General features: G+C 38.6%; 1 protein-coding gene across 1 annotated transcript; it reads left to right on the top strand.

Annotated features, from left to right (window-relative positions):
* The first annotated feature begins 11497 nt into the window (after positions 1-11497).
* LOC148848763 (general transcription and DNA repair factor IIH helicase/translocase subunit XPB1) lies at positions 11498-56959 on the top strand. The gene is made up of 20 exons (XM_088949910.1): positions 11498-11872; positions 11964-12007; positions 12087-12162; positions 12273-12432; positions 12646-12868; positions 12999-13055; positions 13771-13914; positions 13989-14069; positions 14271-14358; positions 14813-15150; positions 15253-15328; positions 15410-15603; positions 48336-48499; positions 48591-48663; positions 49191-49304; positions 51652-51732; positions 51840-51899; positions 55566-55649; positions 55727-55869; positions 56314-56959. Exons 1-20 carry the CDS (start codon positions 11860-11862, stop codon positions 56408-56410), a joined length of 2310 nt encoding a protein of 769 aa, XP_088806036.1. The 5' UTR covers positions 11498-11859; the 3' UTR covers positions 56411-56959.
* The last annotated feature ends 15130 nt before the right edge of the window (positions 56960-72089 follow it).

The raw sequence follows: 72089 nt of genomic DNA, 5'->3' as shown, positions 1-72089 counted from the left end.
ATTTTAGGGTTTAAAATTCGATTGATTATTGATCAAGAGGTTTTGATGTGGTTTGAGAATGTCAAATGATGTGTAACAATGGATATCTTGAATTTAGAGAGTAATAGATGACGTGGATGGTTCATTTGGAATCTTTTTAAGTAAAGGGTAAAATGGTCATTTAGGGTTTGAAATCAAATAGATCCTCAATTGGGAGGTTAATAGGGATTTTTATTAGGTTTGATGGCATTGGATGGTGATTTACAACATAGTTCTTAAATTCGGTCGATAAGGATGGTTTTTTTGGAATCTTTTTAAACGGAGGGTAAAACAATCATTTTGAGATCTGAAATTTGATAGATAGTTTATCAGAAGGTTTATGAGGGTTTTGATATAGTTTGGAGGTCATGAAAGGTGTGCCGCAATGAAGATCTTGAAATAGGAGAGCGACGAGCAATAAGGATGGTTAATTTGGAACTTTTTTAGAAGAGGGGTAAAATAGGTACTTTGGTGTCTAAAATTGGCTGGATGGTCGATCAAGAGGTTAATGGAGGTGTTGGTGATATTTGGTAGGGTTTCAAGGTCCTAGATGATATGTCTCGATGAAGATCTTGAATATGAAGAGTTGCAATGAGGATAGTCAGTTTGGAATCTTTTTGAATGAGGTGAAAAATAGGTATTTTAAGATCTAAAGTTGGATGGATGGTTGATCGGAAAGTTGATGGAGGTTTTGGTAGGTTTTGGGAATCATGGATGGTATCTCGATGAAGATCTTGGATTTGGAGAGTATTAGCCAATAAGAACCGTCTATTTGGAATTTTTTGGATGAAGGGCAAAATGGGTATTTTTTGTCTAAAATTTGCCAGATGGTTAATTAGGTGGTCAATGAAGGTTTATGGTGAGATTTAGGTATCTTGGGAGAAAGTGATCGATGAAGGTTTTAAGAGTAGTAAGCAACAAGAGTGGTTGGTTTAGAATCCTTTGAAACAAGGGGCTAAATGGGTATTTTTGGATTTAAAATTCGATAGGTGGTTGATCGGGATATTGATGGAGGTTATGGTGAGGTTTGGGTGTATTGGGAGTGGTGTCGTAATGGAGATCTATGATTTGGAGAGTGTCGGGTAACGAGAGTGGTTGATTTGGAATTTTTTAGATGAGGGGCAAGATTGGTATTTTGGGCCTGAAATTTGTTGGATTGTTAATCAGGGGGTTGATGAAAGTTTTGGTGAGGTTTAGGTGCATTAGGAGTGGTGTCGTAATGGAGGTCTATGATTTGGAGAGTTGTGGGTGACAGAAATGGTCGATTTGGAATATTTCTAGATGAGGGGAAAAATGAGTATTTTTTTTTTGTTCTAAAATTTGTTGGATGGGTATCCTGGGGTCCTTGGAGTCTAATGGAAGTGTATATTGGCTTTAAAGGTATGGGAATCTTGAGGATCGATGAGAATGAAAATTATCATATTTTTATCCCTTAATATTTAGTATTTTATACTTATTTAGTGCTTAAATGAACTCATTATTCTTATATTTTGATTTAGGACACAAAAGGAGGCGTTAAATGAAAAACAAGTCTAATCGGGTAATTCTAGATAGTTTCGGAACCGTGTCGTAATTTGGGCATAACTCTCTCATCCGGACTTCGATTGAGATGATTCAAGATGCGTTGGAAAGATAAGGAAAATGTCTACAAATTTCATGTTTTGAGTTTTGATAGATACAGACTGCATCGAGGTTATGAGTATTCTGGCTAATGGAAGTGTATAATGGCTTTAAAGGTATGGGAATCTTAAGGATCTAGGTTATGAGTATTCTGGCTAATAAGGGAGCTTAAAATAGAATATTGGTTTAATGGATGGGTAAATAAGGGAATTTTAAGTTGGACCTTGGTGGAGTGACATGGATTTGATTTATGAGGCTGTTGGGAAGGTTTGATCGTGTCGGGGATATGTGGATCGTAGGTTTTAGGATCAATGATGGTTGTACAATTAGGTAAATTGAAATGAAATATCTTATGGATAAATGGTGAAATTGAGAAATTTAGGGTTGAAATTTGGGGTGATTGGATGATAAACGGCTTTGTTTCATGTGATGGAGTCTGATTAGGTAATGGGTGTGGTGATGTGGCATAATTAGGACCATCAAAAGGGAATCTTGTGGATTTAATAGTGGATTTGGGACTATTTGAGCTGAGATTTAGTTTCCTAGGGTTTTGGCATATTCTAAAGGTGTTGGTAAGGTTCGATTGGGCATTTGGAGTGTGAAAAGTGGGTTAGAGAGGAAACCGAGCAAAAATTGGGTGCTAACACCTACCTATAATAAAGTGTTGGATTAAATTTAAGCCAATTAGATTGGGGGAGGTTCACTAAAGACCACTTCATGAATTTAGCCCTTGTAATTTAAGTATATGGGCTGAACCCTTGTGGTAAGATTTGAGAGTTATGTAAGTCTCATGCCATACAAGGAAGAGGCCAAAGAAGGTAGTTGACTATGTAAGAATAAAATATCACTTGATTAAGAGGTTTAATAAGATTTTAACAAGACAATTTTGATTAATAGCTTACCTAGTTTGACTAGGAGGTTAAGTTATTAAGATTCTTGGGATGAATTATGTAATTACATTATTCTCTCCAACAATTAATGGGATTAGGACATTATCCTAATCAGAAAGTCTCCAAATAAGTTGGAAACGAATTGGGGAAACACCTATTAAGACTCTTGAAGTCCAATTTTATTTAAGATAGAGTGCAGGAGATATAAGAGAGAGAAATTAACAACAAGATTGTGTACCCAAAGCCTTAGTTCAACTAGAGTTGTCAAACAAGCCGTGTTGGGCTAGCACAACACGACCCACTCAAAGTGCGAGCCATCATGGGTTGTGCCTCCCTCCCCTGGGATAATTTGGAGGGTCGGCCTGGCCCGACCCACAACCCAAGCCTATGCAGGCCTGTGTCGTGCTGTGGACCTAGGCTAAATAGGTTATAAACCATGTCGAGTTGGGCCACAGGTTGAACCTTGGGCTTGGGCCGAACCAGGCCAAACTGTTTTTTGTTTTTTTGACATTTTTTTATAATTTCTTTGCTAAGTAAAACTAAAATACTTTACTTTCCTTCGGTAACTATTTGAAAAAATAAGAAATCAAACAAAGAAATGAAAAAAATACTTAAACCAAATACAAAGTCAAAGAGACAAAGACTCAAAGTAGACAACAAATTGGAAGAAAAGTAGGGATCTTTTTTCATTTAAATTTGAATGATACAAATTATACAATTGTTGGATGAATGAAATATGGAAAATGGAATAAATTAATAAAATATAAAAAAAAACAATATAGTTACAAATTGAAAATAAAAAATTACATTATTGAAAAAATATCAAATAATTTAAATAAAATTATAACAATCTTTACAATAATTTGAAAAAAAATGCTATACAACTATTGAGTATACAAAAAATATTGGCTTCATCATTTTCTTTAAGTTCCACCTCGACCACCATCTCCTTGACTTTGATTACATAGTGTCATGCCCTCTTTTATCTTGTAATCTATCCTCAACATCCAACCAACCTTTAAAGCAGATGTATATCTCCAGACTTTTGCCATTTATGCAACTTCTCTTATTGTCCAACACCCTAGTACTTGCACTAAAACAAGATTTCGATGGAACTGACATCGGAGGGGTTAATATATCACGTGCCATAGCGGTGAGAACTGGATCACTTTTTTTATGTTCACTCCACTAGGCTAAAATATTAAAATTATTCATTTCCTTTGAGGTAAAGAAATCACCTAAATTTTTAAAATTTTCTTGTAAAAAAAAAGTTTAGTATATGAACTTGCTAATGAAGAGGTAGTAGATTTCTGACTCCTACTTATTAGATGCCAAAATTTTTCTTTTTCACTACTAGAACTAGTGTTAGAAGTGGAAGATGCTCTTGCACAAGTTGTAGATTTCTTGTGCCATGTTATTTAAGTTTCATATAAACTATACATTTCAAATAATAAATTATTAATATCTTTTTTTATTTCCAATTTCAATATTCATATTTTCACAATACCTTTCAATTAAAATATCTAAACTATCTTTCCTAATCTTAAGATCTAATATTCTAGCTAAGCAATAAAGAGGATAAATGTTTCCCTAATATTTTTTAACTATTTTCCATCATTTCAACAATACTTTTAAATTGTGAATTGTTTCTATATTTTGCAAAACAATCACTAATCATCATTAATTGATAAGATAAATTACAAATGTTTGGGTAATAAACATTTGATAATTTATTAGTTGCATAATAAAAATGTTTTAAAATAATCTTTTATACAAATTGTCATTTCCCAGTCTTCCTCAATTATAATATCATTTGACATTTTTTGCATTATAAAAATCAATAAGAATTTGTTCGTAAGAAATACAACTTTCTAACATAGCATAGGTAGAATTTCATCCATGTTTAACATCTAATACAAAATGTTTATATGTTAAACCATAGTTTTGACATAAATAATTAAATTCTTATTTTCTTGATCCAGAACTTTTAATATATATATAATACAATTTCTAATTTTAGAAATATGAAAAAAATAATATTTAAAACATCTAGAATACATAAATTTAAGATGTGACATGCACATCTAATATGAAATAATTTACCATTTAAAAATGGTTTTAATTGATGTTTTAAAATATTTATTGCTGAATCGTTATTACCAGCATTATTAAAACTAATAGAAAATAGTTTATTGTCAATTCCATGAGCATGTAAAGCATTTAAAATACTTGCAGCAATAGTTGGGCCAGTATGTAGCCATTCAAGCCTAGTAAAACTTAAAATTATTTTTTGTAAAAGCTAGTTTTCATAAATAGAATGATCGATAACACAAATATAATTTATATTAAATTTTAGAAGCCCAAATATAAAAAATAATTGCAACTCTAGAATTAAGATTTGATAAAACATAAATGAAATTTTGTTCATATGAATAAAACATTTTTAAAGCATATGATCTAGTAGTATTTCTAGAAACTTTTTAAATTGTGGATTTATAGAATTACATAAAAATCTTTCAAGTTTAGTATCTTTAGCTAACAAAAATTGTTGTTCAATATGTACAATATATTTTGCTAATTCCTTCCACATTTTTTCTTTCCCTTCTTCTTCTTCTTCTTCTTCTTCTTCTTCTTCTCATGGGTGAGCAAATGTCTGCCCAAGTGGCCAATACCACCCTTGCTACAATAGTTAAAGTCTTTCCTACATTTTTGGCAAATGACTCTTTTTTCCTTCCCCTCAACCTCATCTATTTTAAATGTCTTCTAAACCAGGCTAATCACATAGTGATCTTATTTTTCTTTCCTTTAGTATCGTTATCAGTACTAGGGGTGCAAATTCCGTCAATATCAATAACATCCATATCGATACTAACACTATCATGTTGCAACTGAATATTGTCGGCATTGAACATGTTGATGTTGGCAAATTGGTTTCGGGAGGAGCTAACCATTTTTTAAATTATAAAAAATAAAAAATAATTTAATTACACTAACTCAAATTGCCGATTGGGAATCTCAACTTGATTTCAATGGGTGAAGCCTCCAAGCCTCTCAAATTGCTAACTTGAGATACTTGAGCAAGCCTTCTTCTTGTTGAAACTTCAATAAAGTTGAGAATTGTAAACTGTAGAGAGAGTATGAGAATCAGAGAATGTATGGGAGATTGAGACTTGAGAGATTATGAGAACTTGAGAAGAGAATTGTTGAATTGGTGTGATGAGAATGGTGGAGGATAAGGTTATTTATAGGAATTGAAAATAATTCAATTGCCTAAAATACCCTACAAACTAGTTGTTTTTAGTTGTTGAGAGGGGTACTTTAGTCATTATAAAGTTATTTATCACTTTACCTAAATGCCCTCCAAACTTGCTGTTATATAGTTGTTAGGGGCATTGTTGTCATTTTTCTCCCCCTAAAGCCAAAATATAAAAATACCCCCTATATGGTTGTTTATAGATGTTAGGGGTATTTTTGTAAAAAACCCAAAAAAGTTGAAACTAGCCATTGGGAGGGGTACCCCAAGTCCCCAATGGCTAGTTTCTTGGCGGGCCATGCTGCAAACTGGGTTGTGCTGGCATAGGGGCTTCGGGCGGCACAATACGTACAATCATGCCATGCTATCCTGGGGACATGTAACCCCTGGCTCAGCATGGCCCGCATGATTGTGTCGTGCCCAACACAACCTACATTTTGTCATGTTGAACTGGCCAAAAATCGTGTCTAGTTGTGCCCGACCATAGGTAGCGTAACCCGTTTTACAACTCTAAGTCAACCAAGGCATTGAGAAGACTTGTTCTTCCTCTTTTCTCCGAGTTTTTAAGTAAAAACCCTAGTTTCTTTAGTGGTTAATAGTTGTACATTATTGGGAATCAAATTAGTCCATTGGTGTGCAAATAAACAAGGTTTGATTCTCATTGAGTCCTTGATTAGAGGCTACGCCATCTTAAATTTTGAGGTTATTTTTTGTCAATTTCTTGGGCGTGTTACACCATAAAGAGAATTGTAGTTGTGGCATTTGTATCAAGTAAAATTCCTCCCTAAATCTAGACATTGAATTAGTTGATTATCCTAGATCGATCCAAGGAAATAACTAGTTTCTCCATGAAATTCAATTTCTCCTTTTCTTAAACTAATTCAAGACTTTAAAATTTCACCTTTATAACTAGCAAGGTTTGACCTTTTTCGTCCAAGATCATTCCCTTGATCAAGTTGACTATACATTTTAGGATAGTCAACTATGTCTCACAATTGGGCATTTTATGCTTCATGTCACAATTAGTCAACTATACTATAAAACCTGGCAATTTATGCCTCGTTAACAACCCAACACTTTAAAACTTAAAAAATATTTATCTAGAAGTATGGGGACTCTTACTTTGGCTTTTAATATTGATTTTCAAGATTCTAGAAACATATTTAAGTTTAGAAAAGTCTAGGAATTTTAACCGTTGGTCTCTAAGGATGACTAAACCGATTTAGGTTTTGTTGAGCACCATAGAAAGTGCATTTCAAGCAACAAGTTGCATCAAAAGCATAATGAAACGACTCTTCAAAACATAGCTTGATGTAGTCTTCCTCTTTGTTGAGTTGTAGCAATGAATTTCTTGAGTAGCTCCAAAGCTTTTTTTGAATTTTTTTGGCCTTTCCTTAGTAGATTTTGCTTGGAACATCCTCATTGAAGAGGTCGTTTGGTGTTGGAAATGTGAGGCTTAGGTAACTGAGTCAAGCAATATTTCTAAGGCTGCAACTTAGGTCAAGTTGGCCGGAACCCAGCCCAAAAAAGTTGGGTTAGGTTGGTTCAGGTTGATGTTTAGGTTAGGGTTAGGGTTGAAATTCATGAACCCAACTTTACTTCAGGTTGGGTTAGAGTTGACCCCTTAGTCAACCCCACCTAATCCGAACCCGACTCTATAGTACATGTAATATATAAATATATGTTATATGTAATATATAATATACATTGATTTGTTTAGATGCATGATATTTGTATAGCCTCACCACATAGTATCATGTATTTCTTTTAAGATAATCACTTCACTTAATCCTAATCAAAAAGACTAAAACCTTAATAACATTATTTTATGCTTTTTTGAAAATTTTATTCATCTCCTCTATGTTGTTTGCTGCCCAAGAAAGATCTATTGTAGGCCATAACTCATAATAAACCATAGTCATTTCTAACACTTGTTTTTCTGAATTTTGTACCAAAAGAACAAAAAAAAAAAAAAAAACGTCAATAAACAAATACTAATGAAACATAGGATTAATATATGTAGTGAAAGTTGAGTTAAGATCTAAAACCGAGAAATTCTGTGAGGTTTTAAGGGATGGGAAGAAGGTTGGGTTGGTCCCAATCCGAGCCCAACCCAACTCGAAATTGACTTCGGGTTGGGTTGGGGTTGAAGGAATTTTGTTAGGGTTGGGGTTGGGGTTTAGAACTTAGGGTTTAGGCTAGGATTGGTCTCAACCTGACCTAACCCTGCCCGACTTGCAACCCTAAATATTTCCACTTTTCATCTTCATTAACAAGTTTGCTTAATACAATTATAACTCAGAGAAACTTGTTTAAGTTAGCTACAAACTTAACACACCATTAATACTCCCAATGAATTTATTATCATCAAAACACATAGAATCCACTACTACCCTACAAAAAATAAGCATCTTAATTCACAACCATGATTAGAATCTAACTCCTATCAAGCATATTCATCCTGATTATGTTATAGATTTGATAAAAGCCACCCCTATGCCTAAAAACCACCAACCTCTTTGACACATGGGATTGAGGTGACACAAAGGGTTGAAATATCAATATGATATGTCCGATGTGGGGAGTATCATATCGGTATCATTAGTGTTTGGTACGGGATACACTACGATTGGAGATATATCCTGCAAGTCGTGCGTACCGGGCCGATATGGGTGTGTATTGGTCCGTATCACACTGTATCAACCGATACATATTGATACAGATTGATATCACACTACTTGTGAGATGTGAATGCACATACTATTCTAAAAAAAAGTTGGAATTATTCAAACTTGCGTCGAGAGTTGGGAGATCTTAACATTTACGCCTATATGCCACCACGCCACTCTGCCTTTTGTGTTTATGAATAAATGAATATAGCTTTTATTTCTTTATTACTTAAATGCAATTCAAATAAATACCATATATATTACAGTTAATTCCAATTCAAAATTTAAAAATTAATATTTGAAATCAGTATTTTATAAAATAATAGAAATAAATAATATATCAAATCCATATTTATATCAAAATATTATTTGAATCTCAAAAATTTATAAAAATATAATATTAATTGGAAAATAGTTATTTTAATATTTAAAATTTATAAATTTGAACATGATATATATATATATATTAATTTACATTACATAAAATCATATTTATTATTTATAAAATAAAGAAATTGTTTACAAAATATTCAAGAATATAACAAAAAAATATTTTTAATTAAAAAATTATAGGAATAAAAATATAATAATGGAATAATCATTTTAAAAGTAAAAAATTGTGAATTTGCATATGATATGTATCTTAGAAATTTTAATAGATTTTATATATTTTAAGTTGAGATTATACATTTTATAAATTATTAATGGACATTTTAATTTACATAGAGAATTTAATATTTGGTTGACCTTTTTGTTAATGTAATAAAGTAAAAATAGTAAAATCGAAAATAATTGATATAATAATTAAAATATAATATAAAAATATGTTTTGCATTTTGGACTCTTGATTGATACATTATCAATAAAATTGTATGATATCATCTATGCATCATATTATATTAATTATAATATATTTTTTTCATATACACCAATAAAATATACATTTTCTATGTATTTATACATTATTTATGATTATTTGACCTTAAATTTAATATTATTAATGTATTACAAAATTTGTATGTGTTACTCTAGCGTATCCATATTTTTTGTTTGTATCCATGCGTTTCCAAAGGGTATCCATATCCAAGTTGTCCGACATGATCCTCGATACTGATACTTTAATCCTTGGGTGACACCAATAATAGAAAACATTAAGAAAATTTCTTGATCAATACCCTGAACTTTAGGGTTTGTGTCAAGTCAGTCCCTCACGTGTCTCTATAGTATTTGAACTTTCAGAATGTGTCTAATAGGTCCCTATCCGTTAATAGATGTTATCGAATAAGTGAAATGAAATACCTATCAGGTGTCATATCATTTTCTTTATCCGCTAGTTTCGCATAAACCAATCTAAACAAAACTCCTTCCTTGATTCCAGTAAACAAAACTATGGTGCCCCACCTTTTGCCGATGATACGGTGGATGATGAGGTTATTGATACTGAATGGTTCTTTCTTATGTCCATGACACAGTCATTTATCAACAGTGTTAGGATATAGAATGCATAAATAATACATTAATAGAATGAATGAGATGGAAATCGATTCCCTATTAAGATTCAAGGTTCATCAATCTACCAATCCACCGAGTAGAAAAAGGAAATGAAAACAACACAAACTGGGTGGCTAAATAGTAATCAGACAAGAAGGAAACTAATGGAAAACCAAATAAAGAAAATGGTTGTCTCTCTAAATATCCAGCAGATTGAAATTGATGACGAAACTAGGTAGGTGTTGAAGGTTTCGCCGGAAATGGTTCAGTGAAAGCCTCATCACTAGTTCCGGTCACTTCCTCCCACCAAGATCCCGGTTCCTCCATTGCTAAACACAAGGACAAATGAAACAAAAAATTAAAAAAAGAAAGAAGTACATACAAGTTTGATCATTGATCATTCATGTATTTAGTTTTTGGACAACATGATACTAAGTTTGATTTGTAAATTGTAATAAAATATTGATATAATAGACCATTCATCTATGCTCCTACCCTCCTATCTAACCATTTATAGCCTTCCCTTAATTCCTCCTCTTCCCTTTTTGCATGGCCTGTTAGCTATTTACAAGCCCAACAAACTGTGGTTTTGTATTTTCTCATTTGGTTCATAGTAGATTTAGCTGCCAAAAGCTGATGTGCCAAAAAGACATGAAAAGCTCAAAATGGGTGATTTTCGGGAAGTTCCAAATGGAGCTTTTGCATTTTTTTTTCTATTCGTCTTTGTGCAGAAAGACACACCTTAATCAAACGAGCTTTATGATGCTCAGATCTTAATGCAAAAGCTCAATACATCTTTTGACTCTCAGAGCTACTAGAATTTTTGATACTTTATTGGTGATGGTTCTAATTCTCTCAATCATATATTTTTGTGCAACAATAATACAGATTTATGTATATCTTTTCCCGATTGGATTAAAACATTTGATCTCTCCCTAACTCTAACTCTCCTTTAGCAAGAAAAAAAATCTGACCTTTTTGCTTGAAAATTCAAATGCCTTGCAATAGTAGGCTTTTGATCAATGTACAAATTGATAATTGGAAATCGATCAAATTGATCACAGTTGCAGTGGTAAGGCCTCCACTCACTTTCCAAGCTGCAGTCAGCCATGTAGTCGGAGAAGATGCGCGAGGGCAACCCTGGAGTAGCTCCAGTGGCCATTCTCGTTCGATCTTCCAACTGAGTTTTTCTGTACTCTCCTCTAGAAGGCCTATGCACCTATTCTAGCTTTATTTTTAGTGGTGGCATGGGTAGAAGGAAAAGTGAAGTCTAAAGGTGAAGAGTTATGCAAATTCGTATCTTGGATCTCTCGTGATGGTTTAGTTTTAAGGTAAAAGACAATGAATAATATCTTCTTTTGAAGGGTAATTTTGATATTTTTAAAAGTTTTAAATGACAGATGTCATTATGTAATATAGATAATTGATGGATTATTAAGGACAAAAACCATTAGATAGTTTTTTTGAAAGCTTAGGTACTCCAACAGCACATTTTGAAGTTTGGGAACTGACTTGAGACAATTCCTAAATATAAGAATCATGAAATTTTTCAAAACATTATTGTAGGATAGGGATGAATCATGAGCTCGGGCTGGGCTCGAGCAGGTCTCGGGCCTAGTTTTTATAGGCTATGAACAGTATTAAGGACTTCCCGGGCCCGGCCAAGCCCGCACCCCATGCCCGGGTCCAAGGTCCTGGTGCGGGCCAGGGCCTGACACACTCTATGTTCAGTCGCCAAGTGGGTTGGTGCCAGAGGCGGTTAATAAAGCCGACCGTGTATTTTTAACTCTTGCGTGGCATAGCCTACTCCCCTTACAAGTTACAAGCAAGTAACTGCTCTCTCTCGTCATTCTAAAGAACAAGGCAACTGCACGAAAATTCGCGCCATCAGATCGCCGACGAGCCTAGATTCGGAACCATGAGGTTTCATGGTATGACGTTCTTCTGCTCTCGATCTCTAAACCCTAGAATTTTCTTCTTCTTGTACGACTTTTGATCGATCTAATCTTCGCATTTCTTCAGGTGAAAAAGGTCGGCCCAGCAAAAGGCATAAATCTTCATCCAAGGTTCTTCGCCTTTCCTTTTCTGTTCGTACAGTCTTTCTCTCTCTGATTTTGAATGATTCTAAGATTATTCGATTTATAGGAGGATCACCGGAACGCATTTGTTGAAGACGAAGATGCTTATTATGGAGAAGATTTCGACGAAGATAGTCGTGATGGTATTTTGCTCATTTTCGATTTCAAGTTTTAATTTTTCTTTTAGCAGCACTTTAATTGATTTTGGGTGAATTGAATGGGGCATTTTGTGGACGATCAAACGGCGAAAAAGAAACAAAAAAGAGGGATTTCACTAAGCTAGAACTGAAGCCTGATCATGCTAATCGTCCATTATGGGCTTGCGCCGATGGTCGGATCTTTCTTGAAACGTTCTCGCCCTTGTACAAACAAGCTTATGATTTTCTCATCGCCATTGCCGAGCCTGTTTGCAGGTAATAATTATTCGTGTTCGTCGTAGTCTTTACAAAGCTACCAATTAAGTTTCGTAATACGTCGTAATACTCAACTCAAAAATGCCCTATTCCTACTATTTGCAGTTAGCTTCTCTTATTATATATCCCAATTCTTCTCTATGAGGAGCCATATCATCTGTTTATTTGAGTTGTACTTCATATGACCCTTTTGTATATATTTGTGGTGCAAAGGCCGGAATCAATGCATGAATACAACCTTACACCCCACTCACTGTATGCTGCCGTATCGGTTGGACTAGAGACAGAAACTGTTATCACTGTCTTAAATAAATTGTCGAAAACAAAGCTCCCCAAGGAGATGATTGATTTCATTCATGCTTCTACTGCCAATTATGGAAAAGTAAAGCTCGTGCTGAAGAAGAACCGATACTTTGTAGAGTCCCCATTCCCAGAGGCAAGAACGGCATTCCATATTAGTGATTTTCTGTTGTATACAATTAAAGGGAGTTTTTGGTCCGAATGTGATTTTCTTATATATATATATATATATATATATATATATATATATATATTTGCATATGCAGGTGCTGAAGACATTGCTTCGAGACGATGTTATATCTCGAGCGAGAATTTCATCTGAGGTTTGGTGATTAAGCTTTTTTCCTTATTTATTTATTTTCTTTTTTCTTTTTGAAATGGTATCTATTTCTATATGACATATTATCTTCATCATCCTTCCAGAAGATATTTGTTTTTTTATTATGTTAGTTATTTTTTGATTCTAGGGAATTAGTTTGATGGGAATGTTTCAACACCAAAGGGTTTCAATTGTTCAATTGTTCACTACTATATGAGCGATATCTGTTTTTCATTTTAATTTAAGAAAAAGGGAACTTTAGAGATTGTGTCAGATGCCAAACAGAAGATATATACGCAAAGGGATGTATAATGATTGCAGAAGAGCTACTGACAAACAGCTCCACCAATGCCAAATACTACTACTCAACCATAGATTACATGTACAAGTGAGAATGCAGGTTCAAGTCTGAGAGCAGCCACTTTGTGCAAAATAAATGCCAATGGTTAGGCCTGTATCCAGTTCATTCCCAAGACCACGGAGAGAGACCGGGGTTTCTGTATTGGTTAGTTATAGGTTGATATTTCACAATGTTTCTGATGCAAAGTAAATGCTGAAGGTAGAGAGAGAGGGAGGGAGGGAGGGAGAGGTTTCTTTTTTCCAATATATATGCATTCTCATTGAGTTTATGTAGTTTTTGGAGAAGCTTTTTTATTCCAAGTATTCATGCATTCTTTCTTTATGTGGGAAGTTAAAACCTTGTACTCTTTCCTTTTTAGGGTTCACATGGCAGTGATGCATTTACTGTGAGCAAAACCATGGGTGAAATAGAAGGTAGTCATGGTGAGCTGCTGAATGGAGCTGAGTTGGCAGCTGCAGCTGAGGAAAAAGAAACACATTCATTTGAAATTGACCCTGCTCAGGTAAACTATTCCTGTTGACTGGTGTTCTGTTTATGACTATGAAGAACTATATGTGAATTGATTCTTAATGTCAGGTTGAGAATGTGAAGCAACGTTGCTTGCCTAATGCACTAAATTATCCTATGTTGGAGGAGTATGACTTTAGAAATGATACGGTGAGCAACATTTCTCATATACTCCTTTTTTATGCTTCTTTGCATTGGTGTTCAGAAATGAAACTTAAAATGGTATGTGCAATCAGTTAAATGTTGTATGGAAGAGGAAGTTAGTTAACATATTAATGAATGATTTTTAGATTCTTTATGTTACCTGATCTTCAAAATTTTGCATTAGTTAAACATTTTCTAAGGTTGCAGGTTAATCCAGATCTTAACATGGAACTGAAGCCTCAAGCACAACCACGCCCTTACCAGGAAAAGAGTCTTAGTAAAATGTTTGGAAATGGTAAGTTTCCTTCTTTTTTGGTTATATTGTAGCTCATCCTTGTGAGTATTGAACTAGTGAGCTGGGCTCTATAAAAATGCTTTGAGGTCAAGTATATGTAAGTTACTTTAGTGCATTTAACATTGGTAGTTAATAGATTATTGAGTACTTCTAAAGAAAGTACTTGCAGTCAGCAATTTTTTATGTCTTCTCTGTATGTGTTCTATTCAATTGTACTATTAGAATGTTTTGCCACCTGTACACCTGTTACAATGTTTTGATATGTTGAGCAACCATCCTGCATAAACTGTGCATGCGAATAAATTTTAAAATTGTTATCGTTTGGTTTAGTAATTTTTCAAATATTTTCTCTCTTGATTCCATGCTTCTGAGTTGTAGGGTGAGCATGCACTTTTTCAGTAATAGTATGCAAACCATGGCTTCATTACAAGGTTATAACAGCTCTAAATTGCAGGTAGAGCGAGATCTGGGATTATTGTTCTACCTTGTGGTGCTGGAAAGTCTCTAGTTGGTGTTTCTGCAGCATGTCGAATAAGAAAGAGTTGCCTTTGCTTAGCAACAAATGCTGTCTCTGTAGATCAATGGGCTTTCCAGTTCAAGTTGTGGTCTACCATACGAGATGAACAAATCTGCCGTTTCACATCTGACAGCAAAGAAAGATTTCGTGGTAATGCTGGTGTGGTTGTGACCACATACAACATGGTTGCCTTTGGTGGTAAACGATCTGAAGAGTCTGAAAAGATCATTGAGGAAATAAGAAATAGAGAATGGGGATTGCTTCTTATGGATGAGGTAATTATATAAAAGGCATGATTGCCTTGGCATAATGCATTCTTGCAGCAATCAGTTTCTTATTGGATGATATTTCTATGTTTTCATGTTTTGTTTCTGCAGGTGCATGTGGTTCCTGCACACATGTTCAGAAAAGTTATCAGTATCACCAAGTCTCATTGCAAACTTGGGCTCACTGGTCTGTGATGGACTCGGATTAATTTGAACATCATGCTATCTTAACTCTTTCTTTTCTGATTTGGTTGGCTTTCAATGACAGCAACTCTTGTGAGAGAGGATGAACGCATAACAGATTTGAACTTCCTTATTGGTCCTAAGTTGTATGAAGCTAACTGGTTGGATTTGGTAAAGGGGGGATTCATTGCAAATGTTCAGTGTGCTGAAGTATGGTGTCCAATGACAAAGGAGTTCTTTGCTGAATATTTAAAAAAGGAAAATTCCAAGAAAAAACAGGTTTATTGTTTGTCTTTAATTCGGTATCTTTTCCTTCCTTTTGCTTTGAAGAATAACATTACTTTTATCCAATAAAAGCCTCTTATTTTGATGAATTAACAATACATTAGTTCTTATGTTTCCATGAGTTATTAATCATGAAATGTTTTTACCTCTTGATGGTTTAAGTTTCTGCATTTCCAAAATCTGATAATGTTCACCTCCTAGTTTAAAATCACAAGGATTTAACCAATTGATCTAATACACTTGGTTTCATATAGATGGAGAACACAAACAGGGGAGATGGAGAGTTTCAACCAGTGATGAGATGGAAAGGGGAGTTGGAGACCGAAGCAAAAAAATTTTGTTCAAAGAAGGAATAGTGGATTAGCTGTGCTAAAGGTCAGAGAAGACAAAGGAGCCGCCATATTCTTACTAGGAGAAGGTGAGAAGCTATTTTCTGGCTAAAAGGGTTCATTGATGGAACAGTTCATTTTGTATAAACAAGGTTGGAAAGTTCTTTGGGGTTATTGGGAAAGAAATACGAAGTAGAGATGATAAATAATATGAAAGGTTGGTCCAAAGAAGGAAGGGAGTGGATTAGCTGTGCTAAAGGTCAGAGAAGACAAAAGAGCCACCATATTCTTAATAGGAGAAGGTGAGAAGCTATTTTCTGGCTAAAAGGGTTCATTGATGGAACAGTTTATTTTGTATAAACAAGGTTGGAAGTTCTTTGGGGTTATTGGGAAAGAAATACAAAGTAGAGATGATAAAGAATATGAAAGGTTGGTTCAATACTATAACAGAATGTTTTGGTGATAACAGAAGATAGTTGGCTTGCATTCCAGAGGCCATGGAGAGAAGAGGTTGGAGGTTATTTGCAGATAAGTTACAGGAGTTTTTGATGAGGTTGGAAGAGAATCAGTGGAAGTGCAAAATCCTTGTGTATAGACGGGTATGTATCAGCAATGAAAGAGAGATGATTGACTGTGTGGAATAGGGAGGAATCATAAGGAGAAAGGTTATGGGGCTTGAGTCCGAAAATACATGTGGCTAGTTCAACCAAATGCCAGAAGTTGATGATGGCTGAGTAGAAAGAAGTATGGAGGAGGCAGATGTTCATTCTCACAGCAGCAAGAGATGTTATAGATTGGGGGAAAATCTTGTAGTGCATTTTGAAGAAACTCAGTCTTAAGGTCCCTGCTTTTATTATGCCTTTTGGATGATCAAAATGCAGTCCTAGATGTTGAAGAAGAGGGGTTTGATCTCTTGACTGTTGAGACGGTGGAGACCATGGATGACCTGGTGTTGATCGAAAGTTGGCACATATCTTGTAACCAAATGGATGTTCCTCAAGGGAGTTTCTTACTAAAACTGATAGGGCTTCCTTTTAATCTTTGGAATGAAGATACTCTTGACAGAATTGTAAAGACCTTGGGTGGAGTTCTTATTAAGTTTAACCTTAAAGAGTTGCATGCAGTTAATCTTCAAGCGATGGAGATGAAGCAAGGAAAAATCTGGAGTTATTATTAAGTTTAACCTTAAAGAGTTGCATGCAGTTAATTTTCAAGTGATGGAGATGAAGCAAGGAAAAATCCCTCAAGCCATTTACTTGTTCCCAGATGGCTTATGGCTTAAGATTTGGTTGTTGATGGAAACTGAAGCATCACTGTGGAGTAAATGCTCAAAGGTTGAAGACTATGGAATCTTGGCAGGATGGGTGACATGTGGAGAAGAGAGATTGGGGAAGGAAGTAATTTTGGAGGGACAAGTATTGAAGGTAACTGAAAAGCCTCTCAGACTTTCCAATGGGGGTTCCACCCAAAAAGGAAAATAATTCAAAAACTTTTGAAAGTAGAGAAAGGGGAGTGGTTATTAAATCCTTTATAGAGGCTTTGAAAAATGGGGCAATGTCAGACCCTGGATGGGGACCACATAATAAAATGGAGTGACAAGGGACTATTAATTCAGAACTGGCTGGGAGAAGTATAAATCAGTTAGGAGTGGGAGACTCTACTAGAGCAGAATTATTAACTGCCCTGCAAGGTGTATGGTTTGCAACTCAACTAGGGGTGGAACAACTAATGGTTGAAGGGGACTCCAAGGTGTAGTAATAAGCTGGCTGCAAAATCCAGAGTCAGTAGTGTGGTGTCTAAGGAGTGAAGTAAAGAAGTTCGGGTAGCTGACAAGGAATATGTGTAAGAATACAATGGGTGGGGATATCACCAAATGCTTTGGTTGATTGTCTAGCCAAGCAAGGGGCTGCTAGGGAACTTTTGTATTGGGCACAACTGTAACTTGATTTTGTTTTTCTTCTTCAGTGGGAGAGGTCGCAGCTTGCACCTCTCCAAGGGTTGCTTGTATTAGATTATCTTTGCTATTTAATAAAAGAATTTATTTACAAAAAAGGATGAATCAATTAGTTGAATCAGGCTAGGTGTTTGGATGGTCGAACTGGAGCACGTAGGGATTTAAGTGGTTAGGTGAGTTGAATTTCAGGAAGTCTAAGAGGACTGACCAGAGACAATAAGTTACATCCATCATCGTCCTTAGTTGGTCCCTTAAAGAAGAACGACTCGAATAAGTCCTTGTTGTAGTAATGTTCAAGGGTGGATTCTCAATATTACAACTTTGGCCAGTCAGCCATGGATTTACCAAATCCCAGGTACTCCAGCGCTCGAGTGGAGGACAATAAAGAGGTTGATGGAGGTTGGGTAGATTGCAGTATTTCTGATGATGACTCTATTTTAGATATTGAGTCACTCATTGGCAGTGTGGGGGAAAATGGTAAGGTAGAAGGTGACAGGGGGGAGGTGTTTAGTGCTGCATTGCTCTTTGACATTAAGGAACTAAGGGCATGACAACTTTTACTTTGGTTCCAACGAAAGAAGTCAATAACATCACTTTGTGCAAGAAAGTTGATAGGGATGAAATCTGAAGCCTGAGTAGAGTAAAATCAGAAGCAAACCAAAACTATTAGCAGGATGTCCATAGGGAAATTGTTGAGGATATTCAGAGGCCTGTCAGAGAGACTCCAGGTGGGGATAAACAAACAGGGAAGGATAACAGAGCCTTCGTTCCTAGTAGTTGCTTCTTCCAACCCTATTGTTCAGCTACTATTGTCATTTTGGTTTCGGATACTTACTCTTGCTTTGTGCCTATTAGCTTTTCTCCAAGTGCCCAACCTAATTTAGAGCCACAAGTCCATGTTGGAGCGGACCATGCATTAAATTTGAGGGAAGATGTGGAAGAGAGAAAAGGAAAGAATGTGGTGGTTGATGAGGAGAATGACAGAAGAATTTGGGAATTAATAGAGGTTCTGTTTGAAGAGTTAAGAGGAAAGAATTAGAAGGAGAAAGTAATTTAAAAGAAAATGAGGGAGGTAATTTATGAGAGTGGGTGGTAGAAAAGGTGAAGGGAGAGATGGTGCTGTTGAGAGTAATAACAAAGATGAGGCTGTGGCAGATTTTGTTGGGAAGCTTGGCTGCAGTGTAAAGAACCCAAATGATATGAAGCCTTAGGGAAAAATAAGGGTGAAGGGAAGGTGAGGAAAAGGAAGTTGGGTGAAGTTTTAATACTAAAGCTAGATTTTGAAGAGATGAGGAGTTTAGCACGAGAAGGGAAAGGATAAGAGAGAGAATTACCTCAATGTTTTAAAAGGCGTGGGAGGTGTATGCCTGGAGGCGGCGAGGTGCCCCCAAAACGCCCGGAGGCGCATGACAGAAGCGTCCAGGCCATTGAGGCATACACCTCATGTACAGAAGCGTGGATAGAGGCGCACACTTCCAGGGAGGCGTACGCCTCTGGCACGCCTTTGGAAAGAGGCTTACACCTCCAATGTGTGTCATTTTTATACATTTAACAGATAACTTGTTTTAAGTTTTTTATGTTCTAATTGGTGGGGCCACGATTATATCATGGCCCCCATTGTATACAATTATTTTTTAAGTGAAAGAGGGGGAAATATCCCTCTTTCAAACCTGAACTTTGGGGCTCAAAAGAGAGAACTGAGTCTGAAGTCTGAACTCTGTCTCTGTGAAACCTGTGTGAAGAACAAGTCTCTACTCAGCTTCGACTTTCAATCTGCAACTTCGAGTTTGAGCAATCTGGTCTGGTATGTGTTTTTTTTTTTATTTTTTATTTTCTTTACCTTTCTTCTTCTTCTTCTTCTTCTTCTTCTTCTTCTTTAACCTGCAACTTCGAGCAACCTGCAACTTCTTCTTCTTCTTCTTTTGCACTTTGCAATCTGCAACTTCTTCTTTCTTCTTCTTCGAGCAACCTGCAGTTTCTTAGATGTGGTTATCTTATTTTTTTTATTCTATTTTCAATTGCAATCGAAGAGAGGTTGCTGTTGGACCAACCGACCAACCTGGGCGGCTGTGAACCTGTGACAAAGCTGCAAGCCTGCTGTTTTGGAGCAGCTACAGTAGTCCGAACCAGTGAAGAAGGAAGAAGAAGATGAGGAAGAAGACAAGAGAAAGAGAGAACAGGAGGGTTTAGTCGAACTGATAAGCCTTCCATTCAGTCGACCCCCTTGTGTTTATTAGGTTCTAATTACACTTACAAAGACTAAACTGCCCTCTCTTAAGTGTGGGGCAGAGTACTCTAATAAAACAGCCACATAAGCAAAGTACTTAACTGACATAAGATTACGAAATTACCCTTATTCGGCTCACTCTAACACTCCCCCTCAAGCTGGAGAATATATGTCATATAATCCCAGCTTGTTACATAGATGATTCACTTTCCCTGAGTTTAGAGCTTTTGTAAACAAATCTGCCCATTGATCATTCGAGCTCACATGTTCTGTGTTTATCTCTCCAGCAAGGACCTTCTCCCTCACAAAGTGGCAATCAACCTCTATGTGCTTTGTTCTCTCATGAAATACAGGATTGGATGAGATATGGAGTGCAGCTTGGTTGTCACAATACAGTCTCATAGGTTTATCCATGTGAAACCCAATTTCTTGTAGAAGATTCCTCAACCACACCAACTCACAGGTAGTATGTGCCATGGCCCTATACTCAGCTTCAGCACTACTTCTGGCCACAACCGTCTGCTTTTTACTCTTCCACGTCACAAGATTTCCTCCAAGAAATGTGCAATAGCCCGTAGTAGATCTTCTATCATTCACTGAGCCTGCCCAGTCTGCATCTGTATACTCCACTACTTCAAGTTTTCCTCCTGGTTTATACAATAGTCCACGGCCTGGAGCTCCTTTCAGATACCTCACAATTCTAAGAATTGCATCCCAGTGAGGTATACGAGGGTCCTGCATGAATTGGCTCACCACACTGACTGCAAAGGATATGTCGGGTCTCGTGATAGTTAGATAGTTCAAATACTTCCCCACTAGTCGTCTATACCTTCCAGGATCTTCAAATACTTCTCCTGTATCACTGCTCAAGAACATATTTTCTTTGGCACAGATTTACACCTTGTTTTGACCTGGCAACCTCTATTCCCAAGAAATATTTCAATGTTCCAAGATCTTTTGTTTGGAAATGGTTTTGCAAAAATACCTTTAATTTGCCAATCCCCAATTTATCACTGCCAGTAATGACAATATCATCCACATAGACCACTAATAGAATCTTCCCAGCTTCTGAGTCATAGCTGAACACTGAGTGATCTACCTGGCACTACTTCATTCCAAAACTCTTCACCACTTCACTGAACTTCCCAAACCAAGCACGCGGCGATTGTTTCAACCCATAAATTGCCTTTTTCAATCTGCATACCTCACCATCCTCCCCCTGAGCAACAAACCCAGGTGGTTGCTCCATATATACCTCCTCCACAAGATCACCATGGAGAAAGGCATTCTTGATATCAAGCTGAAACAGAGGCCAATCATACATAACTGCCAGGGAAATTAGTACACGAACAGAACCAATCTTAGCCACCGGAGAGAATGTCTCCATGTAGTCTACTCCATACAACTGGGAGTAACCTTTAGCAACAAGTCTGGCCTTCAGACGCTCTACACTACCATCTGGCAAGTATTTCACAGTATACACCCATTTACATCCCACAGCATGCTTACCAGGTGGGAGAGTAGTAAGTTCCCACGTTTGAGTATGTTGAAGAGCAGAAAGTTCCTCCTCCATTGCCTGCCGCCAATCAGGTGAACTGAGAGCTTCTTGGACATTGTTAGGTATGGAAATAGAGGATAAAAGGGAAACAAACTGGCGATGTGATGTAGAAAGACGAGATAATGAAACGAAATTGGAAATGGGATGGAGGGTAGAACTGCGTTTACCTTTCCGTAAGGCAATGGGTAGATCAAGGTTTGAGGGTTCAACAATAGGAGCTATGAGAGGATCCGCAGATGAGGTAGAAGCTGGAGGAGGGGCCGGTGCCGTTAGACGTGTATACACTTGCCGGATTGGTGGACGTTCGGTGGTGATCTGCATGGGATGAGGTGATGAGTCTACTCCAACAACAACATCTGGAACTGGATCACTGACAGGGAGAGGAAGAGGAAGTGCGGGTGGAGACGAGGGTGCTTCAGGACTTGAGAAGAAGGGGACTGACTCAAAAAATGTGACATCAGGACAGACATAGCACTTCCAGGTAATGGGATTATAACACTTGTACCCTTTCTGAGTCCGTGAGTAGCCAAGGAAGACACATTTAATTGAGCGTGCATCTAGCTTGTCTATTCCAGGGCTCAGATTGTGGACAAAGCACACACAACCAAAGACACGAGGAATTAATGGGAATGGAGATAAAGTGGGAAACAAGATAGAGAAGGGGGACCGACCATGAAGAATGAAGGAGGGCATCCGATTAGTGAGAAAACATGCAGTGAGTACAGCATCACTCCAAAAACGTTTAGGAACATTCATGTGGTGAAGAATAGACCGAGCAGTTTCAAGAAGCTGACGGTTCTTCCGTTCAGCTACCCCATTTTGTTGAGGGGTGTATGCACATGATGTCTGATGAATAATGCCATGCTGTTCTAAATACTGTTGAAATGAAGTAAGAAAGTATTCACGACCATTATCTGAACAGAGAATTTTGATTGGAACACCAAATTGTGTGCGTATTTCAGCATGAATTTTTTGAAAAATAGAAAACAATTCACTTCTTTCTTTCATTAAGTAAATCCATGTCATTCTTGAACAATCATCAATAAAGGAGACAAAATACTTGTACCCATTATAAGACTCTATTTTGATTGGACCCCAAACATCTGAATGAACCAAAGAAAAAGGACTCAACATACGACTCTCAACTCTTGGACTGAAGGACACACGACGATGTTTCCCAAACTGACATGACTCACATTGCAAAACTGACAAATGACTCAATGACGGGACCAACATCTTGAGAGCCTTGAGAGATGGATGTCCCAGTCGGCAATGCCATTGTAGAGGAGTAAGCGAAGTCTGAAGAGCAATTGAAGATCCACCACCGTCAAGATAGTACAGTCCACCAGCTTCATGCCCCCCACCAATCTTCTTCCCCGTCTTGAGATCCTGAAAAACACAGGTGGAAGGAAAGAAGGTAACGGAACAGTTAAGAGCTTTGGTTATTTTACTAACAGACATAAGATTGAATGGAAACTTAGGGACATATAAAACAGATGATAATGGCACAGGAGCCATGTCAATATTACCAACACCACATATGGGAGATGATGACCCATTGGCAAGTGTAACAGTTTGTGATGTGGAGGTTTCAGAGAGAGAAGAGAACACACCTGGAGTCCCGGTCATATGATCTGAGGCTCCAGAGTCAATAATCCAGGGAGAGGTTTTAGATGACATGCAAGCAATACCTGATTGGGCAAGTGTGGCAGTGGTATGCTGTGAAGTAGTTTGAAGGAACCGTTCATACTCATCACGCGGTACGCTCACCATTTCCCTCTCAGAGGTAGATGTAGATGTGGGATGAGTTCGGCCTGCCGGTTTACTGTCACTGATATCAACCTCACCCGCTACAGCATGATTAGCCCATTTAGAGGGAGGGCCATGTAGATCATAACAGAAATTCACTGTGTGTCTCTCTCTACCACAATGAGTGCATTTCCTTGTAGAGTTATTCTTCCCTCTGCCACGACCTCCCCCTGAGTCACGACCACCCCGACTAATCATGGAACTGCCACGGCCTCCTCGGGGAGCATGACCTCCCCCTCTTGTACTATATCCAACCCCTCGAGCTGTCACAAGTGCTGATCTATCAGACTGTGTGGAGTTCTCTGTCTGTCCCAAAGAGATTCTACGAAGCCTTGAGAATACTTCCTCAAGTGTAGGAAGAGTAGAGCCCCCCAATACTTGCGCTCTAATTGGTTCATATTCCAACTTCAGCCCCACTAAAAATCTTGTAACATCTAGTTGCTCCCTTTGCTGTTGCTGAACTTTAATATCTGGAGTAAGGGGGTGATAGACATTGAGTTCATTCCTTATATTCTTCATGTTGGCATAGTACTCTTCTAGTGTTTTGGTTCCTTGTTGTAAATCAAAATACTCCTGATAAAGCTGATACACTCTTGTTGTGTTATCTTGTCCAGAATATAGCTTCTTAGCATGCTCCCATATATCCTTAGCCGTATCAAGAAACATGAAGTTGGCACTAATTTTAGGTTCCATACTATTCCACAGCCAAGTCATGATTTGAGCATCTTCTTGCTCCCAATCATCAAACCCTGGAGAGTCCTCCGATGGCTTTTCATCTCTTACATGCTTTACTTTCTTCTTTGCCTTGAGAAACACTTCCACTGATTTAGCCCATGGAACATAGTTCTCCCCATTCAGCTTAATTGAGGTCATTTGTACCCCTAGGTAGTCGGAGGAAATTACCACATTAGGTTTCTGATCATTGTAGCCATCTCCTTTTTAGGGCAACAATGAACCTAGTTCTCTAGGTTCTAATTAGTACTAACTGATTCTTGAAGGGTTCCTACCCAGAAATACCAGCAACACAAGAGGACTAAATAACCAACCTTCCTTTGAGAGTATCAGCCAACCATTCACTGCTGAAATCACCTTCCTTGATGAAGAAAACTGTGCGCAGCAGAGAGCAACGAACTGTGATGTCTCAGACCTAGGGCGAACCAGCTCTCTCCATTAACCAACTAGAAACGAAGAGGAGGGTGTCACGAACACAGCTGAGATGCTTTGCAAGCGGAAGCAGGTCAGAAACCTTGCTCTGATACCATGTTTTGGAGCAGCTACAGTAGTCCGAACCAGTGAAGAAGGAAGAAGAAGATGAGGAAGAAGACAAGAGAAAGAGAGAACAGGAGGGTTTAGTCGAACTGATCAGCCTTCCATTCAGTCGACCCCCTTGTGTTTATTAGGTTCTAATTACACTTACAAAGACTAAACTGCCCTCTCTTAAGTGTGGGGCAGAGTACTCTAATAAAACAGCCACATAAGCAAAGTACTTAACTGACATAAGATTACTAAATTACCCTTATTCGGCTCACTCTAACACCTGCAACGTTTTTTTTTTTTTTTTGGGATCAATAAGCTTCAACGGTTAGTACTTAGTGGTTATGTTATTCATTTCTTTTGTTTCTTTGTTTCTTTTTTTTTCTTGATTTTAGTAGTTTTGTTTCAGCCTTATTTAAAAGAGCTACATGAATAAATTATGCCACACAGCCATGTTATGTAATCTATTGATTCTGTTCTTCCTATTTTAGTGTTATATATGTTTTTATGCTTAAAATATCTATTTTTTTTATTTATATACTCACTATAATTATAAAAAATATATATATACTTGAGGCTTACGCCTCCCTGTGCTTGGGAGGCTTGCGCCTCCCGCATTCTGAACTACGTCTCATGCCTCCGGGTAGTGGAACGCCTCGTGTCACACCTCTGCGTTTTAAAACACTGAACTACCTTTTGCCTTCCTAATTTTCTGAGGTTGATGAGGGGAGTACTGAGGTTGAAGATGAGAGCAGTCTTAGAAATAAAGAAATTATTTTAGTTAGGGGTGACTCAATGGGCTTAGGAATTAATGGAGAGTAAGATTAAGGAATGGAATGTTCAACAATTTGGAAGGATTGAAGAAAGAAAGTAAATGATGATTGAAGAAAGTAAATGTTCAACAATTAATGAGATTCCCTAGGAAGTTGCAATTTTTGAAGACTAAGATTAAGGAATGGAATGCTCAACAATTTGGGAGGATTGAAGAAAGAAAGTAAATGGTGATTTTTCAAATTGAAATGCTGGATGAGAAGGAAGGGAGGGGCACATTTTAGGAAAGGGATAAGGAAGCAGTTGGGAGATATCCTTTATAGAGAGGAAATTAGCTGGAGGCAAAAATCAAGGCATAAATGGGTTAAGGAGGGTGATAGAAGTACTAAGTTTTTCCATGCACTGGCTAATGGTAGAAAAAGGAAAAATTATACCTCAAGATTAGTGATGGATGGTGTAACAATCACATAGCAAAATGAGATAGATAGGGCCTTTAAAGAGCATTTCAGATCCATTTATAGAAGGCCCTTGAATGATAGAGTTTTAGAGTGTGGCTAGATGGCCTTAATTGGCCAAGATTATCAAATGACTTAGGATTGGTTGGAGAAGAGTTTTGAGCTGGAGGAAATTAAGGTGGCTCTATTTTCTATGGACAGATCTAAAGAACCTAGGCTGGATGGGTTCACAATGGCATTTTATCAAGATTGTTGGGACATTTTGAAAGATGATTCGTAGGAAGTGTAAAATGAATTCTTTGGGGGGGGTGGGAATAATAAATTCAGGCCTGAACTCAATTTTTATTGCTTTGGTTCCTAAGAAGTTTGATGCAACCCATCCTCGAGAGTTCAGGCCCATTAGCTTGGTGAACAGTAATATAAATAATAGCTAAGGTTCTATCATTGAAGATTAAGTTAGTTTTCCCCATCATTATTTCACTTGTTCAAATTGCTTTTGTGAAGAATAGACAAATCATTGATCAAATCCTTATTATGAATGAGAGTGTGGAGGAGATGAAAAGAGGAAAAGGAAGACTTAGTTTGCAAATTGAATTTAGAAAAGGCTTATGATGTGGTGGACTGGTCTTTTTTTTTGACAAGTAAAAATTCTTTTATACTTCATTAAATCAGTAAATATTAGCAATTGTTACAAGCTTCCATATTGGAAGCACGAGGTGTAGCCTCACTCATAAAGAAAAGACAATGCAAGAACTATAATTGAGCCCAAAACAATTGATCCCTAGTTATTCCTTGCTTAGCCAATGAATCAACCATAGCATTTAGCCTCCCCCACCCATTGTATAACCAAGATCACTTGCTTTGTAAACCATTTGGATTTCTTCATTTTGTCTTGATGGCACCATATCATTGAATCCGGGTCTTTTAGCCAGCCCACCACCACCTTGGAGTTTCCTTCAATCACCAAGTTTTCCAAATTCATATCTTTTGCAATCTGAACACCTTGTAGGACTACAAACAATTTAGCCCTTATAGAGTCTCCATTCCCCACCGGTCCTGAAGGCAAGATCAGTCCAACTGAGTTGTCTTCTCCTCTCTGTGTTGTGTCTGGTGTGTTTTTCATGTCCGCCCTGCTCTCTATTTATAACCTTAAAGAGACAACCTACTAATCTGATTAGGAGTCTTCTGATCCAAATCTTTATTTATATTTGGATCTGAACTCTTTAAGTGATAAGGATAATCCCTTATCTTATTTGCAGTTAAAGATCAGCTTATTCCTAATCAAATTAAGAGTTTCTTGATCCAAATCTTTATTTGGATCTAGACTCTTTAAGTGGATAAGACTTATCCTCTTATCCTTATCTGCTGATCCAAACCCAGATCTGCCCCTATTTAATTAATCAAATTAACCCAGTTCGAAGTGGGCTTTTAGGCCCATTAAGCTTTCAGGCTCACTTCCTTTTAATGTTGGCTAGCTTGGTTCTCTTTATATGGCATGGGACCCTAACATTGATATACACATCGGTCACATGGGTTCAACCTAGCTTCTGTTACAAGGCCTGGCCGAATTCATTGCTGAATACAGTGAACCTCTGAGTCCAACACCATGGGCTCTTAATGGGCCCAACATTTACACTAAATGGTCCTTGGGTCCATTCATCTTATGAAGGCCCAAGGATTGTGGGTAGATGCAAGATTAGCCCATCAGGTATAACCCTTAATGGTCTTACACTTAACCTCTCAGCCCTTAATGATCAAACACTGCCCGGCAAGAGAGGACCTCTCCCTCGGCTGCAAGGTACAGTGCTGCACTCTCCACTCACATGAATCCCATGAATTATAACCTTTTGCAAACATTTTGAAACCATAATATATAAGTATATCTCTATATAAATATATTTTGCAAAAACAAATTTCAAACACATTTGAAATCTATTGCCGGTAGTTTAGATTTCCATTAGAGAGCATTTTCCCGATCATTCACTTTGTCCGACATAGGGGCTGATTCTGTCACAATGATCACCCACTCAGATGAGTTCTCGGACTGCCCCAACATACCTAGGTTTTGACCCCCTCTAAGGATCTCATTGATTGGCACATCAAAGACAGTCCAATGCGACACCTAGTGCAGTATCATAATCGAGTTTAGGGGTCTGGTGTAACATTCTAGTTTTGCCCATCTGTCTCCAAGGTCTAGGACAATATTGTAATTTTGGTCCAGTTCAAGGTTTCAAGAAAACCCACAGCATGTACCTCAGGTCTCACCCTAGCAGTTGAGACAAGTCACTCCAACCAACTTGGCGGCACATTAGTGTCAACTTTGGTAGGATAAATCTCCCAGATCTATCCAACAATTGCGAAGATTTTAAACTAATATGAGTCTCATGTGTGTCCAGTTTAAGGGTATTACATAGAAACATACCACCATGAGCCAAATATGTACTTTATTCATTTACAATAAATGTTATAATGTACATCATGCTGATTGGAGCTAAGGGCATACACTGTCTAACAACTCCCACTTGCACTTAGGTCCAATCGGGTACAAGTCGGAGTCCCATACTTTCCACGTGTTTCTCAAACACTTTTTGTGTTAGTAGCTTAGTCAATGGGTCTACTACATTTTCCGCTGATGCTACCTTCTGAATCAGGACGTCCCTTCTTCCAACTATCTTCCGCATTTAATGGTACTTCCTTTCGATGTGCTTTGACTTTGAGTGGGTCCTTAGCTTGAGCAATGGCTCCAGTATTGTCACATAATAATGGAATGGGTGATGTGCTGGATGGAACTACTCCTAATTCCTGAATGAACTTGTTCATCCATACGGCTTCCTTGGCAGCTTCACTTGCGGCAATGTACTCGGCTTCGATTGTGGAATCTGTAGTGGACCCTTGTTTGCTGCTTTTCCAGCTAACTGCACAGGACCCCATCATAAAGATGTATCTAGATGTAGTATTTCTATCATCTGGGTCTGACTAGAAATCGGCATCAGTATACCCAAGGATCTGTAGTGAACTACCATTGAATACAAGACAAAACTCTTTTGTCTTCGAAGGTATTTTAGTATGTTTTTCATAGCGGTCCAATGTTCTTGTCCTAGGTTAGTCTGGTATCTACTGACCACACTCATGGCCTGAGTAATGTCTGGTTGAGTGCACAGTATGGCATACATGATGCTCCCTATGACAGAGGCATATGGAACTTTTTTCATGCCCTCAATCTCCTTAGGTGTCTTGGGAGACATACCTTTGGAGAGAGTGACTCTATGTCTGAAAGGAACATTTTCTTTCTTGGAGTTTTTCATACTGTATCTCTTGACTATCTTGTTAATGTAAGTAGACTGGGATAATCCTATTATCCTTTTCGATCCATCTCTATAGAGTCGAAGGCCCAAGATATAAGAGGCTTCTTCAAGATCTTTCATTGAGAATTGCTGTGAAAGCCATACTTTCACTGTAGTCAACATTCCTACGTCATTCCCAATGAGTTGAATGTCGTCTACATACAGAACCAAGAACGTAACCTTATCTCCACTGGTCTTCCTATAAACATAGGGCTCATCCGGATTCTGCTCAAAGTCAAACTGTTTGACAGTAGAGTCAAACCGGATGTTCCAGCTTCTAGAAGCTTGCTTAAGTCCATATATGGATCAATTAAGTTTACATACCATGTGTTCCTGACCTGCAGCTATAAAACCTTGTGGTTGTTGCATATAGATATATTCAGTAAGATCTCCATTCAGGATTGCAGTTTTGACATCCATTTGCCAATTCTCGTAGTCATGGTATCTGCTACATTTAGCAGGATCCTAATGGATTTAAGCATGGCCACGGGCAAAAAGGTTTTCTCATAATCAATTCTCTCTTTCTGAGTGTACTCTTTTGCCACAAGACGAGCCTTATAGGTTTCAACCTTACCATCGGTGCCTTTCTTCCTCTTATAGATCCATTTGCAACCATTTGCTTTACCCCAGGGGGCAGATCTAACAGAGTCCAGACTCTATTGGCTTCCATTGAGTTCATCTTATTTTAATGGCATCTACCCACTTCAAGGAATCTATGTCCAAGATAGCTTCCGTATAAGTCACGGGATCCTCCTCACTAGTCGTGGCTTCCACCAAGTAACTTTCTTGGTCAGAACCATAGTGAACTGGAGGCCTGGATGCCCGGGTAGATCTGCTAGGTTGGTTATTAACTGGAGCTTGTGGGACATCTCCCATTACCCTTGAGTTCTCATCATCAAGAACTTCCTTGACGATGATTGTTCAGAAAATAGGCATTTCGACTACAGAACACCTTCTGCTCTCCTGGGTCATAGAATAAATACCCTACACAACCTTTTGGGTAACCTACAAATAGGCAACCGCTAGTCTTAGATTCCAATTTGTTAGCACTTGTTCTTTTAACATGTGCTGGACAACCCCAAATCTTCAAGTGTCTTACACTTGGTTTCTTACTAGTCTAAAGCTCATAAGGAGTCTTTGGAACGGATTTGGTTGGAACCCGGTTCAACACGTATATCGCAGTCTCCAATGTGTATCCCCAAAAGGATGTGGGTAATTTCGAGTGTATGAGAAGTGAATGGACCATATCCAATAAAGCCTGGTTCCTCTTTGATACACTGTTTAATTGTGGTGAAGCAGGAGGAGCTAGTTGTGATACTATCCCATTTTCCTTTAAGTAGTCCCTGAATTCGTTAGAGAGAGATTCGCCTCTTCGATCTGATCGAAGGGCCTTAATGTGTCTCCCCAACTGTTTCTCGACTTCGTGCCTAAACTCATTGAACTTTTCAAAGGATTCAGACTTGTGTCTCATTAGGTACATGTAACCATACCGAGAATGATCATCGGTAAATGTTATGAAATAAACGTGCTGACTACATGTCCTAACATTCATGGAACTACATACATCAGTATGTATAAGGTCAAGCGTGCCTGTTGATCTTTCAGGCTTACCGTTAAATGGCTGTTTCGTCATTTTACCCTAAAGGCAAGGTTCACAGGTTGGGAGATCTTCTACAGTTATAAAGTCCAAAGGACCATCCTTTATCAACCTAGTGATACGATCTATGTTAATGTGGCCAAGTCGGTAATGCAACAGGCACGTGGGATTGACTATATCACGGGTTCCTTTCTTGGGGTTATTATTCGACGTAGTTTTAGTTATATTTGCTTCTAGAGAAGGATGGAGAACATAGAGACAGTTCTCAAGTTCTCCATATGCGAGGAATTTGTTATTCCTTTTGATAGTAATCATATTACTAAAAAGAACAGAATAACCATCCGCACATAGTTTTGAAACAAATCAAATTTCTTCTCAAATTGGGTACATAAAGACAATCTTTTAATGTAATTATTCCTTCTCTGAAATACAATTCTACGGTTCCTATGGCTGTAGATGCAACACTTGCGGAATTCCCCATGTAAAGAATCACGTTTTTGTCACTCAGTCTTCTACTTGTCTTAAACCCCTACAATGTATTTCATGCCTGAGTAAAAGCCCAAAGTCAATACACCAGGAAGCAGAAGTGACCAATATATTGGTCTCTATGACAAAGGATTCGAAGTTACCTTGTTTCTAGGTCTCCAGGTACTGAGGACAGCTCCTCTTCCAGTGGTTGGTCTGTTTGCAGAAGTGACAGGCATCTGATGCCTTGTCCTTCTTTTGCTTTTTAGGTTTGCTAGTTTTCTTCTGAGGTTTCTACTTTGCTTTCCTCTTCTTGCCCGATTTGCCACCTTCAACAAGCATGGCTATGGGCTCATCCTTCTTTATCAGTTCTTTGGCCCTCTGTAACATATTGTTGAGCTCCTGAAGGCTAACATTTAGCTTGTTCATATTGTAATTCATTATGAACTGATTGAAGGAAGGAGGCAAAGTGTTCAGGATGGCATCAACTTTGGTGACATGATCTAGCCCAGATCCAAAGACCTCCAGTTCATTGATGTATCCCATCATCTTAAGACAATGGTTACGAACTAGTTGGTTCTGACGAGTAGAACGATTCTGCTCTTCATACATTGTCCTTAGACTATCCAAGATATCCTTGGACACTTCGATTTGTCGCTGTATCTGATTGTCTAAGGAGGCTATGATGTAGCACCGGGCAAGAGAATTTTTCTCTTCCCATTCTTGGTATTCCCTCATGCGGGCCTCAAAAGCCCTATCACCCGGATGATTCTAAGTAGGGTTCTTAGCAATTTTGTCCAATTTCTTGGACGTCAGAACCAACATAAGGTTACGAAACCAGTCGGCGTAATTTGGGCCCTTAAGCTTATTATCGTCCAACATTTTGGCGAATTGTCTGTTTGCCATTTCTGATAAAAGGCAAAGCAAATATTACTCTACAACCTGATTTGATTCATGTTATCTACATAGATATGGCTTTGGAAATGTGGGATCACATCCACTCATCTCATGAACTTTCCCTTTGGCCTCTGTCAGACAAGGTTCATTGCCATTTTAGGTTAAACATTTCTGTCCAGTAAGCGCTTACCCATCATATTCATGAACGCCAAGGTATCGTGAGAGAGTCTTCCATTTTAGGATAGGCCCCTCCCACATCGGTCTATGACGCCCCTATCATCTTATGAAACAATCCAACAGATCCAACAAATGGATAGCCCAATTTTATGGTGAATCTTCTCATTACTGAAGGACCCACCTTCATGCTAATGATGGAAGGCCTTTAGAGAGTTCATCATATGAATTTTCCTATCACGTGCACTTATATTTCAGTAGAGGGAACGGAATATTACGCCCTAGTTTTATTTAGGTCAAACCAGAGTGGCTCCCACTAGCTTTCTTAAAGCCAGATTTAAATGGGCTCTAAACGGCTAGGGCTCCACATAGTTCCTCTTGGTGAGGAAGTTGATGTGGGGCCCACCAAACGGGGAGATCATCCAATGATCTCTTATGGACACCATGGCAATGATGTGCATTCAGCCATGGTGTGCAAAAGAGCCATTATCGAATAAACATGGGCCAAGTACTTATGGCCCATGTACGTAGCACATCACACATCCATACATCACCATGCATGAAATAAATTGATCCAATCAAATAAAATATCTGTAAAACCCTTAATTAATTAGATTAAATCAGTATCAACCCAACAGAGCCCATAATATTATCATATAACATTATCTAGGTACATGGGCTGTACTGAAAAAGGCAGTTCGGCCCATGCAACTAAATCAGGGCTGATTTAGTTTTATTACATCAAAATTGGGTTTTACAGAGATGGGCCGAATTAAAACTTGAAGTGGGCCATCAACCCTCTGGCCTAAATCGAATTAGGGTCAGAAAAACCAACCGCATCGAACCAACAATTCGGTCAAACCAGTTTGGACCAAATCTAGTGCAAATCGGCCCAAGTTTTGGTGTCCAGTTCAAGATTTAATTCAAGAATAATGATATGAAAAATAAATTAATTTTAAATAATCAAATTATCAAGAAACAAAAATCAGAGGGCTGCATTATGAATTTCTTGGATGTCCTGCAAACCTGCAAAGAACAGTTAATCACAGATTGCAGAATTGATATCTGCAAAATCGTAGATCGCAAAACTCCATTCTGCGAAATCTTCTTCTCCTCTGTTGTGCATTCCAACAAACTTCTGATGGAAATAAAATAGAAAAACCTAATTTTTCTATTATTACATCACATCGAATTCCTATACAATTTGTCTAAAAATAAAAAAAAATATTTACAAACCAAATTGAATAGAAAAGAAATTGCAGGGTGCGCCAATCTTGGCACAAAAAAAATTCAATCTCCATCACACGTGTAGCCCAAAAATTCAAGAAACATTCACAGAACAATTCTATAAATATGAAAGAATAATAAAGAATTATTTTCTAGACCATTTACCCAAAATCTGGAAACCAATTTCCAAAAAAAACGCCAACTGCGCAAATCGAGTAGAACGCCTTTTACCCATTTGCACAGATTCAGATCTGTTCTAATTTGGTTCAAGACTTGAACCTGGCTTTGATACCGCTGAAGGGAATGGAAGATCCATCTTATGGATGGCCGAACCCTACAGGAAGGTTGGGCGAAATTTCAAAAATTTCTTTACTCCCATTCGAAAAGCCTATTCCCAATTTAGAAAATTGCATTTTCAAGGTTCGTTCTTTTAACCAAACCGGACCAAATCTGAAACCAAGAATAGGGAGGGATATACCTGATACGGAATCCACGCAAGAATGCTCCTCCCAACTTAGGTGTTCACGCGCAAAGAGTGTACCAAATCCTCCCTCCATTAAAGATGACACAACTTAGGATGAGGAGGGATCAACAGGTAGTTCTTCTCTAAGAACATGTGATTCTTCAGCAAGAATCGAATGGGGTAGTGAGCATAGCTTCAAAATTGTTTCTTCTGGCAAGAAACAATATCAAGAGCAAATCTCGATCAAATCCAAGAGCTGGATATCGAATAGGGTAGGGCGGCAAGAGCAGGAAGAAAAAGAACTGAAGGCAAGATCAGTCCAACTGAGTTGTCTTTTCTCTGTGTTGTGTTTAGTGTGTTTTTTATGTCTGCCTTGCTCTCTATTTATAACCTTAAAGAGACAACCTCCTAATCTAACTAGGAGTCTTCTAATCCAAATCTTTATTTGGATCTGAACTCTTTAAGTGATAAGGATAATCCCTTATCGTATCTGTAGTTAAAGATCAGCTTATTCCTAATCAAATTAAGAGTTTCCTGATCCAAATCTTTATTTGGATCTGGACTCTTTAAGTGGATAAGACTTATCTTCTTATCCTTATCTGCTGATCCAAACCCAGATCCGCCCCTATTTAATTAATACAATTAACTCAGTTCGAAATGGACTTTTAGGCCCATTAAGCTTTTAGGCTCATTTCCTTTTTATGCTGGCTAGCTTGGTTCTCTTTGTATGGCGTGGGACCCTAACATTGATATACACATCAGCCACATCGGTTCAGCCTAGTCTCTGTTACAAGGCCTGGCCGAATTTACTGCTGAATACAGTGAACCCTTGAGTCCAACACCATGGGCTCTTAATGGGGCCCAGCATTTACACTAAATGGTCCTTGGGTCCAGTCATCTTATGAAGGCCCAAGGACTGTGGGCAGATGCAAGATTAGCCCATCAGGTATAACCCTCAATGGTCTTACACTTAACCTCTCAGCCCTTAATGATCAAATACTACCTGGCAAGAGAGGACCTCTCCCTTGGCTGCAAGGTACAGTGCTGCACTCTCCACTCACATGGATCCCAGGAATTAAAACCTTTTGCAAACATTTTAAAACCATAATATATACAAGTATATCTCTATATAAATATATTTTGCAAAAACAAATTTCACACATTTGAAATCTACTGCCGGCAGTTTAGATTTCCATCAGAGAGCATTTTCTCGATCATTCACTTTGTCCGACAAAGGGGCTGATCCTGTCACTATGATCACCCACTCAGATGAGTTCTCGGACTATCCCAACATACCTAGGTTTTGACCCCCTCTAAGGATCTCATTGATTGGCACATCAAAGACAGTCCAATGCGACACCTAGTGCAGTATCATAATCGAGTTTAGGGGTCTGGTGTAACATTCTAGTTTTGCCCATCTGTCTCCAAGGTCTAGGACAATATTGTAATTTTGGTCCAGTTCAAGGTTTCAAGAAAACCCACAGCATGTACCTCAGGTCTCACCCTAGCAGTTGAGACAAGTCACTCCAACCAACTTGGCAGCACATTAGTGTCAGCCTTGGTAGGATAAATCTCCCCAGATCTATCCAACAATTGTGAAGATTTTAAACTAACATGAGTCTCATGTGTGTCCAGTTTAAGGGTATTACACAGAAACATACCACAATAACATGAGTCAAATATGTACTTTATTCATTTACAATAAATGTCATAATGTAGATTATGCTGATTGGAGCTAAGGGCATACACTGCTCAACAGTTAACTTTCTCATAAGCTACTTCGCAACAAAAAGCCTTAATTTTTGGATGAATCGGGTGGCACCAAACTTCCTTAGTAGGAAAGGAAAGAGGGATAGGGGATTGGCAAAGAGCATTAAAAAAAGAGGCACAAGAAAAGAGACCTTTAGAACTTGGACACCAAACCCTTCTGCCCTGTTTAGGAGGCTCTAAGCAAACTCTTTTAAGAAGCAACACCAACTTTGACAAACAAGTGAGTTCTTCATCCCTCAATCCCCTTTGAAACTAAAATCCCAATTATGACCCAGAGGCAAAATAGGTGCTAAAAAATTGAGATACTCTCATTTTTATACAAGGAGATGGAATACAAAGAAGTTAACAAGTCCTTCAGAAGCTGATACCCCAGCCAAATGTCTTCCCAGAAACGAATTGAATTACCCGAACAAACATCATAATTGATAAACCTAAGGAAATGAGGAAGGATGCTATGGATTGCTTTCCAAGGTGCTGCCAAAGTAGCCCGATGTGATACACCAGCATCCCAACCACTCTTCAATCTCCCATGAATAGTACCCACCATCTCCATGACCACTTCCTTAATAGAGCCATATTCTTCTTTCTTATATTCCCAATTCCTAAACCACCCTCTTTCTTGCTTTACACACAATCTCCCATTTAACTAGGTGATATTTTAGACTCTCCCGGCTCCCAAAGAAAATCCCTTATGATGTTTTTTTCTAATTTCTTCTATTCCCTTGCTAGAATCCTTAACACAAAGAGGAAGTAGATTGGTAGGTTAGCCAAAGTTGATCTTATTAGGGTGATCTTGCCTCCCAGCGAAATATAGTTCCTCTTCCAACCTGCCAATCTCTTTCCACATCTTTTTATAATTGGGTTCCAGAATCTACTTTCCTTTGGGTTGGTGCCTAAAGGAAGACCTAAATATGTCAACGACCAAGGGGTGATTAGACACCTAAGCAACCAACTACCAAGTTTAAATGATCGTCCTCCATGTTAACTCTTGCTACACAACTCTTACCCAAGTTTATTTTCAGATTTGAAATCCCTTCAAACTTCTTGATCAGTTGTTTTAATTTCCTCACCAATCCTAATTCCCTTCACAAAATATTATGATGTTTGCAAATTGGAGGTGAGTAATTGGAACACTGTTTTTGCCCACTCTCTAACCCCTAAACTCATCTTCCTTATCAACTTTGGAGAGGAGTCTACTAAACACATCAGCCACTAAAAGAGGAAGGGTGAAAGAGGACCCCTTTGCCTTAGTCCTCTACAAGCTAGGAAGAAGTCTTTGACCACTCCATTAACAAGGATAGAGGACAAGACTGAATACAACCAAACACCCAATGATATCATCTCTCCCCAAACCCATGTTAATGCACCACCTCTAATAAGAATTTCCAGTCCATCAAATCATAGCCTTTTCTAGGTCCAATTTGCAAACAAAACCTTCCTTCCCAAATTTCTTCATTTCCTCTACACGTTCATTGGCTATTAGGATTTGGTTGATTATTTGTCTCCCTTGAACAAAAGCTCCTTTTAATCGACTTATGAGAGAGGGCAGTATCACTTTAATCCTCAAAGTCAAGACTCTAACAATTATTTTGTAGATACTTGTCACCAAACTAATGGGTCGGAAATCCTTGGGTTGGCTAGCATCAGTTTTTTTTTTGTTGGAATTAGGGCTAGAAAAGCTGCATTAACTCCAGGGCTAACAATGTGTATTAGAGAATTCTTTGAAGACTTCAAATAATTCATCTTCCACCACTTCCCAACAATCCTAATAGTAAGCCATTATAAAACCATTTGGACTTGGTGCTTTAGATGGTCAGGATCTTTCTCACAAAGATCCTGACTATCTCATCTTGATTAGAGGTTACTTCTCCAACTACTTCCAGCCTAGCCACAAAATTCTTCGCCTACTACCATTGGCCATCGCATGAAAAAAACTTTGTATTTCCATCCCCTTCATCCAGTTGTCTTGGTTTTTGTCTCTAGCAGATTTCCTCCCTATTAATGATTTCTTCCAAATCTTTTTTTCAACATCTCTCTTAACTCCTTGTCTTCCACAGTAAGGTTTCTCTCCCTCTCTGTTTCTTCCAATTCTTGAATTTAAAAAATTAGTGTCAATTTCCTTTCTTCTATCCTTCCAAAATGTTCCCTATTCCACTCCTTTATTTTAGATCTCAATCTTTGCAATTTTGTGTGGGATTTTATTCCCTCCCATCACCCCTCTTAGATTCTCATTCCATCATTCCTCCACTTTGCGAACAAATTTTGGGTGTGTCAGCCACATATTTTCAAATCTAAAGGTTGAAGGACCATGCAAGAAAGATTTTGAACCTAATCTAATGGGATGGTGGTCTGAGGTGACTCTAGGAAAAGCTCTAGATACCAAACCTTCCCAATGATCTTCCCATCCTCTGTTGAATACAAACCTATCCAGTTTTGAACACAACGAGTTTTCTTGAAAGTTGCAACAGAGGAATTTCCTTCAATTCACACAAGTCAATGAATTCATTAAATCTTCTCATGCTAGTAGTGATTGATTGTCGAGAATTAGAAGTTTCATTGGAAAACCTTATGACATTGAAATCCCATCCCAAACACCATTTACCTTTCCACAATCCCCAAATTGCATACAATTCTTCCCACATTTCATTCCTCTCTCTATAATTGGAAGTAATGAGAAGTTTTGTGTTTGGGGGGAGATGGTGTAAGTGGATAATGGGGTGCATTAGGTCTTGTCATGGAACAATGGTGGATTTCTTTCCAACTTTAAGAGGAATTAGGCAAGGAGACCCTTTCTCTCCCTTTCTCTTTCCTCTAATTACTGAAGTCCTTGGGAAAGTAATTTTTAGGGAAGATTCACAAGATCTAGTGAGGGGACAGAAAGTTGGGCGTGATGGGATCCCAATTACACATTTGCAATTTGTAGATGACACAATTTTGTTCTGTGAGGGAGGGAATAAAAGGTGGGTTAGGAATCTCAAGTTGTTATTTTGATAAAAGTTGTATTATGGATATTAATTTGGAAGAAAGGAGCTTTTAGAATGTGCAAACATTTTGGAATGTGAGGTGTCTCAATGGCCATTGAAATACTTGGGTTTACCTTTAGAGGACAATCCGAAGAAGAGTAGTTTCTAGGGTCCTATCGTAGAAAGGTTTGCTAAAAGACTTGCCTCATGGAAGAAAAGTTCTGTCATTATGGCCTTATTTTCAGGTCCTGTTGGTGTGGGGGACTCTTTGAGGGCTGAAATTTTTGCTGTCATGGAAGGGGCCAAAAAAACCAAGGAGTTAAATATTTCTGAAGAAATAGTTGGTTAGTCACGAGTGTGAGGTTCCATCCCACACTCAGGCTCTAGTGTGTGTGGTTTCATACCCAGACCTAGTTATTTCTAATTTCTTTTATTAGTAGTGTCTAATTTCTTTTTAGTAGTTTCTAATTTATTTAGTTTCTAATTTCTATTAAGTTGGGCTGGCTGGCTTTATTGTTTCTATTTTTTGTTTATTTTCTATTCTTGTAAGGATCCTAAAAGCTATAAATAAAGGAGTGTATGGGGCAGCAGAACATTCACCACTGATCCCCTTCTTTATTTTCTCCTCTCTTCACTCTTTTTCTCTCTCTTTCTTTCTTTTCTTCTCTTCAAACCTGTAATACAGTAAACAGTTTTTCTTCTTCTTTCAAGTTGGTATCAAAGCCTTAGATCTAGTGTTTCTCATGTGGATTTAATTCAGTCGACCATATGAGAATTGTTTTGGGCTGAAAGTTCAGAAAGATCCTTATTTCGACTGATTCTTGGAGGTTGCAAGAAGGCTTTTGCAGCTGTCCTAAGATTGGAGAGAGCTTCTTGTAATCAGGAAGAATCAGGCAGGAATTGAGTGATCAAGATCGATTCTTGATCAAGATTGGAGGTGCCGATCAGTTTTTTTTCTTGGTTCTTTGATCAAGATTCAAGGTGCTGACAGTAATCGATTGATCAAGTTTGAAGATTGAAGGTAGCAATCAGTTTTCTGGGCTTTTTCCTTCATAAAGTAAGTACCTTTTCTTGAGATTGATACTCAAAAGGACTTTTTTATTCATTCAGAGAGGTACGGTTAGAAAATCTCAGGAGTGATATCAATCCCAAGACAGTAGTTGACTGTTATCTAACTACAAAATCATTGCCCTAGGTTGGCTGTTATCAGCCTTGAAATACAGTTTTTTCTTGTAATAGTAGTTTAAAGCCTCTTCTTAACCTAGAATGGAGTACAAGAACCAAGGAGAAGGTGCTTTTGGGACTGGTGGTTCAGGTAATATGACTGAAAACACCTTTCAGAGTACAACTGTTGAGTTTGATGGATCAAACTACTTGGAATGGGCCCAATCAGCCGTGATGGTTATTGAGGGCAGAGGAAAATTGAACTTCTTGCTAGGGGATGTGAAGGAATCCTCCAAGGAGGACCCTACTTATGCTAGGTGGGTCCAAGAAAATTTTTTGATGATGACATGGTTGTGCAACTCTATGCAGCCACACATCAACCGAAACCACTTGTGGGCCAAAACAACCAAGGAAATATGGGATATTATGAAGGAAACTTACTCTCATCCTCTTAATGTTGCTACGGCTTATGAGCTAAAATGTGAGGTTAAAAATCTGAGGCATGAAATTGACCATTTTGAAACAATTGAGTGGGAGAGTCCGAAGGATGCACAAACATAAAGAAAGCAGGTTGAAACTAGCAGAGTTTTTGAGTTCCTAGATGGTCTGAACTCTGAATATGGCATTGTGAGACAACAATTGTTGACAAGGATAGTGTGACTTTATCACAAGCCTATTCCCTAGTGCATAGTGAAGAAACTAGGAGAAAGGTTATGTTGCAGCAACAACCCCCCGAATCAGCCTTGGTAGCAGTTAGACCTAAATTTGGGGGGGATAAGGAGAAGAAGAAAGCTAAGGACTTAGTATGTGAACACTGCAAGAAACCTAAACATACCAAGGACACCTGTTGGAAGTTGCACCCTCATCTAGTTTTAGCAAAGCTCAGAAATAAGAAAGGGAATGCTAATATGGTTGTCAACACTGATAGTACAACTTCATCAGGCACAAGAGGCACTCCTCTAGATACCCTAGCTGGAGTCCGAGCTGCTCTGACTCAGCTAGAAAACGAATTTAGTAATTCAGCTCAACAACTTATTTCAACCCTTGCTCATAGAGGTACAAGAGCTATTTTGCTTGTCATGCTTCTGTCTTAGGTAATACTAGACCTCCCTGGGTAATAGATTCAGGTGCTTCAGATCATGTGACCAGCATATCTACTCTATTTAGCACCTATTGTTTATCCTCTGGGAGAGACAAAGTTTCTATTGTTGAAGGCTCTCTTGTACCAATTTCTAGCAAGGGAGACATCAGATTATCAGATACCATCACCCTATCCTCAGCTTTGCATGTTCCCATGCTTAGTGCTAACTTACTTTCAGTTAGTAGTATTACTAAAAATCAAAACTGTTTGGTAACTTTTTTCCCTGATCAGTGTATTTTTTCAAGATCTGGAAATGAAGAAGGTGATTGGGATTGGCCGTGAGATGAATGGAGCCTACCTGCTAGAACATTCATAGGGGGAGTAGAGTGAAGCAGATAAATTGTTTGTTTCTCAGTCTTGTAGTAAGATTATGCTTTGACACAATTGCTTAGGTCATTTATCTTTTGGGTCTTTCAAGAGTTTTTCCAAACTTGTTTGAGTCAGTAGAAGTGTTTGGGTTAAAATTTGAAAGTTGTGAACTTGCAAAACATAGTAGGTCATCTTATGCTTTAAGTAATAAAAGAAGCAACCTTCCTTTGAGATTGTGCATACCGATGTTTGGGGGCCCTACTATACTCTCACCATGGGGGTGGTACAGATATTTCTTATTATATTTTGATGACTATACTCGTTTTTCATGGGTCTATCTTATGCACTCTCAAGATGAGGTCCCCTCTTTGACCCAAGCTTTTCATTAGATGATCCTAACTCAATTTGAAACCAAGATCAAGATTCTTAGATCTGATAATGCCAAGGAATACTTTGCAAAACCCTTGGCATCCTATCTCCTTGCTCATGGGATCATTCATCAGAGCACCTGTCTTCACACACCTCAGCAAAATGGGGTTGCTGAGAGAAAAAAACAAGCATATTTTCGAGATAGCCAGAAGTATCATGTTCAACTCCAATGTTCCCATATGCTTTTGGGGAGATGCAATCCGTACAGCCATATACCTCATTAATAGGGTTCCTTCACGGGTACTAAACATGCAAACCCCGTTCAGTCTTCTATATCCAATAAGGACCTATTCACTATTCCCCTCAATACTTTTGGGCGTACTTGTTTTGTTCAAATCCCTGGACCTCATTGCTCCAAGTTTGATTCCAAAGCCACTAAGTGTGTTTTCCTTGGGTATGCACAAAATCAAAAGGGATATTGCTGTTATAAGCCAGTTTCAGGGAAGCGCTTTGTGCCCATGGATGTCACATTTTTTGAGGATATGCCCTACTAGCATAAGGCTTCTCCTCAGGGGGAGAATAGTGAGGAGGGGATTTCAGTTCCAGCTCCAAGAGTTCCTTTACCTGTCTCGATTACTGGGGAGGAGTTGCGAAGAAGGTTGTCAAAAATCCAGGGAGTTGAGGGTGTATCACACAAAGTGGAGGTAGGTTGATTATTGTACTCAACAACAATCCAGGCCAGTTCCAACATCTTCTACAGCTCCAAATCCAAACACTACTACTGCTCCCACTGTTACAGAGGTTTAGCCTTCACCGATAGATGACCTTGATCTTCCAATTACTATTCGTAAAGGGAACACCGTTGCACCTCATTCATTGCCCATTGCATCTCCAAGTTCCTTTCCTATAATTGTCTCTCAGAATCCTATAGGTCTTATTTGGCATCTATTTCTTCTATTCCTATACCTAGAAAAGTGCAAGAAGCTCTTTTGATACCTGAATGGAAGGAAGCAGTGCAAGTAGAGATGGGTGCTCTTGTAAGAACAACACATGGGAATAGTTAACTATACTGAAGGGAAGAATGGATGCCGATGGGTGTTTACTGTGAAATATAATGCTGATGGTACTGTAGAGAGGTATAAGGCCAGATTGGTTGCAAAGGGATTCACATAAACTTATGGCATAGACTATACAAAAACCTTTGCACCTGTTGCAAAAATGAACACTATCAGAGTTCTTTTATCCATTGCTGCAACTTCTCATGGCCACTATTTCAGTTGGATGTTAAGAATTCCTTCCTCAACGGAGACTTGCAAGAGGAAGTATACATGGAGTTACCCTTGGTTTTTATAGTACAAAAGCAGGAAAGAAAGTTTGCCTTTTGAAGAAGGCCTTGCATGCGCTGAAACAATCCTTGAGAGCTTGGTTTGATAGGTTTAGACTAGCTTTGGACAAATTCAGATACATACAAGCTCAGTTAGATCACACCCTCTTCTTTAAGAAGATAGGTCATTCCCTGACTCTACTTGCAGTCTATGTAGATGACATTGTGATAACAGGAAGTGACACTAGTGAAATCGAAACCCTTAAACAGTTCCTTCACAAGGAATTTGAAGTGAAAAGACCTAAGAAAGTTACACTAATTCCTAGGAATTGAGGTAGCTCGATCTAAGCATGGCATTTTTATCTCCCAAAGGAAGTATGTTTTGGACTTATTGGAAGAAACTAGCAAGTTAGGAGTGAAACCCGTTGATACTCCCATTGAGCCTAACCTTAAGATAATTGCAGAAAGTGGAGAACTCCTTAAGGACAGGGCTATGTACCAAAGGTTGGTTGGGAAACTTCTTTATCTTTATCTAACCCGATTGGATATTTCTTATGCCGCCAGTATTGTCAGTCAATACATGCATTCTCTTAGGACCACCCATCTCCTTGTAGTAGAAAGGATCCTTGCCTACTTCAAGAATAGAAGTGTATACAAATGCGGATTGGGCTGGATGTGTTGACTATAGGAGGTCCACCTCTGGAAATTGTGCATTTGGGGGGGGGGGAATCTTGTTTCCTGGAGAAGCAAGAAACAAAATGTTGTTGTTCGCTCCAGTGCAGAAGCGAAATACAGATCCATGGCCAATGGTGTTGTAGAAGTGTTATGGCTGAGATCTTTGCTTAATGAGTTGGAGGTTGATTATGAGAAGGCTTTGATTCTGTATTGTGATAATCAAGCTGCAATTGATATTGCCCCACAACCCAATACAACATGACAGGACTAAGCATATCGAGGTTGACAGACATTTTATTCGAGAGCGAGTCACATCTCAAGAAGTATGCCTTCCTTACATTGCCTCAGACATGCAGTTAGTTGATCTCTTCACCAAAGCAGTCACGAAAGGCAAATTGGAGACAGATCTACGCAAGTTGGGCATGACAAATATCTACTCCCAACTTGAGGGGGAGTGAAGAAATAGTTGGTTAGCTACGAGTGTGGGGTTCCATACCCACACTCAGGCTCTAGTGTGTGTGGTTTCATACCTGATGTTGTGCAATCCGAGCACTCCTAGCTGGCAGCTGACTGGCTCCTACCTGGCGACGGACGGTGCCTGAGAAGAAGATAGTGAAGGATTCCTAGGGGGCTTGCCTGGTGGGAATACTCCGATGCTTAAGTTAGAATGCTGGAGAAAGCAATAAAGAGTGCAAAGAAGGCTAAGAGTGCAGGTCGCGCTAGATCATTGAGTGTTCAAGATTAGCTCGAGAGAGAGTTCAGATATATTTTAGGTGTTTAAGATGTAAGATATAAGATACCTTTCCCCTTCGACCATGGGGCTCTTAAATATGAGCGTTCTTGTCAAATTGGGTGTAACTGCCATTGGACCTTTGTCGTAGCTGTTATCTGCCAGGGCTGCGCAGGTGACCGTTGCAGAGTACTATCCAATCGGATGAGTGACACGTCTCGGAAGGACAGATACGCCACCATCTGTCGAGAGACGTGGGTGCAGTCTGTCGGGCTGGCAGGGGTTGCGTCGCCAGTCAGGAGACGTGGCGCAGTCTGACGGGTACAGTCTTGTCAGATAGAAGCTTCCTGAAAACGTCGCGTTGCTTAGCAACGAGTTGCCTTGTAGCAAGCTATCCCGTAGCGAGCTGCCTTGTAGTGAGCTATTTTGTCGCGAGCTATCTTGTAGCGAGCTCCCAACTGTACTTCGAGGTGATTCCTTTTGAGGCAGTTTTTCTGCCCAAGTATTGGAGCGAGCTTGGATAGACTTATCTTGGAGTATTCCCTTTCAGTACATCGGGGGTCCTCGAGCTCGCGCCGTAGCGAGCTGCCCTGCGGGCTCGTTACTTAGTCACGGTCAGGCCGTTGTGCTGAGCTTTTACTTGTGCTGAGTCATGTCCACGTGTCACCGTCTCACACCTAGTTGTTTCTAATTTCTTTTATTAGTAGTTTCTAATTTCTTTTTAGTAGTTTTGAATTTCTATTATTATAAGTTTCTAATTTCTTTTTAGTTGGGCTGCTTGGCCTTATTGTTCCTATTTGTTGTTTATTTCCTATTCTTGTAAGGATCCTAAAAGCTATAAATAAAGGAGTGTATGGGGCAGCAGAACATTTACCATTGAACCCCTTCTTTCTTTTCTCCTCTCTTCACTCTTTCTCTCTCTCTCTCTCTCTCTCTCTCTCTCTTTTCTTCTCTTCAAACCTGTAATACAGTAAACAGTTCTTTTTCTTCTTTCAAGTACAAATTATTAATTGAAGGTGACTCAGAATTGGTTATCAGTAGTGTTTTAAAAGGCATGGGAGGCGTACGCCTGGAGGCGATGCCCCCAAAATGCCCTATAAGGCGCATGCTAGAGGCGCTAACACCTCTGAGGCATGCGCCTCAGGTGAAAGAGGCGTATGCCTCATACGCTTTTTTCAAGAGGCGTACACCTCATGCACCTCATGCACACCTTAAGGAGGCTTACGCCTCTTTGTGTTCGGGAGGCTTATGCCTCTTACGTTCTGAACTACGCCTCGCGCCTCTAGGTAGTGGAATGCCTTGCATCATGCCTCCGCATTTTAAAACATTGGTTATCAATTGGCTTCAGAAAGAGGAGATGGGTTGGTGGGACTATACTAACAAGAATAGGAAGTTCAAGTGCCTGACGCAAGGAATGGAAGTTATCTTGAAGTGGACAAAAAGAGATGCTAATTGCTGGGAACAAACCATATATTGTGGGCTGTTTTGTAAGTGTGTACATTTGTTTGGGGAGAGTTAAGAGTGTTTACCTCTCCCCCTCTTTGTAACTTTTGTACCCTCTTTAATGAAATGCAGTTATTAATAAAAAAGTTATTTGTCATTAGGAGGTAGGATTACTTTAATAAGATCCACTATAGCTAATTTGCTTGTTTATTACATGTCCGTATTTGTGGAAAGGAAATTGGAAAAGTTGATGAGGGATTTTTTGTGGGAGCTAGGGGAGGAGAAAAAGGACCATAGAGTTAGACGGGAAGTGGTTAGTGGCTTTAGAGACTACTTGTGGATAAAGATAAACCTTGGGCTGTGGTAGTGGTAAGCATTCATGGGCTTGTGGAAAATGGATGGGATGTTGGTTTACTAACTAGGGTACAAGAGCTTCCCCTTGGAAGTGAGTCCATCCATGCTATTTTGCCTTCTTGCCTACTTTTGTTATGTATGTTCTGTGTTTTGGAAACCTTATAAAATTTTGAGAACATGTTTGGGTGGGGAACCTTTGAAAAGTAAATTTCCCTCCTTGTTGGCCCTTTCAAGGTATAAAGATGAGTTTGTCTCTACTTGTCTCATCTAGTTCAAGAAATGGTTTTGATTAGGACTTGGGTTTGAGAAGAGGTGTAAGGGACTCAAAATTAAATTGTGTTTTTGCTTTGCTTCATATCCTTGAAAGGATTTTCTTGAGTCCCTCTAAAATTGACAGCTGCATTTGGACCCTCTCCATTGGTACCTTTTCCTGTGCCTTGTTCTTCAAGGCGTTAATTCAACCCTTTGATAGTCTGGGCAAATTTTCCCTATAAAGGAGGTTTGGAGCAAGCATATCCCTCCATGAATTGGAGGTTTTTGGTAGGAAGTCTTCTTGGAAAGAATAAATACTTGTGATAAAGAAAAAGACCTAATTGGTGTTTTTCCCTCGCATTGGTGTGTTCTTTGCAAGGCTAATGGAGAAACTTGGTTTCACTAGTTAATCTGTTGCCCCTTTATAACCTATATTTGGGAATGGTTTTTCTCGTTGTTTGGGTGTAGGTGGATTCTCCAAAGCTTGTTTTCTTCTAATTTATTTAGTTGGCCAAAGAAAAGGGGGAATAGTAATGCGCAAATGCTTAATGGCTGCTTTGAGCTGGACCATATGGGAAGGAAGGAATTCAAGAAATTTTCAGATAAGGAAAGAAGCAAGGAGGCAATCATAGAAACCATCATAATTAGAGTGGTTCAATTCAATGGGTGAAATCTTTGGAGCTCTTTGCTGATTTCTCAACAGGTGACTTTATGAAAAATTGGAAGGAAGTGGCTGGTTCAGACTGTCATAAGTATACTACAATCCCCTTATTGTCTCTACCAGCTATTGACTACATTAAGCTTAATTTGATGGGAGTAGTGCAGGTAACCCAGGCCCTTCTAGCATTGGAGATGTTCTTAGAAATGGTGAAGGCAGCAGAATTATTGGTTTAGTCTCAGGCACAATTGGTATAGGGGACTCTTTAAGGGCTGAGATAATGGCTGTTATGGGGGGAGTGCAAAAGGCAAAGGATATGAACTTAAGTAAGCTGATTATAGAAGCTCATTTAAAGCTGGTAGTGGAATGTCTGCAAAAGGAAGAAGCTGGACTTTGGAATCACAGTATTGAAAGAAAGAAATTCAAGTGGCTGACACGAAATATGGATGCGAGACTTAGTTGGGTTAAAAGAATTGCTAATGCCTTCGCTGATGTTTAGCAAAATAAGGGGTGGGCAGAAGTAAACTATTTTGGGCTCAATTGTAATCTCCTAAGTGTTTTTAGGAAAGTTAAGAAAGTTTACATTTCCTCTTTAATGTATTCATTGTTCATACTGATTTAATGAAAATTTCTGTTATTGATAAAAAAATGTTACCTCCTACTAAAAAAGGAGAGTCTAGTGCACGAGGCTCCTGCCAATGCGGGGTCTAGGGAGGGACAGATTTACAGAGCCTTAACCCTAGAGGTACACAAAGAGGCTGTTTCCAAGATTTTAACCCTGGTCACCCAGGTCGAAATGGAGACCCAACTGTTGCACCTAGGCGCACTCTCCTGATATAGCCTGGTTTTAAGATTAAATCTGTTGATTGAGTTTATAGAAGGAATGAAGAATCATGTTGTTTTGTGCATGCTTCCCTTGTTCTCTATCCTAGTGAATTAGAAATGCTATTACCATCAATTAATTTTATCTCTTTATATAGGTTGTTTTCTGTATCCATTTCAATACATTTGAAATTCACTCTTAATTTCAAATGGCTGTTGTATTCATAGGCCCTTTATGTTATGAACCCAAACAAGTTCAGGGCTTGTGAGTTTCTGATAAGGTTCCATGAGGAGCAGCGTGGTGATAAGATCATTGTTTTTGCTGATAATCTCTTTGCACTGACTGAGTATGCAATGAAGCTTCGGAAGCCCATGATCTATGGTGCTACCAGGTTGTCCTTAAACCAAATCAAGTTATTTTCCTTTCAGGTTTATTTAAATTTTTTATGCCATTTGTTTTACTAACTGGGAGTTTCTGTTCAGCCATAATGAAAGGACAAGAATTCTATATGCTTTCAAGCATAGTCCAGATGTAAACACTGTTTTTCTTTCAAAGGTACTAACCTCAAAACCTGGAAAAATTGTCCAGCATGATTTATTTAAGTGAAATCTGTTTAAGTTTTTATTTATGAGAGCTTACATAAGTTTTCATAATTAGCATAGAAAAATGAAATGAAATTGGCTTGCCTTCATTGGTTTTATGTTGTACATGTTGATCGCTTACCAAATGATAATATACTGATGAAATTACTTGCTTTGAAAGCATTACTTGGATATGGTCATTGTTGGCATTTGGGCCTAGTAAAAAATATATAACTGTTTATAGAAGAACATGTAACTTTGTTTTTTCTGAAAGTTGAAATTGTGTTCTCATTGGGTGTGGCTTAATTGTTTATTGAGGCTTTGATTGGTTTCTAAGGAATTGTTTCTACCACTCGTTATGCATCCTTTTCTCCAAGCGACCAAGAACTTAATTGGTATATTGCCAATCATCTAAACATCAAATATAGTAGAATATTTCCTTTATCTGTTTCTAGTAGCTGATATTTTTAACCTTCTTTTTTATAATCTTGTTTATTGCAGGTAGGTGACAACTCAATAGATATCCCTGAGGCAAATGTCATAATCCAGATCTCATCTCATGCTGGTTCACGGCGACAAGAAGCCCAAAGATTGGGTCGTATTCTTAGGGCAAAGGTTGGTTCTGGTATCCATTTTCTTTCATAAAGTTCCATTATGTTAGTTTCTTCAATGTGCACCGGTGGGTCTGTTTTGGAGCCAACTGTTCTAATCTGGAAAGGTGCTCAATGAAATTGTTGTATACTTACCAAAAAGATGTATACTTGAAGCTGCTGTGTTTTCTCAAAACGATGACTTTTGAAGTATGTTGTAACCTATAAAATGTTTCATTCAGTGTGCAAATAATTTCTAAAACCCAAATCTCTATATGTGAAATCTGGAAATCCATGATGTTTGGATGTGGACACTTACACAGGGATATGATTCCATTTCCAAAGATCCTGGATGCAGGTATGAGGTATCCCATTTAACATGCTTGTAAGTCTTTAAATCATTTTTTTACCACCACAGGGTTCATTGCTCTTCCCCTTGCTCTTTTAGAGCATTCAACTTGTACCAATTCATTCATCCTTGTTAGTGCAGTCATTTGCCATCTTTATACATGACCAAATTAATTTGCTATAACATACAGCGTTATATACCTTAATATTGTTAATGCTATGAAGTGTACCACAGAAATGTTCATGTAATATCAGGTATTCATCATGTGTGGCACTGATAAGCTAGGCTAGGCATGTATAGGTATCCAGTGTAATAGCTGGAAACAACTCTCTCTCTCTCTCTCTCTCTCTCTCTCATTTATGGGAGGAGGGTGTGATTTCAATTTCGTCTAAGGAGCAGGTAGGGGGTGTTCACAGTCTGGTTTGGAGAATATCACAGACCAAACTAGTAAATTACAGTCTCCGACCAAACCAAACCGTTTTATTACGGCTTGGGGACTTTGGACCCTTTTATGATTTACTTGGACCAGTATAGAAAATATTAAAATAATATCCTATGTAAAAGGAAAACTAAATAAATGTATACTGGTCAATCCATGACATCTTAACCATTATGGAATTAGTGTGGATCTATATTATTAAATGTAAAACAAATAACATATGAAAACCATTATAGAATTCATTAAGTAATAGATCATATTTTTTTCTTCATATTTAATTTGACCCAAACAAGTGTGTAAATCTGTTAATAAACAAATAAGATATGAAATTATGAACATTTGAACAAAAAACAATGGGGCATATTTTATATATAAATCTGTTAATAAATAGATTTACAACAAAAAAAATTTATCAGTTTATTGTTTACAATTTAAATATATACAATGTATAAACCAAATAAACTTAAGAACAATGTAAAATAATCAATTAAATAAATGTAGTAAAAAATCAGAATATGAATAAAAGCATTCTCATGTAAAACATATATTTGAGCATTCTACAGCTAAAAAATGCATATATAAACATATAATTAACAAATAAATAAATCCTATTTTTTTGTCCAAAAATTCTGAAAATGGTTGAGATTTTACCTGTCTTCCAAGTCCAAATTCGAGTTCTTGTTCCTGTATTTTCAGTTCCTCTGTCTTTACAGTTGAACACAGATCAGAGATAGAGAGAAAGGGTTAGGCTTTTCTTTTTCAAAGAATAAAAGAGAGGATATGAAAAGATGATAGTGAGAGAAAGATTTCAGCCAGCCAAAATAGAGCAGCCGACGGCGAATCGGTGACAATGGTGGGGACTGGTACGGATATGGTTCAGTTGAGAAAAGTTCAGAGGAAGAGGGTTACCTGGGTTAGGGCTTTTTGTTAGAGTTGAGAGAGATAATGGAAAGATGATAGAGAGTAAAGGAGAGAGAGAGAGAGTGGACGGTGATGGAGGGTTGTGTACAGAGGATTTCAGTTGAGAATGAAAATGAAAAAGAAAAGTGAGAAAGGGGCTAGGGCATCAAAGAGAAGAGAGAAAGAGAGAAATAATTCGATTATTAATTAAAAGTTAAAGTTAAAACTTAAAATTAAAAATAGGCCTTTAGTTATTAATCTTATTATCTTTTTATAAAATAAATACTTTTATTACATATTTATATATTTAAATATGTATTATATATAATTATATATAATATATTATATTAATATGGTATACAGTTTGGTTTGGTTTATAAAATATAATAAACCAAACTGAAACTGTAAACTGTATTTTTCAAAACTTTGAAACCAAACCAAACCACAAATTTTCGGTTTGGTTCGGTTCAGTTTATGGTTTGAACCGTACAATGAACACCCCTAGGAGCAGGCATCAAGAGGATGAATGAGTAATGGCTTTCCTTTGAGACCAAAAATAATCCGAGGACTCTTCTTGTTAGTCTCAAAACTATTATATGAATCTGTTTCTTGGATTTTTTTTTTGGATAATGGTTGTTTTAAATTATGGTATTTGACTTCTGACATCTATCACTGTTCTGACAGGGTCGGCTTCAGGATAGATTGGCGGGTGGTAAAGAAGAATATAATGCTTTTTTCTATTCTTTAGTATCTACAGATACACAGGTAAGTTTAAATATCATCTTACTAGCACTTGATAGGTTGTAGAGCTAAAAAAGAACTTTACAGTTTAAAATATATATTTTTAATTATGCTTGTGATTTTTGTTGCAGGAGATGTACTACTCTACTAAGAGGCAACAATTTTTGATTGACCAGGGTTACAGCTTCAAGGTACAAAATTCTAGGATATAGTTATTGCGTGGAACTTAGAAATGGAATGCTACAAATATGATTTTGCAAGCTTAGGACTAACTAGCAGCTCCTTTTTCAAATATGCTTTTAACAATGGCTATTCTGAGATTTTTTTACTATTGGACTTTTAAGTTTTTGCCAAGTATAGAGTACTTGGCGATCCTTTACAAAATTAGCAAAATCAGGTCTTCTGTTGGCCAACCGACATCCCTCTAGTCAGATGGACAATGGGCATTGACTGATACTATTCAGCTTAACAGCTATGTAATGAAATGACTGAGAAGACATCCCTTTCTACCTCAGTATGTCTTACTGTAGTCAGACTGATGAATTGGTCAGTGAAGTTATATGGTCTATACTTATAACCAGACAAGAACTCAAAAGAGAGAAAATTGCCCAAGCAATTAATTGATTAAAAATGACCAAACAACTTACCCTTGGTGATGAGAAAGGATTATCTGAATGCAATAGCTATTCAGCAGGCTGTGGAACCAATGGTAGTGCTCCATGCCAATAATAAAATACATGGGACCCACAACCATTCAACTTCTCACTGTGGGCTCCATGTGTTTTATCAATGGTGTGGGGTGCTATTATTGGTTCCACAGCTCGCTGAATAGCCATTGCTTCAGCTAATCCGAATTTGGTGAGAAAACTGGTAAATCAAATGAAGACCAGAGCTTTGTCAAGTGAAAGTAAAATATGATGGTTGGGCAGTAGTTTTAGACCTTCCGCTGCAAGTAAAAGAGAACTTGTAAGCTTTTCATCATCCATCCTTGTTTGAAAAGAAATTTTTCTTTAATTAGTGTGTGTGTTTTGCCTTCTTACTTTTCTTTGGAATCTCTAACAAGCCAAAGGCCTGCCTATTCTTCTGTAGTGATTCCAAAACCATACATGTAGTGCTCTCTCTTTCTCTTCTCCTTATCTTAGCATATTTGTTAGTGGTAGAAATGAACCTTTGGTACTTGTACCACATAAGGTTGGTGTTTGTAATCTTTGCGCTGAAGCTGAGCACAATCAAATGGACCCATGTCGCACATGTTCCTGTGCAGGAACTGTGGTAGCTGTATCATTCATTGACATTCCATATAAAGTGGAATTGAAGATTGAATCTTCATAGCAATGACATAGTGGGGATCATGCTTGAATTGCTACAGCCAACGCAATGTGTGTGTGTGTGTGTGTGTGTTATATAATTTTTATTCTTCAAAGAGCTCAGGGTTTGTTTGATCAAATTCATCATATGTTGTTGCTATCAGCTAAGGGGGTGTTCACCAATGTATATGTTTTGTTTTCTAAAACAAAACAACTACAACATCAGCAGAAATATTTTGTTTTTGCTGACATGGTAATTGCATTTGTTTTAGCAAACAAAACCATTCACATTGGTGAACAGCCCCTATGATTTCAGGGTCCATTTGGTTTGCAGACAGGACTAATCGGATTCCAATTGTAGCTGTTTGGTTCATCTGGAGTTGGAATGATAATCAACTGAAAATTTTAAATTTTGTATTAGTCTATATATTATTTTGTTATTACTTCAATAAAATTTTATGAATATATAACTATTATTTTATTAGTACTTTGTTATTATTATTTTATTAATATTTAATAACGAATATCTTGGTATTTATCATTAATATATTAATATATTTTAATTTTATTATTAATTTATTAATATTCTATTATTTTTTGTTTATTATTTTAAAATTAATTTATTAATATTTAATAATTAATGTGTTAGTATTTTATTATTACATGAATTATATTATATTAATATTTTATGATGGTACTATTATCTTATTAATATTTTATTTATTAATATATTCTGGTTTTATTATTATGATATTATTACTTGAATTATTATTTTTTATTATTACTTGAAGTATGTTGTATTTATTTTTATTTATAATTTATTATTATTATTATATTAAACAATTAATATCCTTGTTTGTTATTATTATTAATATTTTATTATTTAATTAATATTAGGGTTTGGGTTTTTTTTTTCATGAGTTCTTTACTTGACAGACTCTAGAATGGCCATTCCCCCAAGAATGGGAATTGGAATCCCATTTCTGCCAAACAAACAGTTGGAATCAGCATGGACCATTCTGATTCTGATTCCAGGCACCTATTCCAAGAAACCAAATGGTCCCTAAATTTGTTTAGACTTAACCGAAATATTTCTTTAGCCTTCTCACCATGAACAGAAAAAGAAGATTCTCATGTTTAATGTGTTTTTTATTTGACCTCACCAGTTACCACATTTTCCAGTCTCTGGTTGATAATCAAATAAGAGAAGATGTGTCCCCTTTAATTTTGACTTTTGTGAGCCAACTTAGAACTGTTTCTTCTTGATACTTTTCAAGATCTTACATTTCTTTTTTCCCAATACACATGAGCTTCTAAGACAACATGATTTCTCCATAAGGATAAATCACATACAATTTTCTAATGAACATTGTTCAATTATGATTTCCTGGCTGACTTCCTTAAAGTTGTATCTTAAAATCAAGCTTCTTTATTTCTCACATCAAAATCACGCACCTGTCCAACCAAAGGCATCAACTTAATCTAGAAAGGTTATCTAGCCATCACAGTTTTCAAGGTACGGCACCATGGCAAAGCCAGGCGATATGGGAGTGCCTTGTCACTTAGTCACCTAGGTGGGTGCCTAGGCATTGCCTAGGTGATGAGTTTTTTAAAATAAAGAAGTATAAATCCTAGGGTAGTCCCTCAGGTTTCATAGTAATAAGCAGTAATCTTTCACTAATAATTACCATCATCCTCAAGAAATAAGTATAAACCCCATATCGAAAGATAGAAAATCAACATATTTATGAGAAGAAAAATAAGAAAGGAAACAAAACATACAAACCATAAGAGTTGAGCCCTTGTTTTGGTCCTAGGAAGAAGAAATCCTATTGATTGTTTTTGTGTGTCAATTGGATAAAATCTTCAAGTTATTTCTTACTTATCAATTCAAGTTTTGTAGTCAAGGTGGAGGTGAAGTTAGGATAGTTCATATTTTCTATTTGAAATCTTTGGTGGTTGCTTTAGGTACATGGGGCTTGGGAAAATCGTCTTTTTGGTTACTTGTTTGAGTGGGATCTATATGATGCTTTCTATTTGTTTTTAGAATCCTATATCTTCTGGAGACATTTTTTATTGAGTTTTAAAAGAAGTTTCCCGTGGTTCATGTTCTTCCCTATTACATTGCTCCTTCGAATTGTCCCTTACACTCTATTCCTATGATGTATAGTGAGATAACCAATAAAAAAATTATTTATAACACAATGCTTTGAATCTGATCCAGACATCAAATCTGACAACCGTCTGGATCAACAATTCAGTGGTCCAACTGGGCAGTTCTCTAATTATGATCAGTCAAAACCATTAAGAACTTTAGGTTTCAAGTTCGCTTGTTTGACTATTCAGGTCAATGACAGTTTTAGAACACTTTATCTAAAATGTAAATTATGCATATGCAACATGTGGGTGTTATGAAGAGCAACTACTTTTCAAATTTGCAGTTAATTGTTTTAGTTTAGATTGAGATTTCAACATAGCTTCTCTATCTTTAATCCTATTGATTCTTCCTGATAGGATAGGGTTATATTGACTAACTGAAACTTTTGATAGATCATTACAAGCTTGCCACCTCCTGATTCAGGAGATATGTTGAGCTTTCACCGTTTGGATGAGCAATTGGCACTTCTTGGGAAGGTTTACCTCTTGCCATATTGTTTACCCCAGATGATTTGTTTGTTGAATCAGCAGTCATTGAAATGTTTGTATGGCAGGTGTTGAGTGCTGGTGATGATGTTGTTGGTTTAGAGCAATTAGAAGAAGATGCAGATGATATCGCCCTTCAGAAAGCCCGTCGTTCCGTTGGATCAATGAGTGCAATGTCTGGAGCTAGTGGGATGGTTTACATGGAATATAAGTATGTTTATTCCATTAATCTTTTCTTGTACGAATGTGCTTACTTTATTTCTACCTAAGAAAAAAAAATTGCTTTTCATTCCCCTTCTCGTATGCTTAGGCTTCAATTGTTTATCCATAAAATGGATCTACATTTTCTGTCTGAAATATATCTATCAGGTCCTTGCATTTTACAGGGAAAAAATATTTTATTTTCCAGCCAATTACTAATTAAGTTTTATGTGACTGGCAAGGAAAACAATGTTTTCATGTCTCATCTACCCCTCAATGGACTTTATGTATCATCTTTTAAAGCATTAATAGAAGGTTTTTTCTGAGTCAAAAAATGTTTCCATGTAAAAGGAGCATGTAAAATAACTAGTCTTATCTAAAGCAGGTAGAGCAAGCATCCTTCAATTTTGTGCCTTTCATTTCCTTGCGTAACACTTTTAATCTTATTCTGCAGCACTGGACGGAGCAAGCATCCTGGGCAGGGCCAGATTAAGAGTAAGCCCAAGGATCCTTCCAAGAGACATTTCTTGTTTAAGAAGCGCTTTGGTTGAAACATCTCCACTGCTTATCTGGTTCTTGGTTGCGTATCTTCATCTGTGGTTTAGTACAACCGATTCCGCTACACATTCCTCATATGCTATCTACAAAGATTTCTGCCATCAATTGGATTTTTGAGTAGAGGAATATGGGTTAAGCGTCTGAGTGACATTCAACATCCAGGTGCTGCTAAGTTTTTGTACTGTGCCTTTTTTGAACTTCAAAAATGCAGGTTCAAAACCTTGTAAATTAATGAAGTGGTTAGAGTTGGAAACATACACGGGATTAAAGAAATGGCATGATAATATAGAAAAGTTACTTCTGACACTGGGAGAAGGGGTATAGTCGAAGCAGCCAAGATTGTGAATGTGAACGCCAATGGTCTGAAACAGAAACGAGTAGAAACACTGCTAAAACGAGCTTTTTAATTCGTTGATGCCACTTAAATAGGAATTGCATGTAAGAGCGAATTTTCAATCTGTTCAGTATCCTTTCTGGTTATAATACCTGAGAAAGACAATGAAATGAAATGTAATGATAGAAGTGCTGGCTATTTTATTGAACAGAGTCTTACTAGTGCAACTGCTCCTGGTTGAATCGTTTTTGTCTTATCTGAAGGGTTTTGTAGATGATGTTTGTCAAATCTGTTTCCCTGTTTCAAACATAAGCCCCCCTTTATAGGTTAATAGGGGTGAGCTTGGTTTGGTTCCAAGGTAGAAGGGTTGTTTTTGGGTTTTTGTAACCAGAATATACCTTGTCAAGATTGGTTCAAGGGTTAATTTTGACCTTAACGATTCTAGGATCCAGCTGTGGAACATTTTCTTTTTTTACCCCCTTCCCCTCAAGAAAAAAAATCTCCGAAAACTTAAATTTGGAATAATAATTTAGAATCATAATAATTTAAATTTTGTAAGCATTATTTTTTGCATTACTCATTGTATACATCAAATATTAAATTGAAGAAAAAATGACCAAATCACCTAAGTGGCTCAATGGTCAAGTGAGACCATAATATTTGTAATGATGAGTGCTTGGTTCAAATTTTTACATCCTCAGTATTTTTGGATTTATTTCAATACAAATTCAGTTCCGAGGCTGGTCTCATCTTGTTCAATTAATGCTGATTATTCAGGTCAGTTTGGTAAGATAAGCCCTTGGGCCCTGGAATTGGCCTGGGCGGGGTTGAATTCAAGAATTTGGAACCAGATAGATTGGTAGAGGTCAGTTTCATTTGGTTTCGGATAGAATCTATCCATTTGCTCACTTCCACAAGCTAATAATGTTATTATGGACGTTTAGGTGGCATTTTGTAAAATTGAATTCTGATGTCTTGAAAGCAATGAATATCTTAGCCCCTGTTCGGGAGTGCTTATTTGATAAATAAATGTTTAAAAATAAATTCTTATTATAACAAGTGTTCTGAGTGTTGGGTGAAAAAGCATTTATTTTGAATAGGGGTAAACATTTATTTGTGGGCATCTTGAATAAGTGATTATTTTTAGCAATAAGCACTTATTCGGGCTTATTTCACTGGCCACGCTTGATTTCGGGCATGCGACTTTTATGTAAAAAATATTAATAAGCGTTTGATTTTGTAAAGGTGAATTATGATATCTTGAGAAAGCAATGGAGATCTTATCCCCTGTGCTTATTGATAAATAAGTGTTTAAGAACAAGTTTTTATTATAATAAGTGTTATGAGTGTTTGGTGCATAAGCATTTATTTCAAATGGGGGTAAGCACTTATTTGTGGGCATCTTTGAATAAGTGCTTATTTTTAGGAATAAGCATGTAGTTGGGCTTATTTCCTGGCTACACTTTGATTTTGGGCATGCCACAAATTTCCCACACTTAAGGCTCAGTTTGGAAAGAGTAATATGTACAGATGTAAAAGTTCCATTGATTTCTCCCGCTCTTTCTCCTCTTCCTTTATTCTTTACCTTCTCTCCTCCCCTCTCTCACTCTCTTGCGCTCCTGTAAGTTGAGGATAAATGGTTTAAAACCATTTTTCATTGCATAACTACTATCATCTTGGGAGACGTCTATTGTTGTCGATGCTGCATGCAAATATCAGGGAGAGTCTTCTCTCTTCTTTTTGTCGTTGATGCTTTGCCACCATTATGCATTGTCTTCTTCGATGAATGCTCCTCTGTTAGTCTAAACATGGAGGAACTCTTAAGGACAACTTTAGTTTTTCACAGAGGTACAAACCTGCACTCTCTTGCTTTCTCCTTTGCATTCCTCTGTCTTTTTTCATTTTGTTCCTCTATTTTGAGTAAAAAGTATATTAGATGTTAACAACCTGTAGACTTGTAGTTCGTACAGGTTTAGGTTTTTCTTCTTTCCAGGTTGTGTGCTTCTTTCTGAAACGTGAAACTAATAATGCCATCTGAAAGACAGTTTGTTGTTTGCATAACGACTCATTGTGACCGAATGAATCCATCTGAAAGACAGTTTGAAGAAGTAAATGCATTTAAAATGTTATGTACGATTCCATCAGCTCCTATGTTTAATGTTGACTTGTAATAAATAGACTTCCAACCTACAATATCTTGGAATATCTTTATTATCTGGGTAGCATAGGTGACGGCAACAAGAACAAGGAATGTGATATTGACCTTCTTACCTCTAATATCATAGTTATCAATGTTTTGTAGCTGGTTATTTAGAAACAATTTCAATTAATTTACCCAAGGGTTTTTGCATATTGGGGTAGGGCAGTGGGGGGAAGGGACTTTTTGGTATTCTGGTACCTATTGCAGTGGAACTTTTACCAAGAGGTGTGCCCATACAAGTTAATGAATTAAGTTTTGGAGAAGGAATTGATTATAGGAGGATGAAGGATTAGAGAATGTGAAATAGTCTCATAAAAGGGACGAGAGAATATGGAAATCAGAATCAATGATTATTTCATTAGTGAGGTTTTTGGAAAGAATCAAAACTTAATTGTGTTTTATATATGCATGATCAATGATTTTCCCCACCAAATGTAGGCTTTCTACAATATCGGGATCTTGTTTGAGTGTTAAAGACAAATTTAAGGTGTAATTTGTTGGTTAAGGTTGAAGGAGAATAAAACATTGTCAACCTCTCTTTAGGGTTCAAGTTGTAAGTAGGGTAAGGCTTGGATGGGGAATGGTCTCTTTAAAACACAGAGAAAGACCGGGAAGTAGGGGGATTGGTTTTATAAGAGGGGTAAGGCTTGGTTGGGGAGTGGTCTCTTTGAAAGACGGAGAGAGAGGCCAGTGAGTAGGGAAATATGCTTCTGGGGTTAAGGATACTAAGGCAATGGAACTGAGAGAGTGTGCTTGAGTGCTAGGTGCTAAAATGCTAAGGATCGAATGAATTTCAATATGAGGAGGACGTCTATTTATGGGGGAGGTCCCAAGATCCTAAAAGACAGGAGATAAGGGTATTTGCAATGTATCGGGAAAGGGAATATTGGATTCGCTGTCAATTATTAAGTGCGTTATTAGAGTTTCGCCATGTGTCTCGTGAGGTTTTTTTTTCGAAGATCAGCTTTCCTTCTCCTCAAGATCTCTCATTACCCACGTGTACTATTACCTTTCGTGCACTTTATTTTAATTGACGTGGCGTTTAATGACATCACCACTTGGTGGGCGGCGTCTTGTTAACCCTACGTGGCATCTCACAATGTCTTTTGATGGTGTAGGTTCCACGTGGCTACGGGTACGCACGGGCCTCGCCATGGGCTCGGCCATAGCTTCTCTTGGTTTGGGTCGCAAGTGGGCTCGGTGAACCATGGGTTTATTGCGGTTTTGCGATACACATTGTGAGTTCGTTGTAGGGTTGATGGTGTGTTCGGGTTCATCGCAACATGGGGATTGACTGTGGGTTGTTGGCATGCAACTTTACGGTGTTAATCTTGATGTTTGATGTTCTCTGAGGGTCTGAGTGAGCACTATGTACTTATATTAGTCCCTTTGCTTATCAGTAAGTGGGAGCTTATCGATAAGCACTTTGTCCTTTCATCTTTGGGTTTTGTAATGAGTTATCTTATGTGCATTGGGTCTGGGGATTTTGCCTACTTTATAACTTTGTATAAATCTCATATACCTCATGTTTGCGGTGACAGTTCTTTACATTCTACAACTTAGGGCTGCCAATGGTTAGTGCCATGCACTATCTATATGTTCCAACCCCCCGACCATTAACAGGAAGAAAATTAGCAAAGACATTGTGAATTACCGTGTGAGGTTCTACTTCCCAGCAATATAAGTGTTTGTGTTTATTACATGGTGTTGGTTGATGGCGGATGATCTGACTGTTGTTATCATTTGTTGTTGATGGGTATCGGAATAGGCGTTGGGTGATGACCATGCTATGGTTATGGTTATTATTTTTCTCGTTTTTCATACTGTAATGAATGTCACATGCGTGATTTTGATACTTGGTGAAATGGCAGTGGCGAATGCGGCGTTATATTGAAATTAATGCGCTGTTATGTCCCACTTTTTGGAGGGTGTTTTTGTAAATTATCGTTGGTTGCTTTTTCGTGATGTTTTGTTTGGGCACTTGGCATGTGGGATGGGTTTTGTTTTAATAGATGCAGCATGTCATCATTGATTTTTGGTTAGTCTTTGAGGGATGTGTGCTTTCGTATCAAGGTAGCCGAGACGAATCTCGTTAAGGCCACCGAGAAGTTAGAAGCGCTCATGGTGGAATGTGGTCGTCGGAGCAAGTTGGTAGTTGAATATGAGGTATAGGTGAAAGAACTAAAGACATTTGAGGCTCGAAGGCCCATGCTGGAAAATATAGTGTCAATAAAGGAGTGGGCTGCTTCATGAAATTTGTACATGTTTTATTTTTTGTAGTAATTTTAAGTTAATGCTAGATGAAATGCTATATTTTATTTCTGCTGATGTTTTCCTGTGTAAATAATTTATTGTTATTTGCATCATTTTGTATCTTAAAACCTAATCGCAAGTAACTTTGAAGCTTGTTGAATTCAGTCGTAATCGTGTGGTACCATGGGTGTGGTGACTGTTATTGTAGATCGAGTGGTTTTTCTTCCAGTGGTCATAATTGTTTATATTTTAGCCCCCCTAGATATGGGTGGGGAGGTAATTGGCAAGGAACACTGTGGGGCATCTCTATTGGCTGTTTTCTTTTTGCTAGGGGGAAGATTGCTTTCCATTTGTGAGTTTCAGCTCCTTGGCTGTTGGGAACATATCGATTTCGCCGTCAGCCCTCCTCCGATTGCTATTTTGGAAGGAGAGAAAGGAGTTGAAGTTATTAATGGCTTGGCAGGGGCAGAGCCCCCCTGTGTGATGATTGGATCGATTTTTCGATGTTTGTTTCTTGTCGATAACCGGTGATTTGGCGTCTTATCGAGATTCTGTGGTTGATGGCGATTGAGAAAGCCTTTTAGTAGTGGCCATGTGGCAGTCATTGTTAGTTGCTCTTGATTGTCATTCTATAATAAATGCGGATTAATCGCGCGTGTGGGTTGTTCTGATATCCGATACATATATTATTGTGGCGGGGCCTCTAGATAAATCACTTCGGTTGCTTTTTCGCTAAGCATCATATTGGGTCTTGTACGAGTGTCGTTTGGCATTCTGTATGCGTGAAGGAAGGGTGATTACTATAAAATCAGGGGAGGGGGATCGCATCGGTTTCTTCTTTACCTCTTGCTACCATCTCCACGCAGTCCTTTGTGCTCTAAGTTGTTTCTAAGGCCCTCCCCTTTCTTTTCCTTCCTCTCGTTTCTTTCTTCTGTGTTTGTTTCATCCCCCTCATGGCTGCTCAATAGGGAAAACCAGACTTTTTTTTCGTTGACTTCGTTAGGGAAGTTGATAATATAGAGATGCTAGTGGAAAGGGAAGTGGCCCTAGCGGTTGATGGTGGGCGGGGTTTCTGGCCTCCCATGCCCGTGTCCATGGGTAAGGGTGGCTCCTTTGGCGTTATTACCAGTACAGAGTTAATGTGTCTCTGTGATCGTGCCGAAGCGTCTATGTCATATAAATGTCAGGAGCCCCGAACTGATAGTTCGAAGTCCCTTACTAGTTATACCGCCTAGACGTAGTACATTCTCAAGAATCCATTCTATTGTTGCGCGTTGCAGGATTCTGGGCCTCTCAGGTTTGTGGATTGCTTCACAAACCTGAGGGTCGGGAGGGTGTCAAGTATGTCAGTCATCTTATCGGTCATTGGTGTTACTGCACCCACACCTTCATGTGCGTTCGGGAAATTGGCTATCACAGTCGAGGATGTGGCAGCTATGTTTGGCATTGCCGGTTGGGGGTGCCGTGTCTGCGCGGCATTTACAACATATTGAATCCATTCTTGTGGAATTGAAGGGGTTGTGCGAGGAGCTTCTTGGGGAAGTTCCTCCTTTTAAAGCGTTAGTAGACCAATCCACATCCTGGGTAAAATGCCGTTGGACCAGTGGATGGGGAATTGGTTTGAGTGCCATGGCAGGAGGGATGTCATGGTGCGAGGTGCTGGTTCACAATGTCACCTTGCCGCCTATATTCTCTATGTGGCATCCCGTTTCTTGTTCTTGGTAATTCCTGACTATGGTCTCCCCACTGTTCTGATTCCCCTTGCTGTCCTTGCTGCCAGTGGGCATCAGCTTCCGTTGGTGTCGATGTTTCTCGGGTATTTGTACATGCAACTAGATGACACTGTGCAACAACTTAATGACCCTAGTTGCAAGAGGCGTGTGAGTTATGTTTTTGGCCCCTTCCTTATGTTCATTTGTGAGTGGTTTCAGCTTAGTGTGACGCCGAAAGTCTGTGCCCTTTTTTGTGTACATGTTGCCACTCTTGATGGTAATGGGGCAGAGGAAAAGGTTTTTGAGGTCTGTAGGGGAAGCGTCCAAGAGACACAAGCACTTTAAAATGAACAAGATTAGCATAAAGTTGTCCTCCCTCGACGGCTTTATTTGGAGACCATACGCCCAAGTGGTGGGCCATGCCATGCCATTCTGCATTCGTGTACCCGTTCTGGAGGGTGGTGACAATCAGTGCGCCATTTGAAGGGATGGGAGATCTATCATGTGGATGGCAGAACCCTGTAGGAAGATTGGGCGAAATTTCAAAACTTTTTCTCTCTCCCATATGAGAATCACATTCTCTATTTTGGAAAACTGCATTTTCAAGGATCAACCTTGAAACTAAACCGGATCGGATTTGAAACCAAAAGGGAATAGAGGGATATACCTGATACAGAGTAATAGTAAACCCCCAATGAATGTGTTCACACCCAAGGAGAGAACCAAAGACTGCTTCCACCGAATATGACACGGTGTGAGGTGAAATAGAATCAACGGGGCGATTCTTCAGTAAGAATCGAATTCTTTAGCAAGAATATGATGGAGGGCTTGTGAGCAAGACTTCAGATTGACTCTTCTAGAAAAATGTAATATCTATAACTGTTCTTGATCACTCTCAATGGTAGAGATCGAACTGAGTTGGGTGGCAAGAGCAGGAACAAGAGTAGAAGACAGAAGCAGTCGAACTGTATATTGTCTTCTATCTTAATTCAGCAGACTATCTGATGTATTTGTTGTATCTCTGTAGGTTTGCCCTACTCTCCTATTTACAGCCTTAAAGAGAGGTTCTCCTAATCCTATTAGGAGTTTCCTAATCCAAATCTTATATTTGGATCTGGACTCTCTTTAATCCCTTATCTTATCTACAGATAAAGATCAACCTTCCTAATCAAATTAGGAGTTTCTTGATCCAAATCTTTATTTGGATCTGGACTCATTAAGTGAATAGGGATAATCCCTTATCCTTATCTACTGATACAAATCGCAGAACCACCCTCATTTAATTAATCTTATTAAGCCTGTTCGAATTAGGCTTTAGGCCCATTAAGTCTATGTGCTCACTTAACCTTTTAATCTGCTGCCCAGTTGGCTATCCTTGTATGGTGTGGGACCCAAACATTGATCTACACATCAACCACATGGGTTCAGCCTAGCCTCTGTTACAAGGCCTGGCCGAATTCACTGTAGGAGACAGTGAACCCCTGAGTCCATCACCATGGGCTCTTAATGGGTCTAACATTTACACTAAATGGTCAATGGGTCAAGCCACCTTATAAAAACCCAAGGACTGTGGGCAGATGCAAGATTATCCCATCAGGTATTACTCTCAATGGTTTTACACTTAACCTCTCAACCCATAATGATCAAACACTGCCCGACAAGAGAGGACCTCTCCCTTGGCTGCAAGGCACAGTGTTGCACTCTCTACTCACATGGATCTCGAGAATTAAAACCTTTTGCAAACATTTTGAAACCATAATATATATATGTATATCTCTATATAAATATATTTTGCAAAATAAATTTCAACAGTTGAAATCCATTGCCGGCAGTTTTGGTTTCCGTCAGAGAGAGTGCATCCCCGATCATTCACTTTGTCTGACAAAGGGGCTGATCCTATCACTATGATCACCCACTCAGATGAATTCTTGAACTGTCACAACATACCAGGTTTTGACCCCCTCTAAGGATCTCACTGATTGGCATATCAAAGACAGCCCAATCCGACACTTAGTGTAGTATCATAATTGAGTCTAAGAGTCAGGTGTAACATTTAAGTTTTGCCCATCTATCTTCAAGGTCCAAGGCAATACTAGAATTTTGGTCCGGTTCAGGGTTTTAAGAAAACTCACACTGTACCTCAGGTCTCACCCTGACAGCTGAGACAAGTCACCTAAACCAACTTGGTGGTACATCAGTGTTAGCCTTGACAAGATAAATCTCCCCATATCTATCCAACGACTATGAAGATTCTAAACTTACATAAGTCTCTTAAGTGTCAAGTTTAAGGGTGAGACCTGACCTGGCATGAGGTCAGGTGAGGAGTGCCACTACGGGAGTTTTCTTGTTTTGTAGTCTGGACAGCAACAACGATGAGCTGGACAAAGGAGTTCCATTGGCTCCTCCTAAGCAATCAACGGGAGTTTCGGTTAACTCCCCCGATAAGGTAGATTTGGTGAGTAACTTAGCGTGTGATTATGTTGAATAGTTATGGTTATTGTTTATTGTGGTGACTAACAGTTGGGCAGTGTTTTGTTTTGAAGCGGGTGGATTGCGATGAGGATCAACCCAGTGAGGATGTCTCGGGGCCGGTGAGTTGGGCCGAGAGGTAAGCTTTGTTTGTTTTTCGTTATCCTTTTTACTGGTTTGCGCATGGCCAAACTTGTTATGACTGATCGTTTGTTTCTAACTTTATCGCAAGTACCTTTCTCTGAATATCCTCCCAGGGTTCCAGATACGCCTTTCTTTAGGCGTCTGACTGAGGAGTTGAGGGCAATGCAGCCCCCTAGTCCTGGTCCAAGAGTTGCTAAGGGTGTTGAGGGTGATAGCACCATCCCAGCGGATTAGTCAACTCAACCGGATACGGACACGGAGACGGCAACCCATTGTGCAGAGTCTCCTGCTGCCGCTGTCGACAACTCTGAGGTCCCCGTAGGAGCAGAGGGTGGGGCTTCTGTTGAGCCTGAGTCCCCCATCGAGCGGTTGACGTTCCTGGAGACCCGATTGCGTGGCCTGAGGTCAATGACTCTGTAGAGCCTGAGGTCTTGGCTGACTTGGTGCGCCATTCGTGGAATGGGAACACGGAGCCCGACATTGTCTTTCCTCCCGAAGTGTTGACGTACGAGGAGAAGTTGGTCCAGATATGGTGGGAGCTTTTGGAGCATTGCGATAATCACGACATCCCGCGGTTGCACTTCCTGGCTGTAGGTCCAGTTTTGGTTCAGGGTAAAGGCGTGCAATACAGTATTTCTAGTTGTGTCGCTCAGTTTGCTTCAACCGCCATTCGCACTGGGTAGCTGCCGGAGGGAAAGTTGCATCCTGAGGTTGTGGGTCCTGTGCTGAACACCATGGCCACGTTAATGTGTCATGTGATGACCCATCCAGCGGAGGAGTTATCGTGGTCTAAGTTTTCTCGTTGGTTAGAGGCTTGCCGCAGTTTTTCGCCCATGGGTTTCTTCATGACCCAGATCGAAAAGCATCTCGTGATGTTAGCCCATGCCTTTTGGAAGGCAGGCTAGGACATACCACAGTCTGATTTGTTCTGTTCGATGAAGGACATCCGTCTTCATTGGAAGGTCGTTGAGGCAAACATTGCTAGAGTTGCAAACAAGCTCAAGGGTCTTATGGATGAATGCGCACGGAACAAGTTGATCCTTGCAGACTATGAAGCGGAGCTAATGGGTTTGAAGAAGTTTGGGGAGACTAGCCAGGTGTTAGGTACCATCGGCGCCATGCGGGAGGAATGGGCTAAGTGATCCATGCTTGTATTGAAAAAAAATCCTTGGATTGTACTAGATGTAAATTGAAAAGAATTTCTGAATTGTAATGGACCATTTTGTGGTCTCCTGTAATATAATGTGAATGTGTGGTAATTTTGATAGTGCGATTTTAGTCTTGATGTAATTGTCGGTTCAATTTTGTTTAGTTGATTATTTGTGCTCAGTAGAGTCCGGGCTTTAATATGGATTTGAAATAATGTGTTGAGAAGCAAAAGAACTCATCATTATTCCTTCCCTCGTTAACCGCAAATCAATAACATCATAAGTGGAGTAAGGGTGAAGAAGCCGCGTGTATTCGTAATTTGACACTTCTGCGCAATTGTGTTGGAAGTCATTAAGGAGATGGTGGCGAAGTTAACTAAAGTCGTGCGTTGTCTTACGTATTATGCGTTTGTTCTCATCGTAGTTAAGTGTTGGTGCCAGCATAGTGGGCTTTATCACGGTGTGATAGAGTAGTTGAGTGATGTTACTATGCCGCGCTGAGATATTGTCAGAAGAGAGCAGGATAACTTAGGTTGTGTGCTTATAAATGGGTAGGTTATGTCTTTGGGGGCCTTCTACGGGCAGTACAGTTGAGCTTTGGACAATTGGCGTAAGTTAGACTTCTTCGTTTTCATGTTGCCTTTGTGAGTGTGGTCGCTGCATGAGAGGGCTGTATCAGCTAGTGTTGGTTAGTCGAGCGCCCGTGGGGCTCTATAGTAGTCAAGCATGGGCATAGTGCGCTTTATCACTGATTGTTAAAAAAAGACGAATAGTGTTAGTTAATCATCTGAGATGCTATCGGGTGTGAAGGAGCTGACTCAAATAACAGTAGCTAAGTAAGGTGTTATTCCCATATCTAAGTGCGAAAGAACAACCTATAGGCACGGGACGGGTGAGGTGTGACAAATGTACTGAGGACCGTACTCGTAGAAAGGATCTTCAGCTCTTTTGTAAGGAGATGGTGACAAATGCACGGACCGCGTGTTGCCGTGCCTTATTGGCGATATAGTTTGGGTTTAGTTATAGTATAAATAAGTAGCGTAGGTTAGAGTTTCATTGCAACCATGTTTGGGGAAGCAATGTGTTGTTCCTTAGCGAAGCTTTATTATCAATGTAAGGGCGGGTGAATTTTGTCTTCCCTTAGTTCATCGTAGGTAGCATAGAGTATCTGTATTTAATAGGAGTCATACCTACTATCGACGAAGCCCCCCCCCCTCCCCCAACGGTTACATGGAGACGTGGCTGTGCCTGGGTTGCTAGGGCTTTGAAAGTGCTTGGGACTGCCAGGGCTTAATAGAGTGCCCAGGGCTACTGAGGCTTTTACTACGCCTAGGGTTGCCAGGGCCTTCGCATGGAGCATGCGACATCGTGGAACCTACCATAGAATGAGAGTGCCTAGGACTGTCAGGGCTTATTAGAGTGCCCGGGGCTGCCGGGGCTTTTACTGTGCCTAGGGTTGCTAGGGCCTTCGCATGGAGCATGTGGCATTGTGGAATTGGCCACAAAATGAGAGTGCCTAAGACTACTAGGGCTTATTAGAGTGCCCGGGGCTGCCAGGGCTTTTACTACTCGTGGGGTTGCGAGGGCCTTCGCATGGAGCATGCGGCATCGTGGAACCGGCCACAGAATGAGAGTGCCCGGGGCTGCTGGGGCTTTAAAAGCATAATTGAACAAGTTATAGAAATTGAACAGAATATACGTGAGCAAGCATGAAGAACATATTTTAACAAATTGTAGTTTCTCATTCATTTGGCTACCATCACAGTGTACAGATGTTAATCAAAAGATGTAAAAGTAAAGCAACTTCATCGCAATCAGAATTCTATGGAAGTAAATAAACTTTATCGCAAAACATGTGGGTGGTTGATATATGCAGCAATAATAGAATTCAATAAAGAATCAAGAATAATGAAACATTGCACATTTATTTATAGAATATATACATGTATCGGTGAAATTACAGAAATATAGAGTTACTTGAAGTAAGTCTTCAGCCAACAATCATTGATGGTTTCACCTTCTTCTTCTTCTGCGTCTACAGTTTTTAATACATAGTAGCCCGAAGTATGGGATTCTTTTATCAAGTATGGCCCTTCTCATGTTGGGGCAAATTTTCCCGCGGACTTGCCTTGCTTGACGCTGAGCGTTGTTTTTAATACTTTGTCTCCTTCTTTGAAGGTTCTGGGTTTCAGGTGCCTGTTGAAGTTTGTGGCTAGGGCCTATTTGTACTTGCTCTATTTTTGTGAAGCTACATCTCTAACTTCGTTGACTGCCTCGAGTTTGTCTACAAGTAATTGATCCATATCCTTTGGTCTGATTTTCTTCCCCATTGCGAAGGCTATCCTGGCAGATACGACTCGTATCATTGCTGGGTGTACTGCTTCTTGACCATACACCAAAGAATAGGGCGTCACTTGTGTGCTCTTTCTGATAGAGGTGCGATAAGCTCAAAGGGTTTTTGACAACTTTTCTATCCAATCCTTTTGATTATCGACCACAATTTTGCTTAACATCCTTAGTAATGTTTTGTTTGTGGCTTCTGCTTGTCCATTTCCTTGTGGGTAATATGTTGTCGATGTTCCTAGTCTTGCACGTTACTGCCCTAGGAGGTCATGGACTTTTTGGTTTTTGATGGATAGGCCATTGTCTGTTAGTATCTGCATTGGGACTCCGAATCTGTGGACTATGTTTTGTCTTAGGAATTTGCTATGTTCTCTATGCAGATTCGTCGCAGGGGTATGGCTTCTGCCCATTTGGTGAAATAATTTGTAGCTACTATTATGAAGCGATACCCTTTGGAAGGTGGGTGTATCTTGCCTATTAGGTCTACCTCCCAAGTTTGGAATGGACAGGGTGTGATGACTGGGTGTAGGCTGTTGGTAGGTTTATGGATTCTTTCACCGTGGATTTGACACTTGTGACATCTGCGTACATGTCGCTGTGTATCCTCCATCATGGTTGGCTAGTAGAAGCCTAAGTGTAGGAAGTGGTTGTGTAGCGTTAACTGACCTTGATGGGCCGTAGGTTCAGAGCTATGGGTTGCCTCTAGTACTTTGTCAATCTCGTCACCGGCCAGGCATCACAAAGGTTTTCTCTCGTGTGATTTCCTATACAACAATCCATCCTGGAGGTAGAACCGCCTAACTTTGGATGGTAGCCTCCTTCTCAATGTAGTGTCAATGGGCAATGTGTTCTCCTTCAAGTATTCTATATACACCCTTCTCCAGTCCTCTTCATAGATCATGAGGCATTCCCTACCGTCCGCTTGTGGGATGCACTTATCACATTCCCTTTGCACCTTGGTAAAATCGCACTTCATTGTAGACCAGTAATACCTTAACCTCTGTAATCTTCGGAATAGGGTTGTTGATACATCCCCACAATTAATCCTGTGTACTTCATTCAGCACTGCTTCAGCCTCTGATTTCCCTACGCATCTCGTCCTTACACCATCTAACTCTCTACAATACAGTACCCCATTCACAAGCTGAAATTTTGCGATCAACTTGATGTCCTGCGTTCCTATGGTCATGCTTTTCAGCTTTTGGATTATTTCGTATCTCCAATCCTCTGCTGTTATTTCATGCTCCTCATGCCAAATTAGGAAAGGTGGACATACAATAATTGACATTGTTATGTTGTGTTCATTAAATATTGTTGGTGACACATTTATTAGAGAAACATTAAACACTTCATCTTTCTTGGTAAATTATTAACAATTTAGAATTTTGGGCATTCAAAGCCAGTGTGGGTGTGACCAAAGTGCAACTAACACTATCATTGTAAGTGAACTTGGTCATAGATCTACTTGTATAAATTTTTACCAAGTTAGAAATTAGGACCATAAATATGGATAAGTGAACATATAATATTCAACATTGTTATGTTATATGCATCAAATCAAAATGTTACAATAAGGAAATGCAAATGAGGGTACCATTGTCATGAAAAATGAATTTAGTTAACATTTTGTATCCATTTCTATACTAGTTTAAAAGTTATAACATTAAAGACAAATAAGGATGACTGGGCACACAATATTTGATGCAATTATGTTAATACACATAAAATCCTTATGTTGTGATAGGATTGCAAAAGAGTAAGGTATTTGTGCATTTACAAATTAAATTATCCAGAATCACACATCCATATATATATATATATATATATATATATATATAAACTTTTACCAACTTAGTAGTTAGGATGTTCAATTCCAATTTGGAGGGCAACCAAAGTTTTGGTAAAGTGTAATTTGACCTTCCAAAACTATATTTTAGAACTTGTAGTTAATAATATAAGAACTAATATCTAGCATGCACAAAACACTTACACATCTTTTGCCAAAACAAGTCATTCCACTAATGAAAGTAATTACATTTAATTGAAATTTTACATAGCACCACTTAAAAAAGCAGAAGTTTATATAGGACCATGGCTTGTCTAAACTCCTTGATTCTGAATTCCTCAATTATGAGAAAGAGCATTGCAGGAAATTTTAAAGAAGAGGGAGGAAGAGAGAGGGAGTGTAGATCATATCATCATGTTGTCTAGTCCTTATGACAGAAATATAGGTTCCACTCATAGTTTTGTTCTCACAAATATCTTTTCCAATCCTTTCAAAAGAGTGTGCACTTGATACAATAAGCATGAGACATCCAATTACTTAGTATGAATGATGGTAGCGATGGGAGAGCCACCAGGGAAACCTCCAGAGAGACCCTCCTTCGCCAACATTCTTGTGTCATCTTCGAATCCTTTCCCCTCTTCTCTTGATCCTTTAGTGATTGATGTGGTTTTTTTGAAACAACCCTCTTTGAAGCATGGAGAACCAAAGATTAAGTTTATTGATGAAGAAATCACCAAATCTCTTGATTATCTCTAGTTGGAAAATGTGTTATGGAAGACCTTCTGTAGGTATGTACAGCTCACCTAGACCCTCAAAGAACACTCAGACACCAAGAGTAACATCACAGAAGCACTTGCAAGCAACTTGCAATCAATCCCCACGCTGCGATGAACTTGCGGTACATTGCCGCCTTTGCGATGAACCTACAACACATTAAGCAAAACCACGATAAACCCGCGGTCCACCAAGTCTAGTCAATGCCTGAACCTAAATAAATCTTAGAAAGACCTGTCCAAGAGACCTAAGCACACCAGAGTGTGTGATGAAGCCACATCTGCTATGACGTGTGATGAACACACAACTCGGGAGCTCACTCTAGATGACAAGTTGGAAAGGACAGTAGGCCGAGCCCACGACAACAAAGGACTTTGTGAACCGCCACGTGGAATTGATGAAGTACTGGCCGCCAAACGGTGATGTCACTATTGCCACATAGGATTAGTTATGACACCCAAAAAGGTAGTAGAACACGTAAGTAATGAGGGATCTTAATGATAAGGAAA

Source organism: Nelumbo lutea, chromosome 6, assembly GCF_056320005.1.
Source record: "Nelumbo lutea isolate HS-2025 chromosome 6, American lotus-T2T, whole genome shotgun sequence".
In the NCBI taxonomy this organism is placed as follows: domain Eukaryota; kingdom Viridiplantae; phylum Streptophyta; class Magnoliopsida; order Proteales; family Nelumbonaceae; genus Nelumbo; species Nelumbo lutea.
The sequence above is the reverse complement of the archived record's forward strand: the minus strand, read 5'-3'. Positions and strand labels throughout refer to the sequence as shown.

What these genes read in the sequence shown, in the direction of transcription:
- LOC148848763 (XM_088949910.1), top strand. An exon ending in CGACGAAGATAGTCGTGATG is followed by an intron (nt 12,163 to 12,272) that starts GTATTTTGCTCA and finishes ACGGCGAAAAAG; the next exon opens with AAACAAAAAAGAGGGATTTC. An exon ending in ATGACTTTAGAAATGATACG is followed by an intron (nt 14,070 to 14,270) that starts GTGAGCAACATT and finishes CTAAGGTTGCAG; the next exon opens with GTTAATCCAGATCTTAACAT.